Source organism: Oryctolagus cuniculus, chromosome Y (genome assembly GCF_051225735.1).
Source record: "Oryctolagus cuniculus isolate XC-2025 breed Fujian yellow rabbit chromosome Y, ASM5122573v1, whole genome shotgun sequence".
Lineage (NCBI taxonomy): Eukaryota > Metazoa > Chordata > Mammalia > Lagomorpha > Leporidae > Oryctolagus > Oryctolagus cuniculus.
In genome coordinates this window covers 9,647,825-9,719,913 of record NC_142889.1, presented here as the reverse complement: position 1 = coordinate 9,719,913, position 72,089 = coordinate 9,647,825, and the positions used below count along the sequence as shown (strand labels likewise).

General features: G+C 41.2%; 1 long non-coding RNA gene across 1 annotated transcript; it reads right to left on the bottom strand.

The window, feature by feature from the left end:
* Positions 1–17,225: 17,225 nt before the first annotated feature.
* LOC149119206 (uncharacterized) lies at positions 17,226–51,203 on the bottom strand. Its single transcript, XR_016228620.1, has 3 exons — positions 51,063–51,203; positions 18,098–18,196; positions 17,226–17,300 (listed from the first exon to the last, which is right to left on the bottom strand). It is a non-coding gene; the product is annotated as an uncharacterized LOC149119206 (long non-coding RNA).
* Between the last annotated feature and the right edge of the window lie 20,886 nt (positions 51,204–72,089).

Below are 72,089 nucleotides of genomic sequence, written 5' to 3'. Positions count from 1 at the left end.
AGTGGTGGGGCATCTGCTGGGTGGGGCTTCTTCGGGGTCCAGAGCCATTGCAGAGCCAGCCCTGGGTATTCCTTCCCTCACTCATGTATTTCCTTGTTTTTAACTTTCGTAATGACTTATTTGAATCTGCAGTTTCAGATTTAATGTTCCACTAAATAAACTGTTCAATGCATAAAAGCATAAAAACATCGGTGTTTAGCAGGAATAGAGACAAGGCTATAAACAGTAATGGTACATCTAATCACTAACTTTCTTATTGAAAGCAACTAAGAGTGCACGTTGGGGACTAGCACTGTGGCACACAGGTTAAACTCCCACCTGCAATGCCTGCACCCCATATGGGCACTGGCTGAAGTCTCTGAAGCTCCTCTTCTGATCCAGCTCCCTATTCATGTGCCTTGGAAAGCAGCAGCAGATGGCCCAATTGTGTTAGCCCTGCATCCACACTGGAGACCCTGATGAGCCTCCTGAGCTAGGACGGGCCCAGCCCCAGTGCTCAAGTGCTTGACACCCATGTGAGAGACCCATATATTGATTTCTAAGCTTCTGTCTTCAGTCTAGACCAGGGCCATTTGAGGAGTGCACAAGTAGATGGAACAGCATTCCCTCTCTCTACCTTTCGTATAAGTCAGTCATAAAAAAAAAAAAAAAAAACAAACCCTGATGAACAGGATTCTTTCCTTGTTACTTCTGTTGAATGTTTACTTAGTGGAGGGAACCATTTTGACTATAAAATAAGCTCCAAGTATGCAACTGGGAATATTTAACTAGTAAGAAAGGGAGGAGGATGGGATCATGGGTGTGTTGGCGGGTAGCAAGACATAACGCAATGCTTTTAAATGTGTACATATGGAATGCATGAAATTAGTTCACCCTATATAAATAAAATCACACGAAAATAAAGGCACAAAGAATGCATATCCTTAAACAAATGTCAGCAAACCTAAAATTATTTGTTCTGATGGAATGCATGTGGAGATGTAAAGAAAACTGCTTTTGTAAGGAGAACAGTTAGGACTGGCACTGAAGCTTACCTGGTTAAACGAAAGCCTGCATTACTGTATTCCATATTGTCACTGGGTAAATTCCCCATTGCTCCACTTCTGATCCAGCTTCCTATGGATGTGGCATGGGAAAGCAGCACAGGATAGCTCAGTGGTCGGGCCCCTGTCATTCATTTCAGAGACCCAGATGGACTCCCTGAATCAAGTTTTGCATTTGCCCAGCCTTCAGCATATGTGTTCATTTTGGGAACGAACAGCAGATGGAAGACATCTTTGTTTCTAGCTCTCTCTGGGTAACACTATTGTTCAAATAAAACCAAGTAATCTTAAAAAAATAAAAGTTGACATTATCACAGATACACACACGCACACACACACACACACACACACACACATGGACTGACACAATTAAGAACAAACTAGCTTTCCTCAGTGGGAATTTATAGTAAATTTTAAAAGTAGTTCTTGTACAAATTTGCTTTTATTCCTGTCTATGAATACTCAACACCCTAGCCCAGTAAGAACACGTTAGCAACTTTTCCTTCCTCACAGTAATATGCGCTTCAAAATATAAAGAACATAGAAAGCTTATTTGTGCCGTTTCATCTGTCCTAACTGACATTTCATTAGACCATCACAGCATAAGTTTGTTGATACAATATAATGTTTATACATATAATCCATATGTATAATTTATATACACTAGCTCCTCAAATAGTGACACACACTGAATATGTATGAGGAAACTTTAAGCAGCTTGTGGGAAAACAGGAATAAATTTTGCTTGCTGCAAAAAATTTTGAAATCTACACATGAGTTTCTCATCTGCATTTTGTACAAACCCTTTCTTTTTTGATTAGCAGTATTGCATATATTTATAGGGTACACTAGGACATTCCAAAAAAGTGTATAATGTGTACTCAAATCAGGGAAACCACCACTTCCCTGTCATTATATCATGATTGGATCTCTGAAGTTCTCTTGTAAGTGCTCAGTGAAAATAACATGCCAAAATGGATGATAGTGGAAGATATAATGCTCAGAAAAATAAACCAGGCACAGAGACACTGCTACTGCATGTCCTCTCTTAAGGCAGCTAAAATCAAAAACCTAAACTTCAATCTGAAGAAAGACTGATTATCACAGGCTGAAGTGGTAGGGATAACAGATGCCAAACCACACTTGATTGAGGGAATATGTTCTTAGCAACAATAGCATAGTGCAGTCACTCTGGTTCACAATAACTAGTATACCTCTTATGAACAAACAGAAGTAACTCCAAACCTCTGTTCCTACACAATGTAATGTAAAAGAGAAATATTACTTATCCTGATTTGATCTGCACATTTCCTGAGCTTGTGCTTAAATGTCTGTGTTCCCGTAAATATGTAGTATTGTTTATATTTAAAAGGAGGAATGAGGCTGAAGTCAGATTAAAAGTATGTCTCTGTGTGTGTGGCATTCAGATAATATGTTGTAAAAGTGCAATGATGACAGTAAAGGGTTTGGCAGTCAAAAACACAGTGGATTTTCAGTATATGTTTTAACCACTATAAACGTTAATATCCTGATTTGTGATGCATCGGCAATTAGAATGTCTAGTGTATGAAATAATAACTATGATAAAGAGGTATACTAAAGCTGTGCTTCTACCAGCCCACTATCCTCACACATATGATGCGTACTTCATCTCTGTAGTATTTAAATGAGTTGCTGAATGCTGTCATCTCCTTTCATGATGAGATACCGGGTGCAAAGCACAGTGCTGCATAAACAAATTTAAGCTCAGGACTTACTGAGGAACTTCAAGGTCAGACCGACTGTACTGCTGTCCAATCATTCCACTTAGATGTTCAAGCAATTTCAATGTCTCTAATCAATCAAGGGTACTGTGTATTGACTGAGCTTAAGAAAATCCTCTACTGTTTCAACATCAATGTGAGGACATCAATTGCCATTCATTTTAGGAATACAAGTCTTAAATAACCAAAATGGAAGAAATTCACATGTATGATGCTAACAGGCATGGATTAATTTGTATTACATGACAAACAAGAATAAGCGACCCAGACTACATTCAAGCAGAACAGAAACTTATGGCTTGGGGTGCACCTTTATATACAGGTGTTTGTCCTGAGTCACTTAACACATATCCATCCTTCCTACTGTCACTGGAAAAGTGCGTGTTCACCTGTGTGTCTGCACAAGCTCGGAGAGGCCAAGTGGTGGGTTACCATGGCCTTTGGCTCACCCATGAAGGATCTTACTTCCTTCTTTCCATAAAAACCCTGCCCTCCAGCCAGACAATGCAAAGACAGAGCACTGGGGGAAAGTTGGGACAAGGTCTGGGTTATGTTCAGAGAAAGATTAAGAAACATGTGATAAACTACTAGTCAACATGGAGGACCAAGAGGAGATGAATGCAGGACAGAAGGGTATTAAAATTCATGTGACTTAAGTTCCGCATTTCACTTTTTTCCTGTGTCAAGCACATATTCATAAATGTTCTATATAGGAGACAGTAGTGTGGAAGCATTAAGTGGAATGGGTAAAATTCAGTATCTGCCTGGAAGAACTGTGAGATTACAGGTATTCAAGTATACAAGAAATTAAAGGTAGGTATTTCATAAGATAGACTGGGCCTCCACATGGGAAGAGAACGAGAATACCTTACATCTTCTCTCAATAGAGCAACCCATTACTGGATAGATCAAGGTGTATAACGTTTTCTTTGTGTTCTGAAAATCTCTCTACCTATACTCTCCTCTTCACAAAGTTACCACAGAAGCCCTCTCAGTGTCCTCTTCCTGTTGTGGGATTCAGAGTATCGGGGAGTGTCCTGATGATGATGAAGTGTGCTCTGGGTTCCCTGGGCTCCTCACAGCTCTGTGGATGTTTTGTTCAGAACTGGTTTTTCACTTTGTTGAGGGTTATTTAGAAGCAGCACAGAAAACCTGCTCCATCTATGTCCAGCCCAGCTTTGACTGTTCGTTCACTGGAATGCTGCATTACACTGGACACCTGAATTCAGGCCCTGTGCCTGCCTGGCTGTGAGACAATCGATTCAGGAAATGTTGGAAGCTTGTCTTATTGCTCTCAGTCACTCTCAAAATCTCCTGCAGGGTTTGGTAAACTGAGGACAATTTATATGAAACACTGCTTAAATGATCTGCTGATAATAGAACGAGGCCCTTGATTTGTGCATGAGTTAGTGATATAACCTTGGATATGAACCAGACCTTGCAAAAACTCTATGCTACACTTAACACTTCGCAGGCAGTCACTTGGGGCATGAAAATTTGATGCTGTAAGAAAGAGAGTAAGATGTAAGATTTATTTAAATTTCCTAAAGTGGTCATGAGAGTCCTCTAGAAGGCAAATCATAAATAAAAGCAACCAGCCATGATCCAGGACAGGAGAGAAAAGCCCTGTGTCCTTCTTATGTAGTTGCTTATATTTAAGGAAAAAGTCTGCACTTAAGGGTTCCTAGTGAATACCGTGGAAAATTTTTCCCAGAGGATAGAGCAAAGTCATCTACTCAATACGGGTCTTGGAGTAATTGGGGTTTCTTACTTGTCTCTTTCCATTCGTACTCCTCAAAAAATTGGCTCTCTTTTACCTATGGAGAGGAATGGATCCCACTCTAAGGAGTCCTCTGATAACTGTTGGTGGGAGTGTGGAGATAACAGGGGGACTAGGGCTTCTTAGTGCTGATAGGCTGTCTCAGGAGGGCGTGGCTGCTCGCTAATGGGGGCTGGTAAGGGACTAGATTACTGGTGTGGGGATTTCTGCCTATCTAGCTATTTCTCCTTGTATCCAGATGTCTTCCTGGTGGACTTCTTTCTTTTGTTCCTCTTCTCCATCATGTGCCTCTTGCTTTCGAGCCAGGTGAAGGCAAGATGGAAAACCTGGCAACTAAAGTCCCCCTTGACCCCATGCTTCACATGGTCTACAAGGTCCCCCAGGCTGGAGAAGACTTGGCAGCAGGCCATGCACTTGAATCCTCTCTCGGGGGTCACCGGCCACTCAGGTGTGCTGGCCCTCGCCTGTAAATTCTCTTCTGCCGCTGACAACACTGCCTGGCAGCTGGAAGCCTCCTGATCCTGTTCTTTGTCTTCCACACTGTACGTGGAGTCATCAGTTACAAGATACTCTGAAGACTGATAGCAAAAGCTGGGATCTGCACGAATCTTGACAGGAAAAGCTACATCTTCAATTTTTGATCTCTTTCCGGGAGGCTCAAGTTCATCTGGAGTGTAGCAGACAACGCTGGCATTTCTTTTCCTCTGGACTCTCGTGTAATAGACTTTCATGAGCCTCTCCTTCCTCATATGTGTTTCTGGTGTGCAGGGCTCATGAGCCAAATGGAAATTAAAGCAGCGGCACTGGGTCGGGTAGGGAGTCTGATGTTGCTTCAGATCCTGGAGTAGAGGTATCTTCCTAGACTGGATACACAGGGCCTCTTTTTTTGATTTGCAGATTTCTAGGCAAGAGAACGTCAAATGTAAGAATGCTGGCAGAACGTCCTGAAATCTGTGGGGTTCAAGTTGGTCTGAGGGTCATGTGTGTGAGAGGCACAGTCTTCTATGTGCGAGGTGAGGTGTTTGGTTACCATCTCTTAGTATGTGGAAGAGAGTGCACTGAGTCTGGTGGAGGCTGATGTGTTCTGTTATATATATGGTCATTTTTGGGTGTTGCTGAAAGGAAATTATGGTGTGTATGTATTCTCTGCCATGACATGCATTCTGTGGGGTGTGTGTGTGTGTGTGTGTGTGTGTGTGTGGTCAATGTCTTCATGGTGTACATGTTATGTGGTATTTGTGTATTTGTGTTTGTGTGTCTGGTGAACGGGCTTGTGCCTCTGTAGGTCTAAGAGATGGTAAATGAACATGTTGGAGAACACACACAGAAGACTCAGCATCTGCATTTCTTTGAGGGCTGAGGGGCATTTTAGACACAATGACATGTGAGGAAATGCTGTGCGCCTATCTGTGAGTGAACTGAGTGAATTTTGTTCAGACATAAATATATTCTAGTGCGTGACTTTGAACTAGGAAGATTGATGTGTTATTTCTGTTAGAGGATGTGAAGGATGACTAAATGTAAAGGAAGGCTGCTGGAGGAAAGAGAGTATGAGAGTGTTCATATAAAATATCATAAGAGTGAATGATGCCAGCGTCGCAGCTCAACAGGCTAATCCTCCACCTGCAGCACCAGCACCCCAGGTTCTAGTGCCGGTCGGGGCACCGGATTCTGTCCTGGTTGCCCCTCTTCCAGGCCAGCTCTCTGCTATGGCCCAGGAGTGCAGTGGAGGATGACCCAAGTCCTTGGGCCCTGCACTGCATGGGAGACCAGGAGAAGCACCTGGCTCCTGCCATCGGATCAGTGCATTGCGCCAGCCGCTGCTTGCTGTCCACAACGGCCATTGGAGGGTGAACCAACAGCAAAAGGAAGACCTTTTTCTCTGCCTCTCTATCTCTCACTATCCACTCTGCCTGTAAAAAAAAAAGAGATGAATGAAAGGAATGGAGGTGGATTTGAGGGGACTTCCCAGAGAAACAGAAAATCTGCCCATCCATGATATGGAGCTGGAGGAACAACTGCATGAGGAGACTGTGTCAGTGTGCTAGGAGAAGCTCGGCCTACACCGTCATAATGTTGGCACAGCCCAGGGCTCAATTAAAGCCATCTGAATGATGGCAAATTGTTACTGAGAACTGTGAATCATTCTTCTTACACTCCCTATGGGTCTCTTCCTGGAGTCCTCATCCTAGTCTCTGTGCCCTGAAACACTCTCATATTGTGAGCACAGTGCAGAGTGAGCAGGAGTTGGCACGGGGATCTCAGCTGCAACATTCATCAAAATTCATATTTTCCCTTAGAATCTGCCTTACCTTTTGTTTCCACAGCAATGGAATCACTCAGAGAAGAAACAAAGCAGTCAACATCAGAGTTGGAGAAATATTCTTCTGACTTAGGATGGGATGAGAATGTCGCACATGACTCAGAAGCATTCTCCAGTGCCTTAGATATTTCTGTGGAACAGGATGACAACATGACAACCCTGAGATGCAACTTCATCTGGGTTCTGCATCTATTCAAATGAACAGTGCACAGAATGCATATATTGTTTAAGGCATTTGTCCCCAAGGGGCCTTGCTGTCACAGGAATAGAGATGATTTCAGCATTCAGTGAATACCAACCAACTGCTCTGAGCTGCATAAGTACCCTGACCACAGTCTGCCTCCTGGACAAAGGTTCTAAAGAAAGTGTTGTATCTGGGTGTTGAAGGCTAAGTGGACACAATGCATACACACTGTTTGTGGAGTCCCTTTTGATGCATCTGTTGAAAATATGCTGTCAGTGTGCAATCAATGTAAGAAATTGTAACATTCATTTATCTATGTCTCCTTCATTCTCGTTAACAAATGCATGATCGCTGTGAAAGGCTGCGTAATCCTGCCCTCACAAACTGTTCATGTCTCCATCAGGAAAGCCCCAGGATGGTCCCTAGTATGTCAAGGATGATTTTACAGATGGTACTGAATCATGGATTTTGAGGTGGGGCGATGATCTTTTACCACATATGTAGGTTATAAATGCCATCCAAAGGATACTTAATAGAGGGCATGAAGGTCAAAAATGGGTGAGTTCTGACAGATGGAAGCAAGAGCTGGAGCTAAGAATTGAGAAGCTATCAATCCCAGAGTACTAAGACCATAATCCAAGTATTAACAAGCAAGGGCATTCTCCACTACAAGCAACAGGGGACTGACCAGTCCTGCAAATATAAAGAATGCGAACCTCGCAAGCCATATTTTGTGTTATCTGTCCCCCTGCTGCCGGGTCTGTAAGAGAACAGTTTACTGCATGTGTATTTCTAATAGGTAAGCTCGCGGTGATATGTAACAGTGCTTTACACGGTATAAGCTTATATACTAAGCTTGAATTAAGGCTTTTTCTAACACACGGGAGGTCCCTACATACCTAATACTCTTAGGTCCCTAGTTCATAGTTGCTAGTAGGACTAGTTTTATCCATAATCTGAACAATAGCAGGACCTTAGAATACGACTACTTTGGGTCATTGACATGGTGTTGAATTCAGCAATTTAATCAGGGCTGATTTATCAGTTCTGAATTGGTATTATTGTTTTGGGGATTTAAGCCATCGAAGCTTATATGCAGTCACATACTCTCAAAAGACTTAGCTCAGAACTTGTTCCTGAGGGCCACACCATGAGTTCAGTCGATTTTATCATGTACAAACTGCGTCAGCTACTGTTGCACTTACTTCTTCCTTTGATAACCTTTTTAAATGTCTTTATTTCACCCCTATTCTTGTAAGTGGGTGACTGCTCTTAGGGGTACACTACTTCACTCTGCGACAAATGTTAAACAGCTTGGAGACCACACGTCTGTTTCCCTCTCCTATATACTGGTGTGCCCCACCTCAGCTCACACTGCCCTTACCAGAAATAGGGGACACATGTGAATCTGAGTGGCCGAGGTGGCAATCCATTTCATCAGATGTTTCATCTGACTTCTTGGCCAGGGTCTTTTCCTCCAAAGAGTACGCAGGTTGTGCATCACACTGGTGTAGGGTTGAGCTTTCTGGAACATGCAACAGTGGTCATGGGTGTACACATGTGGCAAAGCTCATTGCTTTTTCCTATTCCTGCATATTCTCAAGGTCACATATTGAGGTCTGAGAACAGACAGGGCTCCAGACATCATACAAATTCACACCTATAATATCCTAACGCACATGTGCACCAAAGCACCTGACTTGTCACTTGGAGTTTGAAAATGTTGAGTTGTCATGCATTGGGGTTTTACTCCATCACATGCACCAAAATTCTGCTCTGGAAGAGTTAGTTTTTTCACTATAGAACTGTGATGTTCTGCCAAACTTCACTTTCAAAACTCCCGACATGCAGCGTAACTGCTTTCACAGTTGAGTTTTTTGGGGGTCTCTCTTCCATACACAGTGAAACCAACATCACTGAGAAAACTGCTCTGTTCCTGTAGGGACACTGTTGCTTTTATCCTCCATCACTGCTCTCTTGCACTGAGCGCTAGCAACTCTCCTCGCCACACAGTGAAGACGTTTTGTCCTAAAAGTTCTATCTACCAGGGCCTGGTGTCTTTCACCTGTCTGTACTTCTTCACAGCTCTTGACCTCTAGAACCCTCAAAGCCACTCTCTGTCTTGAGATGTCATATTCTGCTTGCCCACACCTCTTCTGGCAGTTTTCCTCTCTCATTACAATATGCCTAGAAGAACACTATCTCAAATGAAACAATACAATATTTTACTTTACACAACACATATTCATCATTCAAAATTTCACTGTTGCTCTTCTAAGTCATCACAGCTCAACACTCGGTATTTAAATCATAAGACGTTTACTTGTTCAGGATTTTCTCTGGTTGAGCATTAGGCACACACGGAAGTAAAACAGTATAGTGTTTACAGTGTGCAAAGTGTTATAACGTCACATGTTGGCTCAAATTTGTGCACTGAGCATAGATAACTGATTTGCTATCATCAATTAAGTCACAAGTTGAGTTTTAAATGGGTGGGAAACTCAGGTGCGATTTGCCTCAGTGTGTGCATCATTCACTTCTGTATTTCTGTTGATGGCATGTCCTGGGGAATTCCTGGGTGTGTGTGTGTGTGTGTGTGTGTGTGCGTGTGTGTGTGTGTTTTGTGCCATGGCAAATGCAAGCATGTTCTGTGTTGGAGTGGTTCACTATCACGTCAGTACATTCAGAGGATGGCACAATGCAGGAGGAAGCACACGGCAACTCGCAGCATATGCATCTCTTTGAAGGGCTGATTTCACTTTGGATGAAGTGCCCTGTGATGGAGAACATGTGCTGTCTGGGCAAATCAAAGCCCTTCACACACAGGATCGTCTGGCATACTGATACATGTGAGGTGGTGTGAAGCAATCATGACAAGAGTAAGGGGCAGGTTTCTTCAGGAATGAGGGTGACAGGCTATCCCAGTGCAATGCCACTAGAGGATAGGAAAGAAATGGTGAAGGCAGATGATAGATGTGAGATGATCTGAAAGAGGAAAGGGAAATGGCAGTGCCCCCCTGGTAGAGAAGTCCAACACATGAGTACGGAATGGAAATCCTGCCAGTCAGTGTGCCTTGGGAGGCTCTATCTGGATTCCACACACGAGCGCACCACCCATGGACTCATCTTTAGTCCTCCCAGTGCCCACGGATGGCAACTTGTTGGAGAGGATCTCTGAGCCATTCTCAGGATATTCCTGGGACACTCCTACAGGTTTCTCCCCTGGGGCTTCATCCTGGTTCTGTACCCTGAAACATACTCCTATGTGAGCCCAAAGAGGAGTGGGCGGGAGTTGGCCTGGGGAACTCAGCTGCAACACTCACCAAAGTTCACACCTTCCCTTTGCACGTGCCTTACCGTCATCTTCAATAAGAATGGATTCTCCCAGACAGCAAACAAAGCGGGCATCATCTGATGTTGAGGATCTCTTTCCTTCTGACTTTAGATGGGATGGGAACGTCACACATGACTCAGGATCATTCTCCAGTGCCTGAGAGCCTTCTGGGGGGACAAGATGACAATAAGACAACCTTGAGATGTGACTTCATCTGGCTTCTGCATCTATTCAAATGAACAGCACGTCAAATGCATATATTGTTCAAGGCATTTGAGCCCACAGGGGACTTGCTTTCAAAGGAATGGTGCTGAATTCCCCATCTATTGACTAGCAACCATCCTAAGAGTGCCAGTCCTATGCAGACCACAGTCTGCCTCCTGGACAAATTTCAAATGGGAAGTGTTTAAAAATGTTTCAGTTGTATCTGGGTGTCAAAGGCTAATTAATTAGACACGATGTACATAACAAGTTTTTGTGGAGCCACTGTAGGTGCGTTGTCTTAAAAATATGCTGTCAGGGTACAACTGACGTAAGAGACTGTGATGTTCACTTATCTATGTCTCCTTCGTTCTCTCTAACATTTGTATGACTGCTGTGAAAGCTTGCGTAATACACCCACCCCACACTGTTCACGGATTCATCACTGTAGCCCCTGGACATTCCCGAGATTGCCAATGATGACACTTAGATGCCATTTTTCTCAGAATTTGTGGTGCACAGATAACCCTTTATCATCCATGTTGGTTATAAATGTCATCCCAAGGATCTTTATGTGAGTACAAAAGAATTTCAGACTATCATGTAGAATAAGCCTACATTCTTTTTGTCAGGAGTATAACAAGTTAGTCTGTGCACAGGTATTTGTTTCATGTGTTTATTCTGTTCTCTGTTCTGGTTTCCATACTTTAAGTGCATCCCATAGTCACACCCTCAAAGTCCCCTAGTGCTCATTCCTCGTGACCTGTGCTGAGAACCTGTGACTTTTTCTTGGAACAGTACCCAATTTCAAATGTCACATAGCTTGATGCTTTCCCTTCGCATCTGATTTACCGTCTTCAATAAGAATGGACTCGTTCCAAGAGGAAACAAAGCAGACATCATCTGAGTTGGATGAACTCTCTCCGTCCTTGTTAAGATGTACCAGGCCTTGCAAACACATCTCAGAGGCATCCTTTTGAGGCTTTTGCAGTGCTGGGGAAAAACAACAAAATGACATCCATGAGATGTGACATCATCCAGTTTCTGCATCTAAATGGCAATGTATCACTGGATATGTTGTTTCGGGCAGGTGGCCACACATGAGACTTGCTCTCACAGGAATGAAAGCAACTTCATCCATTTAGTGAATGTCAGTTGTCCACTACATGCCAGACTCTCATGAAGACCATGAAATGTGCCTGGTCAAAGCTTCAAAACAGATGTTTTTAATAACTTTCATTCTTGTCCAGGTGTTGCTGGCTCAAAAGACAGAGCACACATTTATACTATCACTTGCTTTGTGTGTCTTGAAACAGTAATGTCACACAGAGTGCAATCCATGTGTTGTTAGTATTCATGCCCCTGTTACTGTCTAAAAATTCCATGATAGTTGTGAAAGGCTGCACAATGCTCCACAACCAATATCTCCATGTCTTAACAACGGGAACCTGTGGATCTTACCTGGTAAGTTAAAAGGGACTTAGAAGATGCTGTATATTTGAGAAGTTTGAGATGGGAAGATAACCATTATCACATTGGTGGTTCCTGAATGTAATCCCTAAGATATCTCCAAGAGAAATGCAGGAAGCTCAAAGTGAGGGAGACAGATGAGGCAATGGAAGCAAAGAACAGAGGAAGGGAATGAAAGGGGCTGAAAAACAAGGAGCAAGTGAAGCCTCAGCAGGCAAGGACACTCGTCTGGCAGCCAACAGAAGAAACCAGTCATGCCAGTACGTTGACTCGCAGCCCCCTTAAACATAGGTTGAATTTCTCTCCCTCCCCTGCCCCATACATTGTTTTAGGCTGTTAAACTTAGGGTAATTTCCAAGAATGATTCAAAGGAGATAATTACATACACATGCGTGAATTCAGGATCTTTGTACCTCATGAATGGGCACTTCTTACCTAATTCTCTTTGTTTCCTGAGTTCAGTACCCTTTGAGTTATCAGTTTTAACCCTATTTCAAGCAATAACAGGAGCACAGAATACTTCTGCTTCTAGTCGGCATCGGACATCCTACTGTCATTCAGCACTTTAATCACAGCTGCTCTATCTGTTGTGAATTAGTTATTCTCTCTTGGGAATTTGAATAATCAAGACCTATCTATATTCAATAATATAATATGCGATCTCCGAGCTCAGATTTGTTGCTGGTTGCCAATTCCTTTGCCAGTTTTTTTTTTTTTTTTCTGAATAGACTCTTTAAATCACTATTAGTGTTCATCTTTCTTTGGCATATTTATGTTAAACTGTCATATTTAATCCCTGACCTTGTGTGACTGTGACTGTTCTTTTTGCCCTAAGCACACTATTTTATTCTGTGTTCATTTGTCTTCCGTGATGGTTGCTGAACATACCCACACACATTGCACTGATGTGCCCAGCCTCACCTGTCGCTGTCCTTACCAGGATGAGGTTGTAAAGGTGAAGGTGAGTGGCTGATGTGGGGTTCCAATTTATCAGATGTTTCTTCTGCTTCAATGACCAAGGTCTTCCCCTCCATTGAGTTTTTAGGTTGTGGATCACACTGGGTGATTGAGATGTCTGCAATGTGAATGAGAGGTCACGAATATGCTGTTGATGTTTCATTCATTGATTTATCCAAACCACACATATTCTAATGATCATGATCTGAGTTCTCAGAATAGACGTATTCCATAATCTCACAGGCAACCAAATACATGTCCTGATAAAAACTATAACATACATGTGCACAGCACATTTGTCTCATCATTGGATGCTGGAGTTTGGATTAGAAGTCATATAATTGGGTTGGACTTCATGCTATGTGCTAAAGCTCTTTTTTTAATGGTGTCAGAGTGTGTGAAGGAATACAACTAGCATTTCTCTTGCTTTACCAAAGCTTATGTACACATATCTTATGTAACCTCACTTAAGTCCTGTATTGGGCCTTATCCTATCTACAGAATAACCAACATCTCTAAATATTCTGTATTGTTCCCTGCAGGGACACAGCTTCTTCTATTCTCCTTGATTGACTTTTTCCAGTGAGCACCCTTCCCACATCCAAGATGACATTTTCCTCTTAGGTTCAATTTAAAATGCGTAAGGGGCTGCTACCCTTTGGGTTGTCTATATTTCTTCCCGGGTCCAGCCCTCAGGTCTCCTCAGTACCACAGTCCTTGGCTACTGCTTTTGGCCCTGTTGGCCTCCACTAATTTGTCATGCCAATGAAACAATGGCTGAATTCTGAACTTGAATAAAATACATATTCATGATTGTCTCATGCCACTGTTGCTGTTAAATGTTAACACAGTCCACTGATTGTTACTGAATTCTTAAGATTATCAAGTTGTGCCATGAAGGTGGTGTGCTGTATATGATGCACTCACATATTGCAGTGAAACAGTGTGGTGAAATCATGTGCCACATGTATGTAACTTTGTAACATACTGGCTTGAATTGGTCTGAAATAAATATGAAATAAATTCAGTACTTACATATATGAATACTGCAGTAAGTTTTAATTAGGTAGAAAGAAAATGTTTGTGTCTGTGTGTTTAGCACACATGGCTCTATGTCATGTCACATCACGTGGATTTGAGTGTGTGTTGTATTACATACAGATGGGTGTTCTGTGGTGTGTGTGTGTGTGTGTGTGTGTGTGTGTGTGTGTGTGTGTGTGTGTGTGTGTTGTAAGGCATAGGTATTTGTGTGCTCTGTGCTGGAGGGGTTCAGAAGTGTGTTACTCCATGAGACACTAGATACTGCATGTTGGAGGAAGCATGCAGCAGCTCTCACCACATACAGCACTTTGAAAGGTTGAAGGTGCTGTGAGTGCAGTAAGAGTTTGTGGATATGTAAGAGGGAATGCTGTCTGCAAAAGTGAATTCTCATCAGACAGATGAGTGTTCATATATGAGCTCCAGAGCTGGGTAGTTAAAACAGGTTATCTGTGTGATGCGGTGTGAAGTATTCATGAGGTTAGTTAGAGAAAAGGGGTACATAATTGAGGGTGCAGGCATGCCCCTGTGCAATTCCACTAGGCAATGGGAAGCACATGATCAAGCAAGGAGGATAAGAGAAGATTGGTTCCAGGGGAAATTTTGGAATAGAACAGCTGAGTGAGGAGGAATAGAAAAGCAGAGTATGTGAGCAGGGGATCGTTCCCAATATTTGGGGCCACAGGTTTCCAGATGTGTCAGTGGTGCCCGTGACCTCGTTTGCAGCTCTCTCCGTGACCACAGATGGCGAGTTCGTGTTGAGGAGCTGTGACCCATTATTGGGGCCACATTACCTATGTGTCACTCCCCACAGTCTTCGTCTAGTTGCTGTGACCTGAAGCACTTCATTATCTTGAGGGAAGAGTTGAGTGAGAAAGGATTGGCCACGGCAGTTCAGTTGTAACTCTCACCTAAGTTCACACCTTCCCTTTGCATCTGTCTTACCATCTTCAATAAGAATGGGCCTATTCCAGGAAGAAACTGAATGCACATCATTTGAGGTGGGTGAACTATCTCCATCTTTCTTAAGATGGCATGAGGTCTTCAAACGAATCTCAAAAGCAGCCTCTTGAGGCTTCTGGAATGCAGTGGGAAAATGACCATTTGAGATGCAACCTCATCTGGGTTGTGCATCTATCCAAAAGAAGAGTAGGAAAGTGAATCATGTTGTTTCAGGCATGGGGATACCCAACGAAGTTGTGCTCACAAAAATAAGGCCAGCTTCACCATTCAGTGAATCTTCATGTTTGCTGCATGCCACTCACGCAGATCATGACCAAAGTTTTGGAACATAAGTCTTAAGTAACTTTGAGGTTTAATTGGTTGTGCTAGGCTTGGTGCAAACAGGGTGTATTTCATTGTCTTTTGGAACCCACTTGTAATGTGTTTCATGAAACAAGGCTGTCACAAAATATGTGCTGTCACTAAATGTAACACACTTTAGTATTCATTTATCTGTAACTGCGTTTTATGGCTCCATTATAGTTACGAAACGCTGAATAATGTAGCCCACGAAGGCCACAATCTAACCCTGGAGCTTGTGAATATTACCTAGTATGTGAAGGGGGAATTTACTGATGATGGAAGACCAAGGCTTTTATGATGAGAACATCACCCTAGAGTACAATGGTGGGGTCTTCACTGTCACCCTGAGGATATTTAAAGCTGGGAGGCAAGAAGGTGAAAAGGATGGCGAGATATGTGACAGTGGAAACAAGAGGCTGGAGATTTTTGTTGAAGGGGAAGAAAATCAAGGACAGTGTGAAGCCACAGGAAGGAAGGACACTCCTCCATCACCCAAGAAGAGAAGCCAGCCCTGGGGCTGGCACCATATGTAGTGGGTAAAGCCAATGCCTGCAGTGAGCGCATCCAATATGAGTACCAGTCCTGTCCTAGCTACTCTACTTGCAAATCACTTCCCTACTCATATGCCTGGGAAAGCAGTGGAAGACGGTACAAGACCTAGGGATGCTGCATCCATATTGGTAACCAGCAAGAAGCTCCTGGTTCAGATAGGCCCACCTCAAGCCATTGTAGCTGTCTGGGGAGTAGACCACCAGAAGAAGATCCCTCCCTCTGACTCAGCCTCTCTGTAATTCTTTCCAAATAAATAAGTAAATCTTAAAGAAAATACAACAAACCATTCCGGAAAATACCTGAGTTGTTAGGTCCATAAGATGCCACAAGGTGTAGGGGTGGGACACTAAGCAGTGATTAGGCTTATATCAGATTATTAGCACAGAGGTCACTTTACTGAATTCTGCTGTGTCTGTAAGACTGACACAGAAACACAGACTCATGTATTCTTGTTTTATTTACCTGCCTCATGACATCTGGTTCTAGGTATCACCTTGGGATTCTTGCCCTTTCAAAACACAAGGACCCCAGACTTCAAATCTCGAGAACCAAGAATTAAAACAATCCTTTCCCTTAAGAAGTTAGGCTGCCTCATAGATTCCAAGATAGTACTGAAAAGGCAAGACAAACATTTTGAGATTTTTTTCTGGACTATGCAGAATTGTGTCAACTGATGAGTAGAATCATTCAGCTCATCTCTGTGCTATGAGAAAAACCTTCTACTGTGAGAAAGCTTCTACTTTCCCTGCATGAGTCTCTCCATCCCTGCCCCAGTGAGATTCTCCTCAGTTGAGAGGCAGGATAAGTAGCACAAAAGGAAGCAGCAGCCTTTGCTTTGTGGTATCAGGTTGGTATGGTCCTTTTAGGTTACAGTGCAGGTCATATTTGTAAATAATACTTGACTGAAAAAGTTAATAAAGTAAGAGATGTGTTTCACATTTGGTGTATATTTGCATTTGTCCATACTTAAATAAGCATCTTCTACGTGGCAGATTCCATGACCACTCATGGCCTCCACATTCTGTTCCTGCAATTAAATGCTGTAAGGTAAGATAGTTGTTAATTATTCCATCCGTGCATACTATGGGTGGCAGTACTGCACAGTGTCTCATTTTCAACGGAGTAGAACACATAAGCAATCTTCTGTCCACCTGTGTACCTGTTGTTTTATTTGCCTACCTCCCTTACTGATAGTTCTGAGCATACGTCTAGGTCAAAGGAAAGGAATGACAAAAGCACCTTTCAGGCATGACCATACCCACCACCCATACAAACCTCTGTATCTCTTCATGCTCTTTCCTTTTCTGTTCTTCTGGGATGGTAACAATCCAAGTTTCCTATGCAAGTTGCCTATAATGATGAGAAAGTGTTCATCAATCTAAGGCCATAATGTGTCACATGAAGACTTCTCCCTAAGGATCTCCCCATATATCCTGAAGTCTTATAAAAGCAAGAAATAGGTTGATCACAGGTTATTGATAAAAGCTTAGTCTGTTCCAAATTAAAATTCAGGTGTAATGTGTTTTTATAGCTGGAAGACGGTATGTAGGCAACACATTATATATTAACATCTGTCACCCCTGGTTTGTTTCTGTACTGTATGTGGGTGCACTTGAACAGGTGGGACTATTGGATAAATCCCTTAGTAAACAAGTTCTTCACATGATTTTGAACTCATCCTTGCTCAGTTTTCTTTTTAAACTATTTATCCATTTGCTTATTTTTTATTTATTTCTTCTGCAACATAGTGAGAGAAAGGGGTTGAGACACATGTCTATATCCTTATTCAGTTCCCCAAAGGCTACCAAGGCCAGGCAGACCAAAATCAAATGCCAAGAATTTCACCAGGGGCTCCAATGAGGCTGTCTGGGGCCCAAGTATTTGCCCCCGTATTCCACTGCTTCCCCAGGTGCATTAGGAGGAAACTGGAATGGAAGCAGAGCAACAGAGAGTCACCCAGCATCCTCTGTCAGAGGGTAGGATGCTGGCATCTCAACTGTTAACACACCATGTCATAATGTCATCCCCTGCTCAAACAAGTTTTCTTGCCCCAACTGTTTTAAGTGTGCTTTCATCTCAAGCAGTCACACTTGCCTCACAAAGGAAGGATAATTTACTTGTGGAAAACTTATAAGACGATCACCTACCTCTGCAATTCTTTCAGAAAGCAATCATTTGTCAAGCATAGTGCATCACCATGTCTGTGGCGTAGCAACCCACGGAAAGTCCATAAAGTAGCACAGGCCCTGTGTTGCACAGATAATAATACAGGTCATTTACTCTCAGTGACCTGGATCCTCAGGAAGACTGGTACACACACACACACACACACACACACACACACACTCACACTCACAGGTTCTCCTTCTCTCTCTCCCCTCTTCACCCACAGCCCATCTCCCACCTTTCCCCTCTCTCCTCTCCTCTTCCACAATTAGACTATTCCCTTTCTTTTTCAGAAGGCAGTTTTTGATTACCGGTTACTAGATAATATCCTAAGACATACCTTTTGATCTCTTTGAAATCAGGAGATGGTATATGGGTTCTAAATAATTTGCCTTTGGTTTCCATTAGTATGTTCCACCTTCGGAAAGTTACTCAAATCTACTACCTTCCTCTCTACAACTGGGCACCCAGCAAGTCACCTCTGATAAAGAATGAAATGGGAATACCCAAGAACAAATCGCCTGAGTCTCTCTCTTCGCCTAATTACTGTCCAGCCTGGAACACAGTACGTCAACAGTAACCAGGAATATTCTGTGACAGATTGATGACATCACTCCATTCCAGGGGTTCAGCAAATAGGTGGAGGCCCACAGATTTGCTACCATCAATGACCAAAGATGACGCAATTTAAGTAATGGAAATCCTACCACGAGATTTAAGATAAATACACTATTAGTAGTGTATGTCATACACAAACAAGAAGAATATTTGAAAATTACACTCTGTATATATATATCAAAATGACACAAAGAAGTCTTATGTTTGTTAAATTGGTAAGAAAAGTTGAAGGTTTAAATTTCAAAATTCAATCTGCATGTTGGCTTCTAGGTGAGAGTTTAAAAATATGTTACATATCCAGGCCGGCGCTGCGGCTCACTAGGCTAATCCTCCACCTTGTGGCGCTGGCATACCGGGTTCTAGTCCTGGTAGGGGCACTGTATTCTGTCGCGGTTGCCCCTCTTCCAGGATAGCTCTCTGCTGTGGCCAGGGAGTGCAGTGGAGGATGGTCCAAGTACTTGGGCACTGCACCCCATGGGAGACCAGGATAAGTACCTGGCTCCTGCCATTGGATCAGCGCGGTGCGCTGGCCTGCAGCGCGCCAGCCGCGGGGGCCATTGGAGGGTGAACCAACAGCAAAAGGAAGACTTTCTCTCTGTCTCTCTCTCTCACTGTCCAATCTGCCAGTCAAAAAATATATGTTTTAAATCTATACATCTATGTAGTTTCTGTTTCTACTGAGATCAGTGTCATGTTGGTTCACAATGAGACCTGCCTCTTCTGCCACTGCTCATCGTCACTCCCCTTTTGCTTTCAGAGAAGAGAAAACCCTTGGATTTACAATTTCTGGCTCCCTGGCTAGAAAACATCTGGGCCCTGTTACAAGAAGTTCACATCTGGAGCACCTCTGTTCTGCCTTCCATCCAGTATAGAACACATCTTCAGTCATATGGTCAATATGTGTTTACTTTGAACGTCAGCAATGCCCATAAGGCTAGCCTCATTCAGTCTCCCTGTCTCTAGGCTTTCTGTCATTTACCATGACCACTGATTGAAGGATAGGAGATTTATAAAGAAATAATTACCCCAGTTACCTCCCAGAAAAAGTAAAGTTAAAGTCAGCAATGCAAACAAGCTACCATATATCAAACTGATAAAAATTAGGAAAGTCCAACTACACCAATTAATTGGAAGAACATGAACGAACAAAATGTCATGAGGCAAAATTCATATTAAATCTCTGTAACAATCTCAGAGCATGTAGACAACAACGCACCGATCCGAAGCCAGGAGCCACGTGCTTCCTCCTGGTCTCCCATGTGGGTGCAGGGCCCAAGTGGCCATCTTCCACTGTACCCCCGGACCATAGCAGAGAGCTGGCCTGGAAGAGGGGCAACCGGGACAGACTCCAGCGCCCTGACCGGGACTAGATCCCAGGGCACTGGTGCCACAGGTGGAGGATTAGCCTATTGAGCCACGGCGCCGGCCTTGGAATTAACTTCTGAGAGATGAGGTCAACTAAATTAAAGTCTATGCCAAGGGAGAGGAGCAACAAGAAAGAACTGGTGAGCAGAGATTTAAAAAAAAAAAGAACAACAGAATTGAAGGAAATTCAGGTGGCTTCCTGAATAGGGTAATGACTGGGGCTACTATTAACTCAATTCTGCATAATATTTCAACAGCAAAAGAAATTAGCCTGTCAAAAATTAAACATGCCCTATATTACCTCTAGATCTAAGAAAAAGGTATGTTCTGACTTTATTTCCCCTCACTAACACAGAAAAGCACTGCAATCTCCCTGGCTTAAAATAAAAGTCTGTCCCCCGTTAGTTATGGATATCAAGAGTCTTAAGATGCCAATGTGTTGCTGCATGCTTCTGGAGAACAGAAGTGCAATATAGGAATGAGGAGCTGTGAGTAGTACTGGTTCTGACTGGAAGCCCTGAAAGGAGCCTAAAGCTCTGCAGCATCCAGAGGTTGCCTGTAGCCTTTTTCTCTTATTCAGTCTTCATCTTCATACAGAATCTCTCTAACACCTGCTGCCACTGTAACCTCTTCACTCCAACTGCTACTTTCTTCGCTCCTTTCTCAAAAGGAACCCTGTGGTTATTTGACCTTAACCACATCATCCTGGAAAACCTTCTAGTTCAGAGTCCTTGATTTAAATGATTCCAGCAAGTCTACATTGCCACACAATGTTTCACATCCATAAGTTGCAGGGAACTGGGAAGATGATATTTTGGGGGTAAGGTGCATTTTCCAGCCTACTCTACCAAGAAAAAAACAAAAGTTACCACAGAGATTGCAAGTATGGCAAAATATGATCGCCTGAACCTCATTTATGTACCTGCTCATTAAAGGGAAAGGAAAAGGAAGACAATGAAGGGCAAGAATTCCAGTTCCCACAAGGAAACAACTGAAGAAAAGTCACAGAAACATACCGTTTTACCACTGCCATGCTCAACCATTGCTCCTCAGTAATGCGATTCACATGGCGAGAATGGAAAGCAAATGGGGCCAAGGGTTCAATCACCACAAGGCAAAGAAAATGCCCAGGCTTCAGTCCTTTGTGAAAACTGTGCAGCAGCCATTCTTCATCAAGCCATGTTAAAATGTGGAGATGCCGGCGAGGATGTGGGGGAAAAGGGACCCTAACCCACTGTTGGTGTGAATGCAAACTGGTCAAGCCACTATGGAAGTCAGTCTGGAGATTCCTCAGAAACCTGAAGATAACCCTACCATTCAACCCAGCCATCCCACTCCTTGGAATTTACCCAAAGGAAATGAAATTGGCAACCAAAAAAATAATCTGCACCTTAATGTTTCTTGCAGCTCAATTCACAATAGCTAAGACCTGGAATCAACTTAAATGCCCATCAACAGCAGACTGGATAAAGAAATTATGGGATATGTACTCTTTAGAATACTATACAGCAGTCAAAAACAATGAAATCTGGTCATTTGCAACAAAAGGGAGGAATCTGGAAAACATTATGCTGAGTGAAATAAGCCAGTCCCAGGGACAAATATCATATGTTCTCCCTGATTGGAGTAAACTAACCAGCACCAAAAAGGAAACTTTTAAAGTGAAATGAACACTATGAGAAACCGTGACTGATCAGCGCTAGCCCTGACTGTGGATGAACAACTTAATATGTTATCCCTCTTAGTATTTTTTTGTTTGTTCTACTTAATACTATTGGTTAAATTCTGTAATTAATACGCAGTTATTCTTAAGTGTTGAAACTGAAGTGTGATCCCTGTTAAATGTAAGAGTGGGAATAAGAGAGGGAAGAGATGTACAATTTGGGACATGCTCAAGCTGACTTGTCCCAGATGTTAGAGTTAGAAATATACCAGGGCATTCCAATTCAATCCCACCAAGGTGGCGTGTACAAATGCCACCTCACTAGTCTGAGTGATTGATTTCTGTTCACAATTGATCATAATGATAGGACTAAGAGCCAAAGGGATCACATAAACAAGTCTAGTGTCTGCAAATACTAACCGATAGAATAAAAAAGAGAGAAAGATCCGACACGGGAAGCAAGATACACAGCAGACGATTAGAATGGCAGATGTCCTAAACAGCACTCTGGCCTCAGAATCAGCCCCTTAAGACATGTGGATCCAGCTGAAAAGGCATTGAGAGTATTTCAGGCATGGAAAGCCAAGATCTATGTCCAAAAAAAAATGAACTAAATGAAAGATCTCTGCGAGTGAGATCCCAGTGGAAAGAACGGGTCATCAAAGAAGGAGGTACCTTTCTCTGAAGGGAGGAGAGAACTTCCACTTTGACTACAACCTTGTCTAAATAGGATCAGAGTCGGTGAACTCAAAAGGCTTTTATAGCCTATGAAACTCATGACAAGAGCCTAGGGTGATTACTGATGCCATAAACAAGAGTGTCAATTTGTTAGGTCAACAACAGGAGTCACTGTGCACTTACTCCTCATGTAGGATCTCTGTCCTTAATGTGCTGTACAGTGTGATTTAATGCTATATCTAGTACTCAAACAGTATTTTTCATTTTCTGTTTCTATGTGGGTGCAAACTGTGGAAATCTTTATTTAATATATGCTAAACTGATCTTCTGTATATAAAGAGAATTGAAAATAAATCTTGATGTGAATGGAAGGGGAGAGGGAGCGGGAGATGGGAGGGGTAGGAGTGGGATGGTAGTTATGGGGGGGCGAAGCCATTGTAATCCAGGAGCTGCACTTTGGAAATTTATTTTCATTAAATAAAAGTTTTAAAAAAAGAATAAAAAATGTGGAGAAGAAACCACAGGGACTAACTACTAGTGCATCATCCTACATCCATAGGAGAATGTTTACTGTGGTGCATATTACTGGGTGTCTGAGAAGGACACAAAGCAGCAGAGCATTCAGTGTTAGAGCAGGAGCTGTGAACTAGAAGTTTCAGGTGAGAGGGAAGGAGAAATGGCTATCTGTGTTTCTATTTTAGAGAGACACAGACACACAGACCGGGAGGCTCTCCTCTGCTTTTTCGTTCCCCAAAAGATCAGAAGCCAGCAGCAGGGATCTCAATTGAGATCTCCCACAAAGATGGCAGAAAATCAATTTCCTGAGCCACTACTGCTGCTCCCTCACATCTGATTAGAAAAAAGCTGCAGTCAAAACCAACTTTCAGCAGGCGCCACAGCTCACTAGGATAATCCTCCGCCTGCCGCGCCGGCACACCGGGTTCTCGTCCTGGTTGGGGCACAGGATTCTGTCCCGGTTGCCCCTCTTCCAGGCCAGCTCTCTGCTGTGGCCAGGGAGTGCAGTGGAGGATGGCCCAGGTGCTTGGGCCCTGCACCCCATGGGAGACCAGGATAAGTACCTGGCTCCTGCCATCGGATCAGCGCAATATCTGCATTAGTGGATGATGAGTCTAACAGAGTAGGTAATGTAACACTGTGGTGAGGCCACCATTTAGTTTGCTCTGTAGGTACTAGGCACGTTGCTAAATCTTTTAAACTGATTATTTCGCTTGATCTTCCTCATCCTCTAAGAACAGTGTTTCAGAACTGAGAAAGCTGAGAATCAAACTTTAATGACACATCTCAAATCACATTATTAAATGGAAAGTTGCCTCGTACCTACACAGCAAATACCAATAATGGTGGTGATTATAACATGCACGACAGACTGCTAATCACACTCCATGTCCAGAATCCTAAAACCTCCCTCATTTGCAGCAAAGTAGATGCAACTGGAAACCGTTAGACTTAGTGAAATAAGCCAGTCACAAAGGGACAAATTCCATATGATCTCTCTGTGTTGTGCCAAAAGAGAACTTAAAATGTAATCTATGGAAGCCAGCCTTACACTTTGAGATGTGCTGAGTCGGAACAGCCCCTGTCTTGACTATGTGGAAACGATGTTTTTCTTGTTTGTTTGTTTGTTTGTTCTTTACTTCCTTTGTTTTTTTCTTCATACCCGGTGTAGGGTTAATATTTCAAGTATATCAATTAACTGAAAATTGATCTCTGTAAAAATTAGAAGGGTATAGGAAGAAGGAGGAAGAAGAAAGAGGAAGTATGAGTGGTAGGGAGGTAGTGGGGAGAGAAGCATCATGATCTTGCATCTGTATATATTAAATGCATGGAGCGGTAGTTCTCAAACAAAATTAAAAAAAAGAAGGGCCCAGCTTGGGTGTAAACATGAGCAGATCATTTTCTGAGGTTGTGCTGAGTGACTGCAGATGCCCAGAACACAGGAACTCAATAGCTCTGAAGCAATTAAGCTAGAGAACAGACAACATAAAGGTCTAGAAAGTGACTACTGCAGGGAAACAGGAAACTGCAAGGAGCTTTAGAGCCTTAATTCACTCAGAGCAGAATGGAGGACTCTGAAAGAGTAAAGGCAATGATAATGATACTAGCAACAATGGTAGCAATTACCCACATATGAAATGTGTATTATGCCCCAGGGTAATGTCCTGCCCTGCACGCAGAGCTAACTGATACTCAAAGATGTTAAAAAAAACTTGTCACTGGTTAAGCAACTCCAAAACGTGGTTACGTAGCGTGATCTTCCACATGAGATTGTAGGAGATATCTGAAAGACTCTGCAGCATCAGTGTTTAAAAAGGATTACCTATTTCCTTTACATTTTTTATACTTCAATCATGTTCTTCTGCCTTATACTAGGAACACAGTAGGGAGATTTAGGCGAGTTTTGAGTCTGAACTAATGACAATTTCGTTGAAGAGTTTGATAAAGTCCATAAAGTCCATATGGGTGACGGTAGGCCCACAGTTTTGGCACAGTAAAGTAACACTGTTCCTTGTGATGCTGGCATCCCATGCCTGGGCAGTTTGTTCAAGGGCCAGAACCTCTGCTTCAAATCCAACCCCCTGATAATGTGCCTGGTAAACTAGCAGATGACGTCTCAAGTACTTGGCTCTCTCCCACTGATACTGGAGATCAGAGTGGAGTTCTTATTTCTGCTGCGACCTGGTTTATACCTGGTTACTCAGGCCATCAGGGGGGAGTGAGCCAACAGATGGAAGTTTCTCCTCTTCCTTTTCCCCTCTCCTTCCCTTCCTCTTTGCCTTTCCCTCGAGAATAATACCTGTTCAAAAAAAGTACTTGTGTTGCTTTCAAGTTGCAAAATTCCCCTGTGGTCTGAAGGTGTGGGAGGTGCCCACAAAAGACTTATTACTAAACTTATGACCCTGAATATTTACCTGAATCTACACACATAAGCTCAGCTGTATGAAACTCACTGAACAAAATGTGAATTCACAAAATAGAATAAAAAGCACTTATTGTTGAGAGAAAAAACAATCTACACCAGGATCCGTTAAACTGGCAAACTGCCACCCAGGTAAATTCAATTTAGTTTCCATTTACAAAAGGAAAAAAAAAATTGCAGTGGCACATTTATTGCACAAAGCAAAATACCGCGTTTCTGGTTTTTATATTTGAATAAACTGCTAGATATAAAGCATTCTGAAAATCACACCTTGAAATAATGCCTCCTGGAAGATAACACAGAAAGCATCCTTCAAGTCTTCAGCTGGTTCACAGGATACAAACTGTTCAGAGTGGTGAGAGCTCAGTTACATGCCAACCAAAATCACAACTTAATTTCTGCCTATAATCATTCTGTTCTAATGCAGTTCTTGTCGCTTCTGTTACACAAAAATTAGTTAACACTGACTTCTTATACACTGTATCTCCAGAATTCAACCACAGTGCTGACAGAGAGTAAACTAAGTAATCCTCCCACTCAGTCAGATTGTAGGTGCACATGTTTGACTTGAAATATTTTTAGCTTTTTTAAGTAACTACAATTGCTGAGGATAAGAAATGTTTCCTTCCTACTTGTCAGGGATGTGGTAATCAGAGGAAGATAAAGTTTAGATTTCTAATTCACCATAGGATGGAGAAAGTAGCCACGGATCAATGCCATGAGAATTTACAGCAACTCTAAATGGTAACTACGGTTAAAAATAAAGTTGACTTTGGTCCAAGCAATGATTTTTATACTGAAAAATTGTTTTCACGTAATCCAAATCTCTGACATAAATATCCCTTCACCCCATATTTTAGCAGTCAGATGATCATCAGCACGCCAGTGTTGGTTAGATGTAAGCCAGTCTACACTGTGTCTTAACTACTCAGGGAATTCAGGAAGAGAGTGCGTTATCCAGAGTAGAACAAAAAGATCATGAGATGTGTGTTTTCCCAGGGTCCAACTGTACTATTTTGAACCTATTTTCACCAGTCCAAGCCTGCCTTTCCAAAAAAGAAACAGAATATATGCCCATCGTCACAGACATGCAATTCTTGAAATGCCAACTTTTGTATAGCTTTATGGTTACTGATGATGCCTCTTCCCAATCAACTCTATTATAAAACATTTTTTCTGATTATCAGCATCTATGCACATATGACTTCTGTTCTGAGATTTCTAGCAATTATGAATCAAATTCTGAGAATCACTGCAACCCATACAGATATTACCATTATTCACAGGTAGACCAACCTTCTGTGCCAAATTTGGCAGGCCTCAAATGGCCCATTGTCTACTTCTTTTTTTTTTTAAACAGGCAGAGTGGACAGTGAGAGAGAGAGACAGAGGGAAAGGTCTTCCTTTTGCCGTTGATTCACCCTCCAATGGCCACCGTGGCCAGCGCACTGTGGCCAGCACACTGTGCTGATCCGAAGCCAGGAGCCAGGTGCTTCTTCCTGGTCTCCCATGCGGGAGCAAGGCCCAAGTACTTGGGCCATCCTCCACTGCACTCCCTGGCCATAGCAGAGAGCTGGCCTGGAAGAGGGGCAACCAGGACAGAATCTGGTGCCGCGACCGGGACTAGAACCCGGTGTGCCGGTGCCGCAAGGCGGAGGATTAGCCTACTGAGCCGCAGTGCCGGCCATACGGTCGTATTTTAAATATAGTAATACAAAGAAAACACCATAGAATTTTGAACAATGAATCTTTTTTTTCGGTTTACATTGTAACCCAAATTATTGGAACCAACATGAATTCTTTATACGCAAATAAAATGTGGTAACTAAATTAATTTAACAGTCATTTACTGAACATTTTATACTTATTGGATTCTTCATAAATCACTGTAAACACCATCTTAAATGATATAAGACCTTGTTTCTAAATAATTTTGAGGTGGTGGTGGTGCATTGGCACAGTGGGTAAAGCATTGCCTTGCAGCAGCAGCATCCTATATTGGCACTGGTTTGAGTCCTGGCTGGCCTCCTTCTGATCCATCTCTATGCTAAGGCCTGGGAAAGCAATGGGCTATGGGCCAAGTGCTTGGGCCCCTGTACCCACATGGGAGACCTGAACGAAGCTCCTGGCTCCTGACTTTAGCTCAGCTCCTGCTCCCTTGGCCACTGAGGCCGTGTGGGGCGTAAATAAGCAGATGAAAGGCTCTGTGTGTGTGTGTGTGTGTGTGTGTGCGCGTGCGAGTGTGTGTGTTTGTGAGTGTGTCTGTGCCTCTCTCTTTAAATGTCTGTCAAAATAAAAAGTCCTCAGAGCTTACACTGTCATAAAGATCACAGCTATGAATTCACTGCTCAATGAAGTGTTAGAAAACGTTCTCTGAAACAAAGTTTTATATTTCCATAGGAACCTCTAATAAAAGAAAATGTGAGGTAGGCTATTTATCAGGAAGCATGTGTTTTTGGTAATGAAAGTCTGCTACATAGAGGAGTGAAGTTTTTAGAAGAAAAGGCATATCATATATATATATATATATATATATATATATATATATATATATATATACACACACATACATAAGAGAGGAAGATCACTGCAGTCTCTACAAATGAAAGAATAGTGCTATTTGAGACACTAATGGATGGTTTCTTTGAAGTTGAGGAAAACTGGAGATCAGTATCAAGCTGAAAAGTTATCTGAACAGGACAAATATCAGGATGTGTAACAAATAAAAAAAGGCATATTGCTGATTTAAGTATACGGTTTTGAGGAAGCAATGAGTCCTTAGCGTAAGCCTAAGGGTTCTAGTTTATGAAGCCAGGTCAATGGGAACTCATTAGTGAATAAAGATGAAAGAATTTGAGCTGAGTTCAAAAATCTAATTTTAATATCCTTAAATTCAAGAAGGCATCAAAGAGTTTATGGGAAAATGAAATTAAAGAATAGCTTGTTTTTATGCATGGATTTTCATCTTCATTTCTTCAAAATACACACTTCAACAAACTGCTGAAGAACCCCCACACATCAAATTAAAATGAAGACTATGGTAGAGACCTGGTTTGGATACATGCCTTTGGAACTCTTTGGAGCAGAGAGTTGAATATAGGAGCAAATGAGTGAAAATGAATAGGATTTTCATACCAAACTTCAGGAAATCCCACAGGTAATGTTTTGGAAGAAGAACCATATATTGATAAAGAGACCCAGAAGGATGAAGCAAAGGCAAAGGATGGATTCAACAAGCTATGGGAAAAAAGCTTCATAAAGAAGCAAGTATATAAGAGTGACATAAGTTACTGAGAATTCCTGTAAAATGGAAATGACAAATTCCAGTGTATCCTATGAGTTCCCAAGTGGATATGACAACTATTCAGGTGAAAAGCTGAACATATTTCAGAAGGAATCGGGTTTATGGTATCTCAGTATGACACAGTGAACAATGAGAAGAGTCACGTCTTAAGATAGTGGATTTTAAAGAGGAGCAAGAAATAAACATGTGTGTGGTAAGAATACGTTAAGTAAAAATTATATATTCATTTGCTTATTTTGATTGTGGTCGGAATCTATTTTAATATTGCAAAGCTCCACCTCAGAAACACTCCTAGTTTAACTCAGAAAACAGAAATTTAGAAAGAGCATTATTGCAGTCCTCAGAAACAATAAGGCGAGTTTGGACATGAGCAGACTCTTAGCTATAAAATGTTAAACATCAATGCAGTTTATTAAATCACAACTGAGAAATAAAATTCTACATATTTATGAATCAGATTGATTTTATGATGTATGTGATAACTGCTGAATAATTACATCAAGCCTGAACCCACTGAGGATGAAACCAGCTAGTATAAAATAAAATCCGATGAAAGATAGTCCACACATGGAGAGACGCAAAGTCATCAGTTCCTTACATGATGTAGATGCTGCCAGGCCATGGTAAGACTTCAGCTACAAAGCTGAATATATTGCAAAGTATAGTGCGACTTAGTAAAACAGCATAGAGTGACAAGTGGCTCACAGAAACAAACAAAATGAATTCTACCCTACAAAACTGTCCTCATGGGCTCCCTCGGGCACTCACAATGAATCTTACTCAAGAAAACATGTCTTTGAAGTAAAGGACTATGGGAAGGGAATTCCAAAGAAAGTGGAAAAAGCTGAAGTCCTGACTCAACCTTTCTCTATTCCTCTTATGAAAAAGACTTAAAAACACTTGGCAAGGTAAAACAGAATCTAAAGCTTCTATGAAACAGGTGAAATCCTATTGTATCTTGGAAAACACAATAGAAAACCAGTGGGGAGGACCAGACAGAGAGGCTGGGTTCAGAGCTTTACTCAGGTATAGGGTAGAATCAATGGGAAGGCCTGGCCCACAAAACCAGGGACACGGTATCAGCCCTCTAGTGAAAATTATTCAGAAAACAGTGAATCTTCTTCCTTAAACCTATGCACCAAGTCACTGCAACAAAATAGCACACAGCACCAGTATCTCACCAGAGAGGAAAGTGAACAAAGAAGGACATGAGCAAAGAAGGACATGATGCAAAAAGCAATACCTCCACCTTGGGTGCAATGGCCTGGAAGGGGAGCCCTCTTGGAGTGTAAAGTTACAAGAACATAAAAGTTGTGGACTCTGATGCAAACCACAGAAAGAAGAAATAATAACAAAATATGTTTAGTTTGGAGTGGATCAATGCAGGTTCCAAATCCAGAAATAAGATAGGGAAAGGGACACCAACTCTAGTCACAGCGGCGATTTACCTCCATCTCTCTTTTGCTCTGTTTTTCACGTGACAATGATAGACACGCAATAAACTAAGCAAAAATACTCATGAAACAAAGCAAAGGACAAAAATAAAACATGAGCACAACATCAGACTGGCATTTAAAATAATTTCCATTAATACGTTAAAGTCTGCTTGACAACAGATGGATTATCTGGATGAGACCCTAAAGATTTCAGCAGACATAAAGGAGAAAAAAATCAAACAGAAAAAAATAAGTGTGTGAAAAACACATCAACAAAGGTGAAGAATGTGCTTGACAGACTAATCAGTAGACTTGATACCACTGAGTTAAACATCAGTGAACCTGAAGCTAGTAGGCCAGAATGCAATTACAGAAAGTGAAGCATAAAAATACATTTTGAGAAAACATTAACAAAACTAGCGTCTCCAAAAACCCACTACATACAAAATTAAATGGAGAAAAATTAATGTATTTGAAATACAGAAAACAAAGATAAAGGGAAAGGAGAAATATATGTGGAAATAACTTCCTCCAATCATTTATAAAGAAAATCCTAACAATAAACAAACATTAATAAAGGCACAAATGAGTGCACCAATATGGGCAGTTACTAGATTGATATTCAAAGTCAATTACATCTTTACCATCAGTGAAGACACTAAGCTACAGCTTCCATGTGTATGACAAAATTCAATACCATCAAATGCCAATTCTCCTCAAACTGAACTAAGTTAGGCATCCAACAAAACTCCAATTAAAATTATGCAAGTGTGTTAGTGACTGTGTGCATGTGTGTACACGCGCGTGCGCGCTGACAGGAAAAGACATATGTGACACCTGAAAATGTAAATTTCCTAAGAATACAGGAAGAGCAATTGTGTTTTCATGGCTTCTTAAATATTACCAGATTTATCACCTTTTAGACATTTATGAAAGGTTTCACAGTAATATTTGGATTCATTCAGGATGCAAAAATTCCTTATATGAGTAATTTATAAGCAGAAATGTGAAGCTCACAATTCTAAACACTGGGACATCCAAGATAAAGACACCAGCTTATTCTGCCTTCTGGCAGCTCATCCTCCCTCTCATAGGAGATTTTATGGGTCCGACTACTCCCTTGCCACTCCTACCAAGACTTTCTGCTAAGGACACTAATCCTATTCATAACATGAGAGCCTCAGCACATAATCAACCCAGAAAGAAACAGCCTTCCGATACTGCCGCATCAGATATTAAGTTCCAACCTAATATTGCAGGCATACCTGCATGCTCACTACAGCTCAAGAATAAAATGAAATCTAAAGAACTATCTGGTCTGAACCTAGTACTAGTATGTAGTCAGACTCTGGTTTACAGGGCTGATCAGAAAGAAACCTTGATATGTTTCACTACATAAGAACAAAGCTCTCAACTCTATCAAGGTTACCCTCTGAATCTGAAGTATTACTTTTCAAAGGTTAATTTATTTATTTGAAAGGCAGAGTTACAAAGAAGCAGAGGTGGAGGGGGAGAAGAGGATCGGGGAGAGAGAGACTGACTCTTCTATCTGATGGTTCATGCCCACATGGCCACAACGGTCATAGCTGGGCTTATCCAAAGCCAAGAGATTCTTCCTAGTCTCCTATTGTGGGTGCAGAGGCCCACGGACTTGGGACATCTTGCAGTGCTTTCCTGGGTTCATTAGCAGGACGCTGGATTGAAGTGGAGCAGCGAGTACTTGAGGTGGCACCCATATGGGATGCTGGCTACTGCAGGGGGTGACTTTACCCACTATGCCACAGCACCAGCTCATGATTTGCAAAAGTATTTACAAAACTCAATTTGTGCTCATACCTGAACACTCAGGGTATTTTCTACTGTTTTCCCAGACCACAACAGAGAGCTGGATCAAAAGAGGATCAGCTGCGACATGAACTGGTGCCCATATGGGATGCAGGCAACACAGGTGGAGGCTTACTCTAAGCCACAGCACAGGCCCAAGCCCACACAAAAATTGGGATTATGTGAGGCATGAGTTTGTCTCTATTGGTTATGATTAACAATGTTCCGTGTTACGGAGAAGACCTGAATATTTGAACACCATCCAATATCCATGTTCTCTCAAGATTTTTGCAAATAAGAGAGAGCAAATATACCGTGAATTCCAAAACTATACTTCTAGAACTAGGTTACATTCCTTCAAGCTCAAGTGAATTATTCTATTTAGCCCTCCATAGCCTGGTCATTATAAATGATGCGATAATATATTGACCTAGAAAAAGTATTCCTCAACGCAGAATAACACATTTCAAGCAAAATATAGTTTCCATGCTAACAACTATGAGAACGCCAGGGAAATATTAACATAAGATATTTCCCTGAAATTACCACAGACAGATTACTAAATCATTCCTTGCAGACTCTTGACTGAAATGAAACCTAAACTCTAATAAATTTCAGAAAAAAAGTTGAACACTTGGGAAGAAAAGTGAGTAACTGATATAATTAAGGGCAATCCTAAAAGACAGAATTTGGAAAAGACACACAGTAAAACAGAAGAAAGGATTTTTATAGCCGGAATGGGGCTCCACACAATTTCATAGCCCATCTCCACACACCGGGAAACTTTCCACGATCATTACTGGCTGCTGCCTGGAACAGAGGGGCACCTCATGCTGCAAGGGAAAAGAGAGTTCCCAGTTAAACAAAGCCAAGTGGGAAATGCAGCAAGGCATATTAAAACAAGAGTCCTCTCTAATGACTGAGTAGTTAGGGTGGATAACTAATGTAACAATGTCACTGAGAAGAGTAATAGCAATGAGATCTGAGGCTGTGCAAACTCTTAACGTGGATTTATTTTGGTTTTGTTTGGTTTCTATTTAGATGTCTGATGATTCTGAGAGATCACATCACACAAACTGTGGGTCTAATCAAAGGCTGAGATCACTTCCTACTGCTGAGATAAGTCACTGAAAAATACAGTATGGTAATATTTCTGATCTGTGGTTTATCAGCTTAATTCTTCAAAATTTCCCAAGTTTTCCAAGAGAAAATGTTTGTTCTTCTTGGTTTCTGGCCCAGTTATTTTTTTTTCTTCCTTATTTCCATTTCTAGGGGAGAGTCTACTATGATCCAAATGAAAACAGCCCTTCCTTATGCTCACCTGTAAAACTTTGGAAACTTCTGCATATCCTCCCAACTATTAATACTTACAATCTGAATGAAATGTATGTGATGATCCAATTTGCATCTCATGTGCGGGACAGCATTACTATGTTCTTTAATCTTTTTAATGCATGTGTGGCAAGGGGGACAGTTTTTCCACTACCAACAGAAAATCAAGTGAAACTGTTTCTATACTATGACTCTTCCTCATACTCCCTGTAGTTTATCTACATCAAGTCTATGAATCTTTTCCTCTGGTGACCCAAAGGAGCTTTTAACCTAGTGGCCACAACTCAGGCTTAGATTGTTCGCTATCTCCTTCTGCAACAGGAATAATAATGAAAAATGAAATGGTCAATGGAAATTTTAGTAAAAGCAGGTGCATATAACAGCAATTTTGTTACTGAATTAAAGTCTTTCTAGAGCTTTCCCATTTGGATATTTTAGCATCTTGCTGCACACTAGGTTTTCCTCGAATTAGGTACAATTTGAAGAAACTGCCATGCATTACAGATGCTTCTTTAAGAAAGTTACACTACAGGCAGTTCCATTTTCCTAACGCTTTTACTCTTAATTGAGAGTGCTATAGCTTTCATCTCAGAAGCATCTAGTACTCAAATATATAATGATAAAAAGTACATAATATGCAAAGCCAGGCTTACTGTACCTCTGGCATGCCACGCTGTGACTGGAAAAGATAACAAATGGCAGAGATAATGAAAAATGAGATTTCAACAGAATCTTTTATGTTGTTAAAAGCAGCTAGTTATCACCATTCATTATGAAAGTATAGGATAGGATATCTTCATCCTGATTTCTAGTTTAACTGTCTCCTAATTCACATTTCAACATTTTTTACCTCGAAAAAAATTTTAAGGTATACAACCTTTCTGCATTCCATATATACAATTTCAGGAAACACTGATTTTAAACATCTATTGTTTAAACATCTCCTATTGTTCACTTTCTTCTTTAAATATTTCTTTATACTAGAAAGTCAGGTCCAGCAAGAGAGGGAAAGGGACAGGTGGAAAAAGAAAGGGAGAGAGAGAAATGGAGACGAAAATGTTTCATTCACTGATAAACTCTCCAGATGGCTGCAATGGCCGAGGGGGCCAAACCAAAGCCAGGAGGCTGAAGCTTCTTCCTGGTGCCCCAAAAGGGGAACAGGAGCTCAAACACTTGGGCCATTTGCCTCTTCTTTTCCAAGGACATTATCAGGGAACTGGATTGAAAATGAAGCAGCTTGGACATACCTGGAACCCATGTGGAATGCCTGAATTCCAAGGAATGCCTTACCTGGCATGCCCCACTAACGGCCCCTACTCTTCACTCAGCTTTTAAAAAATACTTAATCATGTATTTATTAATGTATTTGAAAGGCAGAACGACAGAATCCACTGGTTTACTCCCTCAAATATGCTACAGCAGCCAAGCCTGAGCCAGGCTACATTTAGGAGCTAGGATCTACATCGTATTCTGCCACGTTTTTGGCAGAAGCCCAGGAAGTCAGACGATCTTCTGATGCCATCGGTGGCACATCAGTAGGAAGCTGGATCAGAAACAAGGCAGCAGGGACTTGATCTGGCCCCCTCTGATATGGGATGATGTCATGGCAAACAGTGGCTTAATACAGTGCCCACAAGGCTGTTCTGGCCCCTCGGGCGTTTTCTTGTGTCACAGATGCCTTTTGGCTTAAACTTGTTGTCTGTAATACGTGCTATTAGTAATATTTTAATGGAATATTGTCACTTTAAAAATGATTTCATATGCAGTATACAGTCAAACCAAAGACAAGAAGAGGGAATTAGAAATCTAAAAAATATTGTTGTGAAGCTACAGGATACTATTAAAATACCCCACAATCGGGTTCTAGGAGTTCCTGAAGGCATGGAGAGAGAGAAAGGGTTACAAGGCATTTTTAGTGAGATACTAGCAGAAAACGTCCCGGGTTTGGAGAAGGACAGAGACATCCAAGTACAGGAAACACACAGAACTCCCAATAAACAAGACCAGAAGAGATCCTCACCAGGACACGTTGTAATCAAACTCTCCAGGTGAAATGGGAAGAAAAGATTCTAAAATGTGCAAGAGAGAAGTGTCAGATTACTCTCAGAGGATCTCCAATTAGACTCACAGCAGATGTCTCATCAGAACCCTTTCAGAAACAGCAGACTTCATCAGAAACATCAGAACCCCTACAGGCTAGCAGGGAATGCCGAGATATAGCCCACATACTGAGAAAAATAAAACCGCCTTACCAGAATATTATATCCTGCAAAGCTCTCATGTGCGAAAGAAGGTGAAATAAAGAAATATCATAGCAAACAGAAATAGCAAGAATTTGTCACGATTCGTCCAACCCTACAGAAGATGCTTACAGGTGTGTTACACACAGAAACACAGAAACCCAGTCATCAATACGAAGGTAAAGGAAGAATCTCTCAATAATAGACCACAGGAGGGCCAAAGCATAGATTAGAAATATCTTTGGAAAAATGGCAGGGCAAAGTCACTACTTATCAATAGTCACATTGAATAGTTCATGCCTCAACTCTCCAATTAAAAGGCACAAATGGCTGAGTGGGTTAAAAAACAAAACCCATCTATTTGCTCCTTACAAGAAACCCATCTCTCCGACAAAGGTGCATGCAGACTGAAAGTGAAAGGTGGGGAAAAAGATATTCCCTGCTAACAGAAACCAAAAGAGAACTGGCGTAGCCATCTTCATATCAGAAAAAAATAGGCTTTAAAACAAACTCTGTCAAGAGAGACAAAGGGGGCACTATATCATGATTAATGGATCAATTCTCAGGAAGATGTAACTATTATAAATGTATATGCACATAATTGCAAGGCACTTGGATATTTAAAAGATATGTTAAGGGACTTAAAGGGAGACTTAGATTCCAATACAATAGTATTGGGGGACTTCATACTCCACTTTCAGCAATGGACAGATCACCCAGACAGAAAATCAACAAGGAAACAGCAGATTTAATCGACCCTACAGACCAAATGGATCCAACAGATATCTACAGAACTTTTCATCCCACACTTGAAGAGCACACATTCTTCTCAGCAGTGCATGGAACTTTCTCTAGGACTGACCACATAGTAGGCCATAAAGCAAGTCTCAGCAAATTCAAAAGAATCAAAATCACACCATGCATCTTCTCAGACCACCACAGAATGAGCTGGAAATTAGCAACTCAGGAATCCCTAGAGCATATGCAAACACATGGAGACTAAACAACATGTTTCTTAGTTAAGAGTGGGCCACAGAAGAAATCAAAAGAGAAACCAAAACTTTCTGGGAGCAAATGAAGGTAACAACCCAACATATCAGAACTTATGGGATACAGCAAATGCAGTGTTGAGAGGAAAGTTGACAGCACTAGTGCCTACATCAAGAAATTGGAAAGACACCAAAGAAATGAGCTATCAGTGCATCTCAAGGATCTAGAAAAAATACAGCAAACCAAACCCAAAGCTAGTACAAGAGAAATAATTAAAAGTAGAGAAGAAATCAACAGAATTGAATCTAAAAAAATTAGCAAAGCTCAGCAAAACAAACAGCTGTTTTTTTTTTTTTTTTTGACAGACAGTAAGAGAGAGAGGGAAAGAAAGGTTTTCTTCTGTTAGTTTACTCCCCAAATGGCAGCTATAGCCAGTGCTGTGCCAATCCGAAGCCAGGAGCCAGGTACTTCTTCCTGGTCTCCCATGCAATGCAGGTGCCCGAGCATTTGTGCCATCCTCCACTGCCTCCCCGGGCAAAAGCAGAGAGCTGGACTGGAAGAGGAGCAACCAGGACTAGAACCTGGTGCCCCTATGTGATGCCGGCACCACAGGCAGAGGATTAACAAAGTAAGCCACGGCACTGGCCCCCGAGAAATGGCTTTTTGAAAAAATAAACAAAATTGATACACCAGCAGCCCAAATAACTAAAAAAAGAAGAGAGAAGAGTCAAATCAATATAATCAGAGGTGAAAAGGAAATGTTAACAACAGACACCACAGAAATAAAAGAGAATCATCAGAAATTACTACAGGACTTGTATGCCAGCAAATTGGGAAATCTATCAGAAATGGATTGATTCCTGGTCACCTGCATCCTACCTAAATTGAACCATGAAGACACAGAAAACCTAAACAGACCCATAACTGAGACAGAAATTGAATCAGTAATAAAGCCCCTCCCAACAAAGAAAAAAGCCCAGGACCGGATGGATTCATTGCTGAATTTTATCAGACATTTACAGAAGAACTACTCCAATTCTTCTCAAACTATTCAGAACAACTGAAGGAGAGAGAGTCCTCACAAATTCCTTCTGTGAAGCCAGCATCATCTTGATTCCTAAACCTGAAAAAGATGCAGCAGAGAAAGAGAATTACAGACCAGTTTCCCTGATGAATATAGACACAAGAATCCTCAATAAAATTCTGGCCAATAGAATGCAACAACACATCAGAAAGATCACCCACTCAGACCAAGTGGGATTTATGCCTCGTAGGCAGGATGGTTCACCATTCGCAAAACAATCAATGTGATACACCACCTAAACAAACTGCAGAATAAAAACCATATGAATATCTCAATAGAGGCAGAGTAAGCATTTGATAAATGACAACACCCTTTCATGATGAAAACTTCAAGCAAATTGGGGATAGAAGGAACATTCCTCAACACAATCAAGGCAGTTTATCAAAAAACCCACGGAGAGCATCTATTGAATGGGGAAACGTTGGAAGCATTTCCTGTGAGAACCGGTACCAGGCAGGAATGCCTTCTCCCCACTGCTATTCAATATACTACTGGAAGTTTTAGCCAGAGCCATTAGGCTAGAAAAGGAAATCAGAGATACAAATATGGAAGGAAGAAGATGAACTACCCCTCTTTGCAGATGATATGCTTCTTTATTTAGGGGATGCTGAGGACTCTACTCAGAGACCGCTGGAACTCAGAGAAGAGTTTTGAAATGTAGCAGAATTAAAATCAATGCACAAAAAATCAACAACCTTCGTATACACATTCAATGCCACGGCTGAGAAAGAACTTCGAGATCAATTCCATTCACAACATCTACAAGAACAATCAAACACCTTAGAATAAACTTAACCAAGGCTGCCAAGGATCTCTAGGATGAGAATTACAAAATCTTAAAGAAAGAAATAGAAGAGGATATCGAAAAAATGGAAAAATCTTCCATGCTCATGGGTTGGAAGAATCAATATCATCAAAATGTCCTTTCTCCCACATGCAATTTGTAGATTCAATGCGATACCAATCAAAATACCAAAGACATTCTTCTCAGATCTCGGAAAAATGATGTGGAAATTCATATGGAGGCACAGGAGACCTCAAATAGCAAAAGCAATACTGTACAACAAAAACAGAGCCGGAGACATCACAATACCAGATTTCAGGACATACTACAGGGCAGTTATAATCAAAACAGCATGGTACTGCTACAGAAACAGATGGACAGGCCATGGACAGAATAGAAATACCAGAAATCAACCCAAACATCTACCGCCGACTTATATTTGATCAAGGATCTAAAACCAATTCCTGGAACAAGGACAGTCTATTCAATAAATGGTGCTGGAAAACAAGAATCATGAAGCAAGACCTCTACCTTACACCTTACACAAAAATCCACTCAATATGGATGAAAGATCTAAGCCTATGATCCGACATCATCAAATTATTAGAGAACATCCAAGGTACCATGCAAGATGTAGGCATAGGCAAAGGCTTCCTGGAAAAGACCCCAGAGGCACAGGCAGTCAAAGCCAAAATTAACAATTGGGATTACATCAAATTGGCAAGTTTCCCTACTTGAAAAGGAAAAGTAAGGAAAGTGAAGAGGCAACCGACCCAATGGGAATAATATTTGCAAATTATGCAACTGATAAAAGATTAATAACCAGATTCTACAAAGAGATCAAGAAACTCTACAACAAGGAAACAAACACCCACCTAAGAGATGGAGCATTGACCTAAATAGCCAGTTTTCATCCAGGCCCAGCTGTTGCTGGGACATGAGGAATAAACTAGCAATGAAAAAATGTGTGTGCTTCTGTATGCACATTCACCTGCATTCTTCTCTGTTGGCCAGCCGTATAAACAAATGCAATGAAAGTTCAGAAAATGGCATACCTTAAAAATAAATAAACTATGGAAAAGCACTTAGAAGACTGAAACTAGCAAAGACATATAGCATCGTTCCAACTATAAAAAATCAGTATTGGGGAACTGTCAGTACCCTCAAATATGATCTAGTGAGTGATCAACCACAGTAAAACTTCCAACATGTTGTATGAAAGAATTTACAATTTGTTTTATGGTACTAAGCGTTACTCAACTAATATAAAGTATTATTGGTCACATTTATTTCCCTAAACATTAGAAAATTATGTGTCTCATGATTGTTTCTTACTGCTTGCTTGTTCGCTGCTGAATAAACCTAGAACACAGCATAGAAAAATTCAGTGGTATACATATATATGTGCTTTTTGAGAATAAAAAAAGTTGTTCTTATGAACATACTAGTTAAGTAAGATATAATCGCATTCTTTCTCATATCATGAAAAAGATGCCACTATGAATTTTGGAATATTTCCTAAAAAGCCTTCTTTTCTTTAAAGATTTATTTATTGAAAAGATAGGGAGGGAAAGAGAGAGAGAATGAGAGAGAGAGGGAAAGAGAGAGAGAATGAGAGAGAGAGAGAGAGAGAGAGAGAGAGAGAGAGGAGGGAAGTTTTTCATCTGCCAGTTCATGCCCCAAATAGCCATAACGCCCAAAGTTGAGCTGAACCAAAGCCAGGGGCCTCTTCTGGGTCTCTTACATGAGTTCAGATGCCCAAGGATTTGGGCCATCCTCCACTACTTTCCCACATGCAACAGCAGAGAGCTGGAATGGATGTGGGCAGCTGAGACTGCACCTGGACACATACGCGATGCCAAGGCTGCAGGTTGGGGCTTTCACCTGCTGCACTACACCGCTGGTCCCAAAATAGCCTTCTTTTACTTGTTGTCCAGATAAACAGGAGAAGACATTTTGAGACAACTAGTTCAATGTGGTTCTTGGTAGTGGAGGCTATGAATAAGAGCAACTTGCTGACGCTGAGCTAATGACAATTTTCATTTCTCACCAGTTATGGATTAGTGTCTTAAGTGTCCAGATTGCCAGAAGGCTCACATGCAGTGATATCAATACCTCTAGAAACTCCTGCAAATAACAGTCTCCCAAGCTACATCTTGCTCATCTTCCTCAACTTCTGTTTACTCTGCTCTTCCCTTTAAAATTACTGTCCCGACACAATGGGCAATCTCCGGGAGAACATATTTGGACTTATTTTCACTGTGCCTATTTCCACTGCTCTGCCCAACGTAATTACTCTGACTCAGCATTCAAAGGTCACTGCTGAAAGAAAAATGATAAGGGACACCTACCTTTTTTTTAAAAAATTATTACTAAGGCACCTAGCTTCATCATTCCCATCTCTTTCTGGATCCAAATGGCTGTGGAATCGGGCCTGTAACCTCTCTTCTTTATGATGCAGAAGCACATTTTGATCATGGTCGTAGTATCACCATGTGCAACGAGGTTCAGTCACTGTTTTCTTCTCTGCCATGGGATACCTGTCACTCGGACCTGGGAAGTCACCATGGCTTTCCCAGTCGGGAACCTGCCCGACAGATTTCATGAAAGCAAGTTCCTGACATTCAGCATGATGGTGCATGTCTGAGTCACTTTCCTGCCTGTGTACCACAGGGCCAAGGGGAGGGTCAGGGTGATTCAGGACATCTTTTCAATTTTGGCCTCCAGTTCCGGGCTACTTTACTGCATTAAATCTCCAAGTGATACATTATTATTGTAAAAGCAGATAGGAAACATGTGTGCTTTGTGCTGGGATGACTTGTGATTTCATAAAACAAACCCACACAATTTTTGCAGTCAGGTATTACAAGATGTCATGTGTTTCTGAACCCTGAATCTATTTCATTGAGATTTTCCCCAAGGAAGCTTTATACTTTTAATATGCTGAATGTAGCATGTGTTGATGGTGGTACAATATGTTTATTTATAATTTTCCTAAGGATAATTCTGTGAATTTCCTTTAATGTGGTCTTTATAATTGGCCCACCATATGGCATATTACAAATTTTCCTCAATGTGTGCCATAAGGTATTGAATTTATAGTTTAACTTGAAGGAAAACTAATCAATGTTCAATAGTGAATTTTCAAACTCACAGACAGATACACCTTTCCAATTACCCTTCTATCATCATCTTTTCTCAACATTACACATTTGTACCTTATTTTATATACAACATACATACGATTTATGGCTTTATGCTTATTTTTATATTGCATATACACACACATACAATGCATTTCTTATCATGTTTTTGCTTACCCATTTGTAGGATGTCTTGTATTCTGAAGGAACTGTTAGTTCCTATATTTGATAATGGAGTATCTTGGACTATCAAGATATGTGATCTCTATCTTCTCTGTCTCCTCCTTTATCTCTTGTATTCCCTCTTTAATTTATATTGCTAATTCAATGCCTGACTGCAGTGTGGCGAATGGGCTTCCTTCTGTTACATGCTTTTATACATGGGAAAGCTGCTGATTATTTTACCATCACAGATGGGACAAGCTTTCCATTTTGAGGCTACATGCTTTATCAAATTAAAACATTTCCTTCCATTACAAATATGTAGCAAGTTTAAAGAGATATGTTCAAAGCAGGACCAGGGACGTGGTCAGGAAGTTTAAATCACCACATACAATGTCAGCATCCCATAATGGAATACAGCTTGAGTCCCAGATCCCCTGCTTCTAATCCAGCTCCCTGCTCATATACCTGGGAAAGCAATGTAGTAGGGTCCAAGTACTTTTACCCCTGCTACCTATGTGAGAAATCTGGATAGAGTTTCTGGATCGATCCCGGCTCCTGCTTGGACCAGCCCTATCTACTGTGACCACTGGGGGAGTAAACCAGAGAACCTGTCCGTCTCCATCTCTGCTTTTGCAGTAAGTTAATATATAAATCTTTTTTCATTTTTATTTTTTTAACTTTTATTTAATGAATATAAATTTCCAAAGTACAGCTTATGGATTACAATGGCTTCCCACCCATAAAGTCCCTCCCACCCGCAACCCTCCCCTTTCCCACTCCCTCTCCCCTTCCATTCACATCAGGATTCACCCTCGATCCTCTTATATACAGAAGATCAGTTTAGCATACATTAAGTAAAGATTTCAACAGTTTGCTCCCACACAGAAACATAAAGTGAAAAATACTGTTTGAGTACTAGTTATAGCATTAAATCTCAATGCACAGCACACTAAGGACAGAGATCCTACATGAGGAGTAAGTGCACAGTGATTCCTCTTGTTGACTTAACAACTTGATACTCTTGTTTATGGCATCAGTAATCACCCTAGGCTCTTGTCATGAGCTGCCAAGGCTATGGAAGCCCCCTGAGTTCACCGACTCTGATCATATTTAGACAAGGCCATGGTCAAAGTAGATGTTCTCTCCTCCCTTCAGAGAAAGGTACCTCCTTCACATTTTATCAAGTTAAGTCTTAGCATTCATTGAAGTGATTATTTTCATTTTACCTTGTACTTTTAAAGGTTTATTTATAATGTTACACATTTATTGACAGTAAAACAATTGCTTATCATATGCTGTTCCAAGTGTTTTTTGACTATCTGTGGATTTGGGAATTTTGCATCTCTTTTATCTGAATTCACCTATTCTTGTCCCTTTGTAGTGCCATCTTTGTTTGGTGTTTAATTACCCATGTTTCCTAATTAGAGAGAAGTAGGAAATGGATGTCTAGATGAATGGATGGATGGGCATTTTGAGTGTAAAACAAGATAGGAGGAATTTATACTATGACAATGGAGGGAATGATGAAGGGAGAGACAATGGGCACAGGGATAAAATGGAGAAATAGAGAGACTAGCCAGCTAAACAAATGGGGACACTGAATGAATGTATAGACAAGACACCAAAGGGGAAAAAAAGACAAATAAAGAAGTGGGTAGTACAACTACATATTCTTTCATATTCTTTGTTATTCCATATCTTCTCTAATAAAACTTGCTGTAAATTTTGAACAATACAAACTGTGTTCCTCATAAAAGACCTAAGTAAACCTCATAATTTACAAATAGAGTTTCCAAAAAGTAGATGGGCCCCACCCAGGTCAGCAAGCTCAAAATACACTCAACATGTTTCAGGATTTTAAGATGGATCTAAATGAACCAAAAAAGTACGGAAACCATGATCAGTGGTCTTTATATGAAGATAATCTTGCCGATAAATTAGCATAATTTCTTCCCTATGTGAGGAAAATAAAAAATAAAAATAAAATATGCACCACTCTTCAGAGAAAATATTATATCTATATGTATTGTGAATATAATTGAGAATATCAATAACTCTTATAGAAAACAGTTTATTTCAATCAGTAAATTTTTTTTTTGCATTAGCTTTCCTTAACACTCATATATTGGCAATGGAAATTCAGACATTTGAGACCCCAAAGTATCTGTGTTCATGCAATCATGCCAAATCAGAATTGAAAACCTGGGGCCAGCACTGTGGTGAAGAGTGTACAGCCACCCCTTTCACCACTGGATCCCATACGGGCAGCGGTTCATGTCCCAGATTCTCCAGTTCCAATTCAGCTCCCGGATAATGGCCTGGGGAAAAGTAGTAGAAGTTGGCCCAAGTGCCTGTGACCCAACTACCCTCATGGGAGACTAGGAAGAAGCTACTGGCTGCTCCTGGTTTTGGCCTGGTACCAGCCACCGGCTGATGCATCTATCAGAGAAGTGAGACAGTGGATGGTAGATTCTCTCTTTCTCTCCCTCTCTCTATCTCTATGGCTCTAACTCAAACTTTCAAATCAATCAATCAATCAATCCTTTTGTTGCCTTCCTTCTCTACGAGACTGATACTCCCTCGCATGATGAGTAAAACATATAAGCTAGTGTTAATTTACTGTGGTTATTTTCATGTTAGGTGATGAGAAGTTTGTTCCATTTGCCCTAGGATTTAAATCACAAGCTGAGAAACTTTCATGAAGGACAGATATAAAATATTTCAGGCAAGACAGTGCACACGATCTCTGTTGTGACTATACATACATGTCTGCGTTGTACTGTGAAAGGAACTCTAAGCAAAATGTGAATAATTCTGCATGGATGTTTCCCAGTTTTCTCTAATTCATACTGAATAGCTATGTTCTAAAGCACAACACTTGATGTCATTAGATGAAAATCACAGGATTTAACATCCCTTACGGTATCACCTATCCTTACACAATGATTACTTGAGTTGCAATTAAAAACACTACTAATAGAAATGGGGTAATCGCAATCATCTGTACGAAGAATTTTGTAAATGACAAATGTGCATCCATGTCAGCCTTTATGTGTCAGGTACTAGACAGCACTTTCAACATGTTTGTGTAGGCAAGCTCCTATCCAATGTTTCAACAGTTTCGAACTGGAAAGATGGTGTCTTCTGGAACCAAACTAAACTGCCTCTCCTGTTCTAGTTCCAGTGCTTCTACCACATCTGTCTTGCCCTGGGCTAATTGTGGATCATATTACAGCACTCCTATTCTCCTCTCCTTATCCACTTGGTATTGTTCATCCCAATATCTTGTTTCTGATCCTGCCTAGACCATCTTCCCAGCCCCGCCCTCCTCTCTCTCACTCTATATATAGCAGTAGAAGACAGCCAGGACCTTGGGTCCCTGCACCCAAGGTGGGAGTCCTGGAAGAAGCTCCTGGCTCCTGGATCCAGGCTTCCTTTGGCCGTTGCAGCCAGCTGGGAGTGAAGCAGCAGATGCAAGACCTCTCACTACCACTTTTGCTGCTCTCCCTTCCTGATACATCCTTTCATTGCTTAGACAGTTGGCATAATTCTACGAATCCTTTAAAACCTGCCATCTGTTACATTCCGGAATTTTCCTTATAAAAATTCCCCTCTGCACAACACTTCTAGAAGTAAGCCATTATAGGTAGATTACCAAATTAACGCCTGAAAAGTAAAACCTTAGAATTAGTAAAAGGAAATGTAGGAAAACATCTTTATCTCCTTGTTAAGGAAACATCTGATATAAGATACAGAAACAATTGAATGCCTTGGAATAAATGTAACCAAGAATGTCAAATACTCCTACAATAAAATTACAAACTATTAAATAGAAGACATACACCAAAAAATGGAAAAATCGTCTCTGTTCATCGCGGATTAGAGGAGGTAATATCATCAAAGTTTTCAGAATACCCAAAGCAACTTAAGAGTCTTAGTGTGATCTCAATCAAAATACCAGTGGCATTCTTCTCAGACCTAGAAGAAAAAATGACTCTAAAATTAAAATGGAAACATAAGACCTCAGATAGCTAAAGCAATCTTATATACAAAAACAAAGCCAGATGCATCATAAAATCAGATTTCAAGGCTTCCACAGGGCACTTAAGATCAAAACAGACTGGTAATGGCATACAAGCAAAAAAACACAAAATAGATGTGTGGGCAGTGGGACAATCAATCAATCCACACATCTACAAACAACTTATTTTTTTAACTTTTTTTAATGAATATAAATTTCCAAAGTACATCTTATGGATTACAATGGCACAACTTATATTTTTATGATTTTATTTATTTATTTATTTGAGAGGTGGAGTTACACACAGAGAGAGTAAGAAGCAGTGAGAAAGGTCATTCTTCCACTGCTTCCCTGGTTAATGGCTACAATGGCTGTAGCTTAACTGATACAGACACAGATCAGTTGGGCTTTCTGCCACTGCCTTCCCAGGCCATAAGCAGACAGCTGGATCAGAAGAGGAGCAGCCACGACACAAATTGGTGCCAACATGGGATTCAGGCACCACAGCCAGAGGTCTAACCTATTATACCACAGCCCAGGCTTCACCAATTATCTTTTTTTTTTTTTTTTGACAGGCAGAGTGGACAGTGAGAGAGAGAGAGAGAGAGACAGAAACTGAAATCAGTCCCTAGATCAAGGACCATCTCTTCAACAAACGGTGCTAGGAAAATGTGATCTTCACATGCAGAAGTATGAAACAAGACCCCTACCTTACACCTTACACAAAAACCCACACAAATTGCACCAAGGTCCAGAATCTACGAACTGATACCACTGAATTAATAGAGAACAGTGGGGAAACTCTGAAAGACAAACATTGGCATAGGCAATGACTTCTTGGAAAATAACCCAAAAGCACAGCCAATCAAAGCCCAAATTCACAAATGGGATTGCAAAAAACGATGCATCTGGACTGCAAAAGAAATACTTAGCAAAGTGAAGCGGAAACCAACAGAATGGGAGAAAATATTTGCAACCACATAAATGATAAAGGATTACTATCCAGAATCTATTAAGACCTCAAGAAAGTCAACAACCACAAAACAAACAACCTAGTTATGAAATGGACAAAGGATTAAACAGGCATTTTTCTGAAGAGCAAATCCAAATGGCTATCAGACACTTGAAAAACTGACCAGGATCACTAGCCTTCAAGAAATACAAATCAAAACCACAAGGAGGTTTTGCCTAACACCAATGAGAACAGCTCTCATATATAAATCAACAAATAAGAAATGCTGGCAAAGACATGGGGGGGAAATTACCTTAATCCACTGTGAGTGGAAATGTAAACTGGTGCAGCAACTGTGAAGACAATATGGAGATACCGCAGAAGTATGAAAATAGGGACCGGCGCTGTGGCACAGTGGTTTAAAGTCCTGGCCTGAAGCACTGTCATCCTACATGGGCACCTGTTCTAGTCCTGGCTGCTCCTCTTCCAATCCAGCTCTCTGCTATGGCCTGGGAAAGCAGTAGAAGATGGCCCAAGTCCTCAGGCCCCTGCACCCAATTTAGGACACCTGGAAGTAGCTCCTGGCTTCCTTTGGCTGTTGCGGCCAACTGGAGAGTGAACCAGTGCATGGAAGTCCTCTCTCTCTCTCTCTCTCTCTCTCTTTCTCTCTCTTTCAAATAAATAAATCTTTAGAAAAAAAGAAGTATGAAAATAGATCAAATGATCCGATACCTGGGAATTTGCCCAAACAAAACAGCTTCAGCATATGAAGGAGTGATTGTACTCTAATGTTTATTGCAGCCCAATTCACAATACCAAAGACATACATTCAAGTCAAATGTTCATCAACTGAGGACAGGTAGAGAAATACTATGGAATACTACTCAATGATTAAAAAAAATGAAACCCTGTCTCTAGCGATTAAATGGATGCAAGTAGACCATTACACTTAGTGAAAAAAAAGCTAGATACACGAAGAACAAAAGTATGTTTTCCTTGATCTATGGTAACTAACAGAGTACCTAATATTAAAACACACACGATTGAAATCGACGTTTTGCTATTTGACGATCGTTTACAGCTTTAGTTTCTATTGTTGAAGAAAAGTGTTTTGTATCATTGTTTTTACTATTGTTTCCTACTCTTTTTGAATGCTTAATCTTAAGAGTCTGAAGTAATCTGAACACAGATCCTTTTAAAAACTAAGAATGAGAAAAGGTGATAGAGGAGGGAAAATGTTGGAAGTGTGGGAGCATGGGATTATGGGTTCAAGGGCGCAACGGGGGCAGGTTGGAAAATATCACTGTGTTCCTAAATATATGTATATGAAATTTGTATTTCATGGGAAATTTGTATTTCAAATTTAGACAAATTGAACTTAAACAACTTTAAACTAGGTTACTATAAAGACAATGGAAATGAAATTCTAAAACTAGAAAATGACTTGCAACACATTTATTGACAAGATATCGATGTCCAGAACACATAAAGGAGTATTAAGACTAGATAACCAATTAAAAGATAGAGACTGATGCAATACATGAGGAATGAGACTTCACACACTACTGTGTCCAAAAAACATATGTTTTAAGAATAAAGGCCAGTGCCGCAGCTCACTAGTCTAAGCCTCTGCCTGCGGCACCAGCATCCCATATGGGCGCCGGGTTCTAGTACCAGTTGCTCTTCTTCCAGTCCAGCTCTCTGCTGTGGCCCGGGAAGGCGGTGGAGGATGGCCCAAGTCCTTCAGCCCTGCACCCACATGGCAGACCAGGAGAAAGCACCTGGCTCCTGGCTTCTGACTGGCGCAGCACAAGGGCTGCAACACACCAGCTGTAGCGGCCATTTGGGGGTAAACTAACAGAAAAGGAAGACATTTCTCTCTCTCTCTCGCACGCTCTCTCTCTCTCTCTCTCTTTCACTGTCTAACTCTGCCTGTCCAAAAACACAAAAAGAATAAAGACACACAGAGGAGTCAGATTTGAGGCCATGTTATCAAAAGGGTGGTAAATTTCATTTATATCAGAGTAAATTAAGGTGACCTACAGGGGTGGGCGCCGAGGCGAGGTGAGTGAATCCTCCGCCTACAGCTCGGCATCCCATATGGTGCCGGTTCTAGTCCTGGCTGCCCCTCTTCCAATGCAGCTCTCTGCTATGGCCTGGGAAAGCAGTAGAAGATGGCCCAAGTGTTTGGGCTCCTGCACCCACATGGGACACCAGGAAGAGGCTCCCGGCTTCAGAACGCCACAGTTCCAGCCGTGTGGCCATCTGGGGAATGAACCAACAGAAGGAAAACCTTTCTCTGTCTCGCCCTCTCACTGTCTGTAACTCTACCTCTCAAATGAATTGATAAAAATCTTTAAAAAAATCAATAAAGTGATCTATTGTACAACATGGTGGCACTGTTTAACAACAGTGTATTCTACAGAAACTCGCTGGGAGATTACGTATCAAATTTTATTTTGATAAAACATGTGTATAATACACACCAAAATTAGCTTGATTTAGCCATTCTGCATTCTGGATGTATTTACTAGCTCCATCTTTAACCAACAAATATATTCAATATTTGCTGCTTTGAGACAAAGAATTACATATTTTAAATAATAAAAAGAATCAATTAGGTTAAAATAAAGGTGAAGAGGAAAAACCATTCTAACAGCAGCTCAAAGAAATGGATTGGTGACACTGATTTTCACAAATCATGCATTAGAAATTATAACGGTATAAGTATAAACATTATTGAAATTAGATAAAAATAAAGGAGAAAGTTCTCCAACCTAGAAAAATGCTTATATGTATGCACCTACACAGGGAAGAAATTGCATAAGGCAAAAGCTTACAGAATTACAAGTGAATTTACAGACACATTAATGACAAAAAGTGTAATTAAATAGCACTCCATAAATACAAAAGTAGTGGTGAGGAGTATTTAGCAATGTTTTATCATAGAGTGAAGCTACTTAAATTATATGGAAAGGATACATTAGACCACTCCAAGTATTGGTAATTCACAAGAATAATATACCTGGATATTATTCTCTATACTGACAACACTTCCTACTGAATTTAAATTTATTTACAACCTACAACCTGATTTTCCTCAGAACATTAAAAAAATCACAATGCACTGTCATGAGCAAGAATGGCACTACCAACACCTTCAAAGATAAACTTGAAAGAAGCCAAGACCCCTAAACACTTGAATCAGTGAACTACCTAAGCACAGCCTGAGACACACATGTGTGTAAAAAAGGGGGAAAACTCTTTCCAGTATAATAACAATAATTCCTAGCAACTTCTTCAAAATTTGCAAAATTACTCTTTGGTAGAAATGGCAATGTTTATTATAAAGTACAACCAAATGGAAAAAAAAAAAAACAGGAATGGGTCACCTCTGGGTGCAAAGGTGGACAGGAATAGGAAGTCATTTGAACTGACCCAAACTCACTGAGCTACCAGGGTGGTCAATCCATGGGTGCACCTATTCCTACTAGAAGTTAGCAGAAAACAATGACTTCACGAATTTTCCCTATCATCCTTTCTACTCAGGTTAATCCTACGAAATCAAACAATCATGCACAAAGCATGGAACTAATTCCAAAACGGATGGGCTCAGAGAAATCAAACAGCAGCATGACTCTGTTAAAGAAATGAAAGAAGATGGCTACGGGATGACACCCATCTGAATTTCTTGTGAAAATTTAATTTCCATTATCAGAAAGAAAAAGGAGGTTCTTTAAGGGCCCATCGGCTCTTTCCCTTAAGAATACCTGAGGAAACTCAGCAGTGTCCCTAAAAAAGGCTAACTGGCTTGGTGTCTCCTGCTGATCCTTTCTGACTCCACATTAGGTCCTGCGAAGTTTCAGGCCTCCTCCATGTAGAGGACCATAACTTGCAGCTAAAATAAAAGTTTTGTTTCCAACTTACTCTGTCTGTGGCTCTGTGTCAACAGGCAGAGAAAAAGGACTGGACCCTTAGGAAGGCTATTCTGCAGGGACTCGGGACAGGAAACTCAGGGGATTCCGATAACCACTACCAGGACAGGAGTGACTGACGGCCCCACAGACAGCAGGTTTTCTCTGCGTCAATCCCCGCTTGCAGTCCTGGTTTTCCTTAGTGACCACCGTGGCCTCGCTGTAGACACGGGCTGATGGTACAAAGCTGCTCATACTGAGCCAACGCCGCTGCTTGCAGGAAGGGGTTTGGGATGACTAGGGTCCTCGGTGTTGGCCCATTCTACACGCCATGGATGGGGCGGGATCCAGGTAGCTGCTGCCCCAGCACAAAACTAGGCTCTGAAACTTATGAAACTGAGCACGGGGAGCCCTGTGGCTCACGTTAGTCATTTCCAGTGTGTTGCCACCGGTTACTCACTCATCCCCATGAGAGGCCCAGCCTCGTGCACTCACCACTTTCCGGCTTCCAAGGGATCCCAAGCTTCTCCTTTGCTCCGCCCCGCGCAGAGGAAGGGCACCAGAAAGGAGAGTTTGAAGCGCTAAGCGCTGTTCAACGTCTATCAGCCAAACCCATGCGCAACTATGGCGTCTTCTCAAAGGGATCCCGCGGAGTCGGAGTACCTATTGGTGCAACTAGCGTGCCTGCTGATTGGACAGTTTGCACGCCCATTGTGTGCGTATGCCATAGCGAGTGACTCAGCCAATCAAAGCCCTCTCCGTCACAGTGGGGTCACGTGGAGTTGTGCCGGGTGACTGGGGAAGTGAATGTCGAGGTTTGAGGTCTGATTTGAAGCGGCTGCTTTCTGTTTTGTCCCACACCTCTCAAAAGATGGAGGGTGCTCACTTTTCTGTTCGTCCCACTTCGTGCTTCCCTCTTTACCTCATGTGTCTGAGTTCCCGCTAGCAAGTTATGATCTGCAGTTTGCAGTAACCTGCTGAAGGTGCCTTAACAGTCCACTGAACATTCAGTGGCCTTTGGACCATTTTTAGTATTGCTTTCTGCATATGCTCGATCTATTTTTCTGTTAGGTCTTCCTAGTCTTTTCTTAACGTACCGTTTTCACTGATAGATGTTTACATATATTACATAGATTAGACCTTTTTTGGTTCATTCTTTAGATATGTAGTTCCTATTCTGTGTTTTGTCGTTTAGTTTTATTTTCCTATTGTGTTTGTTGCTACATAGTAATTCTGTGAATTTCAGTTATTGATATTGCATCCAGTAAATTGATTTAGCTGGGTTTGGATTATGTGGAGTTACCTTTCATCCGAAAGTGTGACTCTCAAATATTGTTCCTTAAATGTCAGTCCTTAAAGCGTGTTTCCAAGAGTGCACCACTTCAGTGCAATGTCGGAGGCAGCTAGTGAAAAGAGGAGAGCTTGTCTGAGTCCATTCCCAGGGAAAAAGCTTCCAATGATTCTGTATTACTTGGTTGATGTAAGTTGGTTTTAGGCATTCTTGGTCCGAAAAGCAAGTTACTATTTCTTTTTACTCTTCTGTTTATTATTATAGCCAGGTAATACAATTTGTTAAGTACTGTTAAATATTTAATATTTAATCGAAGCATGCAGATTTCTTTCTTAAATATATAGAGTGCCCCTCAAGAATGAACCCGAATTTTTTTTAACTTTTATTTAATGAATAAAAATTCCCAAAGTACAGCTTATGGAGTACAATGGCTTTCCTCCCATAACTTCCCTCCAACTGCAACCCTCCCCTTTCCCACTCCCTCCCCCCTTCCATTGTCATCGATTCATTTTCAATTCTCTTTATATACAGAAGATCAGTTTAGCAAATATTAAGTCTAGATTTCCACAGTTTGCACCCACATAGAAACATGAAGTGGAAAATATCATTTGAGTACTAGTTATAGCATTAAATCACACTGTACAGCACATTAAGACAGAGATCCTACATGAGGAGTAAGTGCACAGTGACTCCTCCTGTTGACTTAACAACTTGACACTCTTTTTTTTTTATTTTATTTTTTTTTTTTGACAGGCAGAGTGGACAGTGAGAGAGAGAGACAGAGAGAGAAAGGTCTTCCTTTGCCGTTGGTTCACCCTCCAATGGCCGCCGCTGCAGCCGGCGCACCGCGCTGATCCGATGGCAGGAGCCAGGAGCCAGGTGCTTTTCCTGGTCTCCCATGGGGTGCAGGGCCCAAGCACCTGGGCCATCCTCCACTGCACTCCCTGGCCATAGCAGAGAGCTGGCCTGGAAGAGGGGCAACCGGGACAGAATCCAGCGCCCCAACCGGGACTAGAACCCGGTGTGCCGGCGCCGCAAGGTGGAGGATTAGCCTATTGAGCCACGGCGCCGGCTCACAACTTGACACTCTTGTATACGGCATCAGTAATCACACTAGGCTCTTGTCATGAGTTGCCAAGGCTATGGAAGCCTTTTGAGTTCACCGACTCTGATCCTATTTAGACAAGGTCATAGTCAAAGTGGAAGTTCTATCCTCCCTTCAGAGAAAGGTACCTCCTTCTTTGATGACCTTTTCTTTCCACTGGGATCTCACCTGTGGAGAACTTTCATTTAGGTCATTTTTTCCCCCAGTGTGTCTTGGCTTCCCATGCCTGATATACTCTCATGTGCTTTTCAGCTGGATCCACATGCTTTAAGGGCTGATTCTGAGGCCAGAGCGCTGTTTAGGACATCCGCCATTCTTGAGTCTGCTGTGTATCTCGCTTCCCATGGTGGATCGTTCTCTCCCTTCTTATTCTATCGGTTAGTATTTGCAGACACTAGTCTTGCTTATGTCATCCCTTTGGCTCTTAGTCCTATCATTATGATCAATTGTGAACAGAAATCGATCACTCAGACTAGTGAGATGGCATGGGTACATGCCACCTTGAATTGGAATCCCCTGATATGTTTCTAACTCTACCATTTGGGGCAAGTCAGCTTGAGCATGTCCCAAATTGCACATCTCTTTCCTCTATTATTCCCACTCTTATATTTAGCAGCAATCACTTTTCAGTTAAGTTTCAACACTTAAGAATAACTGTGTATTGATTACAGTATTCAACCTAAAGTAGAACAAACATAAAATATACTAAGTGGGATAACGTATCAAGTTGTTCATCCGCAGTAAGGGCAAGGGCTGATCAAGTCAGCGTTTCTCATAGTGTCCATTTCACTTCAACGGGTTTCCCCTTTGGTGCTCAGTTAGTTGTCGCCGATCAGGGAGACCATAATAAGGTTAAAAAACACAAAATCCACAACTTTCTGTTCTTTCTGAGTTTTGTCAGATATATCATGGCTCTGCCACTACAGCAATATATGTCACCCTACAACCATTCCTTTTCAAAATATGTATTATTCATTCATTTGTTAGTTCAAGAGGCACAGAGATAAAATGAGCTCCGACACACTGGTTTACTCTGCACATGCTCCCAACTGTCCCTAGCTGAGCCTGAGGCCAGGAGCTAGGAACTCAATCCATGTCATAAGTGGTGTGGACCTATGTACTTGAGCCATCACCACTGCCTCCAAAGGCATGCATTGGCAGGAAGGTAGAGTTAGGGTCAGGGATTGAACCCAGGCACTCTAAAATAGGGCAGAGAAGTTAAACTTCTAGATCAAATACTGCCCCCACAGAATGAATGTCTGTTTTTGGCCATTCATGCCGTGCCCTACTCCAGGCCTTGGGAGTCCTGAACTTCTTTCTGTTGTTACTTTGTCTTTTCAAAAGCTTCATGGAAGTGGATTCAAGTGGTATTGACCCTTGGTGTGTAGCTCTTTTCACTGTTCCAGGTTACCACATGGATTCATCCAGCTATCTTGCATGTGTCCTTGGAGCACTCCTGCATTAAGTTATCTCATGTGCATGTGCCATTGATAATGGGTTTAGCGAGGGGTGAGCAATTAGGCTCTTCATTTTTCACCTGTTATGAGCAAAGCTGTTACAAACATTTCGGTAAAAGTCTTTGTGTAGACATGCTTTTTTGACCTAGTAATTACCTAGGACAGGCGTTGCTGGGTTGTATAGTAAGTGAATGTTTACCTTTAGGGGAAAACTGGCATACCAATAAGTGGCTGTACCACCTTTTTATTTCAACTAACAATGAGTGACAGTTTCATTAACTTCATATCCTCCTGTAAACTTGGATGATGTGCTGCTATAGCCTTTGCAGAGTAGAATGTGTGTGTAATGGAATCTCAGTGCAGTTAATTTACATTTCCTTGAGAGCCCAGAGTGTTCATCATCTTTCGTGTACTTATTAGCCATAGTATATCTTCTGGTCCTGGTGTTCTCATAGCCACGGATTGGGTAGGTGGTTTCATTAGATATTCTGAAGTTCAAACTTCTGTCTTACAGTGATGGAGGAACTTACCGCTGTTGTGAAAGAAAATAGGGTAGAAGCAAGGTGCTCATGCCGAGGTTCCCAAGGGGTTCTTGAGGGTTTCTATGATCTGTACAGTTTTATGTTTTTAATTTTAACGAAAGTTTTTCTTTTTAAAAATGTATTTATTTTAGAAGTGGAGTTAAACACACACACAGAGAGAGAGAGAGAGACAGGGAGAGAGAGAGAGAGAAAGGTCTTCCATTCACTGGTTCACCTCCCAGATGTCCCCAACAGCTGGAGCCGGGTCGATCTGAAGCCAACAGCCAGGAACTTCTTCCAGGTTTCCCATGTGGGTGCAGGGCCCCATATATATTCATATATATGAACATACACATACACATACACATACACATATATTGCAGCTTTTGGTATTTTTGGTATTGGTAGATTTAAGCACAACTGTATCAATTATAGCATGATATGTAAATGATCTAAATACTCCAAAATGTAGCTTTTGTTGAAACGGATGAAAAGGCAACACGAAATGATATACTGCCTACATGACACCTACCTTAGACACAGACACAAATAAAAGGGCAGAGAAAGATAGGCCATGCTAACTTTAATCATAAGAAAGCTTGGGTTGCTATATGAACATCCAAATAGACTTTAAGTAACACTAGGGATATCCCAAGTACTGGTCTGATTTGTTTAAAACATTATTTATTTGAAAAGGAGAGTTGTGGAGAGAGGGGAAGATAGATCTTTCTGCTGGCTTACTCTCCAGTGGCCACAACAGCTATGGTTGGCCTAGACAGAAGCCAGGAGCAGAAGTGGAACAGCTGGGCCTCAAAACTAGCACCCATATAGGATGCCAGCATTGTAGGCAGCAGCCCGACCAATTGCACCACAATGCTGGTCCCAGTGCTGATACGGTTATGAAGAATAGTAGTAGGGAGAAAGTGTCATTTCATAATGATAAAGGGGTCAATTCATCAATAAGCCAAAATAGCTCCTGTCTTGGTCTGCATAGGCTGCTTTAGGCAAATGTAAGGCATTTTCAAAAAGTTCATTAAAGCAAATATTATGGAAAAAAACTGATGATGGTTTTTAAATGGTTTTGCACCAAAATAAATTTTCAAGATTATTTATTTGTTTTTGTTTTTTGTTTTTTTTTTTTTGTTGTTGTTGTTTTTGTTTTTGACAGGCAGAGTGGACAGTGAGAGAGAGACAGAGAGAAAGGTCTTCCTTTGTCGTTGATTCACCCTCCAATGGCTGCCATGGCTGGTGCGCTGGAGCCGGCGCAGCGCGCTGATCCGATGGCAGGAGCAACGTACTTATCCTGTTCTCCCATGGGGTGAAGGGCCCAAGGACTTGGGCCATCCTCCACTGCATTCCTGGGCCACAGCAGAGAGCTGGACTGGAAGGGGGGTAACCAGGACAGAATCCGGTGACCCGACCAGGACTGGAACACGCTGTGCCGGCGCCACAAGCGGAAGATTGGCCTAGTGAGCTGCTGCACCGGCCCAAGATTATTTATTTATTTGAGAGCATCAGACAGAGAGAGAGAGAGAGAGAGAGAGAGAGAGAGAGAGACTGGTAGAGTGCGCCCATCGATTAGTTTCTTTCTGAAATGCCCACAAAGGCCAGGGCTGAGTGGGGCTGAAGCCAGGAGGTGGAAATGAAATCCAAGTTTCACAGGTGCATGACAGACACTCAGCTAGTTGAGCCATCATCTGCTGCCATCACCCTCTTCCCCAGCACTTACACACTCTCCTCCACTTAGAGTACTGTCCCAGCTTCTTCTTGACCCTCAGCTTCTCCACTGCCACATCAACAAGTACTTCTCTTGTGTCTTTATCCTGGAAGCTCTCCTTGACACTCCTCCTCTCAAGGAAAGTGATGTACTTCCCTTGGCCTTCCAGTAGTGCCTAATGTTGTGGAGTTTTCTATCAGATAGAACTCAGAGCCTCAGTACATGCCAAGGGCCAAGCCAGGTGTTGGAACTATAGAGGTGGGAAGATGGGACAATACCTGTGCCTTTGTGAAGGGAATGGCGAGACATAGCCCAGGTACTAACAGAGAAAAACTACTAGCCCAGATTATTATATACTGCAAAGCTCCCATTTGTGAATGAAGGAGAAATAAAGACCTTTCATAGCAAACAGAAATTGAAAGAATTTGTCTCTTCTCATCCAGCCCTGCAAAAGATGCTGAAAGATGTGTTACACAGAGAAACACCGAAACACGGTCATCAGTATGAAAGAAGGCAACGGAAGGAAACCTCACAGCAAAAGATCACAGGAAGTTCAAAGCATATGCTAGAAAATATCTTTGGGAAAATGGCAGGGCAAAATTACTCCTATCAATAGTCACATTGAACGTTAATGGCCTCAACTCTCCAGTTAAAAGGCACAGATTGGCTGAATGGGGCAAGGTACAAAAACCATGTATTTGCTGCTCACAAGGAATACATCTTTCCAACAACAATGCATGCGGACTGAAAGTGAAAGGCTGGAAAAAGATATAAAATGAAAACAGAGCGGGCATAGCCATATAATATTGGACAACATAAACTTTACCACAAAAACTGTTAAGAGAGACAAAGAAGGGCACTATATAATGATTAAGGGATCAATTCAACAGGAAGATATAACGATTATTAATGAATATGCACCTAAATATAGGTCCCCGGTTTATTTAAAAGATATGTAAAGGGACTTAAAGGGAGACTTAGACCCCAATACAATAGTACTGGGGGACTTCAATACTCCACTCTCAGAAATAGACAGATCAACAGGGCAGAAGATCAACAAGGAAACAGTAGATTCAAAGGACACCATTGCCCAAATGGATCCAACAGATATCTACAGAATTTTTCATCCTACACACAAAGAATATACATTCTTCTCAGCAGTACATGCGACTTTCTCTAGGATTGACCACATACTAGGCCATAAAACAAGTCTCCACATATTCAAAAGAATTAGAATCATATGATGCAGCTTCTCAGACCATAGTGGAATCAAGTTGGAAATTAGCAACTCAGGAATCCCTAGAACATATGCAAACACATGGAGATTGAACAACATGCTCCTGAATGAACACTGGGTCCTAGAAGAAATCAAAAGAGAAATCAAAAACTTTCTGGAAGTAAATGAGGACCGCATCACAACATATCAAACTTATGGGATACAGCAAAAGCAGTGATAAGAGGAAAGTTTATAGCAATAAGTGCCTACATCAAGAAATTGGAAAGGCACCAAATAAATGAGCTTTCAATGCATATCAAGGATCTAGAAAAACTGCAGCAAAGTTTCGGCAAAGCAGCAGGATATAAAGTCAATGCACAAAAATCAACAGCTTTGTATACACAGGCAATGCCATGGCTGAGAAAGAACTTCTAAGATCAATCCCATTCACAACAGTTACAAGAACAATCAAATACCTTGGAATAAACTTAACCAAGGACGTCAAGGATCTCTACGATGAGAATTACAAAATCTTAAAGAAAGAAATAGAAGAAGAGACCGAAAATGGAAAAATCTTCCATGCTCATGGATTGGAAGAATCAATAACAACAAAATGCCCATTCTCCCAAAAGCAATTAAGAGATTCAATGCAATCCCAATCAAGATACCGAAGACCTTCTTCTCAGATCTGGAAAAAATGGTGCTGAAATATACATGGAGGCACAAGAGACCTCGAATAGCTAAAGCAATCTTGTACAGCAAAAACAAAGCCGGAGGCATCACAATCCCAGATTTCAGGACCTACTACAGGGCAGTTGTAATCAAAACAGCATGGTTTTGGTACAGAAACAGAGGGATGCCGGACGCTCGCCCGCGAGAGTCCAGCGTAGTAAAGACACGATCACTGCTTACTTGGTTCTCATGGAACTTTATTCATCCAGATGCAAGGCAAAAGAAAAGAAGCCAAGCCCTCCTCTTCCTACACAATCCTATCCCCATTATATACCCTAGGTTCCCCTAGCAGGATGCTCCCAGACAATGGCTAGTCTGTTCACATGCAGTCCATGCAGGCACAGTCCAATCAAGTTGAAGGGCACATAGTGCCTCAGGTTGAAAGTTCATCTTGCTCCCATCGGGGTTGTTTGTGTCTTCAGGACATCCTGTGGTTAGCACTTCCTTGACTTGTTTTGCTCAGCAGCCAGCACTTCCTTAACTTGTTTTGCACAAGTTATTACAACAGGCAAGGCAAACAGCAAAGTGAGGAAGTTCCCACAGGTGGCCAGCCTGCGATTCCCCACAGAGGGATAGACCAATGGAACAGAATAGTCAAAACCAGAAATCAATCCAAACATCTACAGCCAACTTATAGTTGATCAAGGATCCAAAATCAATCCCTGCAGTAAGGAGAGTCTATTCAATAAATATTCTAGGGAAAATTGGATTTCCACATGCAGAAGCATGAAGCAAGACCCCTACCTTACACGTTACACAAAAATCCACTCAACATGGATTAAAGACCTAAATCTAGGACCCGACACCATCAAATTATTAGAGAACACTGGAGAAACCCTGCAAGATATTAGTACCAGCAAAGACTTCTTGGAAAAGACCCCGGAAGCACAAGCGGTCAAAGCCAAAATTAACATTTGAGATTGTATCAAATTGAGAAGTTTCTGTACTGCAAAAAAAAAAAAAACAGTCAGGAAAGTGAAGAGGCAACTGACAGAATGGGAAAAAATATATGCAACCAATAAAACAGATAAAAGGTTAATAACCAGAATCTACAAAGAGATCAAGAAACTCCACCACATCAAAACAAACAACCCACTTCAGAGATGGGCCAAAGACCTCCACAGACATTTTTCAAAAGAGGAAATCCAAATGGCCAACAGACACATGAAAAAATGTTCAGGATCACTAGCCATCAGTGAGATGTAATTCAAAACCACAATGAGGTTTCACGTCACACCAGTGAGAATGGCTCACCTTCAGAAATCTACCAACAACAGATGCTGGTGAGGATGTGGGGAAAAAGGGCCCTAACCCATTGTTTCCTGGGAATGCAAACTGGTCAAGCCACTATGGAAGTCAGTCTGGGGATTCCTCACAAACCTGAATATAACGCTACCATACAGCCCAGCTATCCCACTCCTTGGAATTCACCCAAAGGAAATGAAATTGGGAAACAAAAAAGCGGTCTGCACCTTAATGTTTATTGCAGCTCGATTCACAATAGCTAAGATCTGGAATCAACTCAAATGCCCAACAACAGTAGACTGCATAGAGGAATTATGGGACATGTACTCTATAGAATACTATACAGCAGCAAAAGCAATGAAATGCGGTCATTTGCAAAGGGACAGATATCATATGTTCTCCCTGAGCGGCGACAGTTATCTAAGCACCTAAAAGGAAACCTGTTGAAGTGAAATGGACACTATGAGAAACAGTGAATTAATCAGCCCTTGTCATCACTGTTGATGTACACTTTAATACTTTATCCCTTTTAATATTTTTGTTCTACTTAATACTATTGCTTGAGCTCTGTAATCAACACACAATTATTCTGTACTTTGGAATTTTATATCTACTAAATACACGTTAAAAAAAACAAATATACTGTAATGAGTTGTCTGAGGGGATTTTATAACCTCAAACTCCTGGAACTATCTTTATATAGCGATGTAATCCTTTATACTGAGGTAGTCTTTCCTTTATTTCAACTCATTGAGTGCCTGTTGTTTGGGGATGTGGAAGGAAGGTTGGCATCAAAATATTTTGATCAAAAGAGGTGACAAAATTAAGACCAATTGTAGAACATAACAATATGTTAATTACTCTGCTTTGATCAATGGACATTGTATATATTTTTGAAATACCACAAATAAATATAATTATGATGAACCAATCAAATTTTTAAAAAAGGTTTAGAGGTGAAAATGCTAACCTTTTTGATCATCACACATTTAATTCCTGTATCAAACTATAACACTATACCCCATGAAATATGTAATTGAAATACTAAAAAATTTTAAGAACAATTTTCAAGTTTTAAAAAAAAAAGATCTTCACCACACAATTGTAGTTAAGCTCTCCTCAGTAACATAAAGAAAAGATCTTAAAATACATGCAAGAGAGAAGACAGATAACATTCAGAGAAAAGCCAATCAGACTCACTTGGGACTTCTCATCACAAACCCTTCAGGCAAGGAGAGAATGGAGAGACCTACTCCAAGTCCTAAGAGAAAAAATATTGTCAACCCAGGTTAGTATATCCTGTAAAACTCTTACTTATGAATGAAGGAGAAATGGGTCCGGCGCTGTGGCTCACTAGGCTAATCCTCTGCCTTGCGGCGCCAACACAACGGATTCTAGTCCCGGTCGGGATGCCGGATTCTGTCCCGGTTGTCCCTCTTCCAGGCCAGCTCTCTGCTGTGGCCAGGGAGTGCAGTGGAGGATGGCCCATGTACCTGGGCCTTACACCCCATGGGAGACCAGGAAAAGTACCTGGCTCCTGCCATTGGATCAATGTGGTGCACCAGCAACAGCGCGCCAGCCATGGCGGCCATTGGAGGGTGAACCAACGACAAAGGAAGACCTTTCTCTCTGTCTCGCTCTCTCTCACTGTCCACTCTGCCTGTCAGAAAAAAATTGAAAGAAAAAAATTTTTTTGAAAAATATTTGAATGAAGGAGAAATGAGGATTTACCACAACAAACAGAAATTGAAAGAATTCATAACTACTTACCCGACCCTACAAAAGATGTTCAAGGATGTCCTACACAGAGAAATACAGAAATGGGAACATCACTGCAAAAGTAGATGAACACAGAAAATGAACCAGGTAAAGTAAAACTGAAATCCAAAATACATAAACAAAACTATTTATGGGGGCCGGTGCCGTGGCTCACTTGGCTAATCCTGTGCCTGCGGTGCCAGCATCCCATAGGGGCGCTAGGTTCTAGTCCCGGTTGCTCCTCTTCCAGTCCAGCTCTCTGCTGTGGCCCAGGAGGGCAGTGGAGGATGACCCAACTGCTTGGTCCCCTGTACCCGCATAGGAAACCAGGAGGAAGCACCTGGCTCTTGGCTTTGGATCGGCGCAGCACCAGCCATGGCGGCCATTTGGGGGTGAACCAATGGAAGGAAGACACCCCTCTCTCTCTCTCTCTCTCTCTCTCTCACTGTCTATGACTCTACATGTCAAATAAAGAAATAAATAAAAAATAAAATAAAATACAACTATCTATGGAAACCTGTCAGGGAAATGTCGGTACTTAACAATAGTCACACTGAATGTGAATGGTCTCAACTCCCCAGTTAAAAGACATAGATTGGCTGGATGGATTAAAAAAGGAAACCCATCTATTTGCTGCCTACAAGAACAACACCTTACCAACAAAGATGCAAGCAGACTGAATGTGAAGGGGTGGAAAAATATAATCCATGCTAATAGAAACAGAAACAGAGTTGGGGTGGCCATCCTAATATCAGACCAAATAGACTTTAGCACAAAAACAATTAAAAGAGACAAAGAAGGGCACCATATAATGATTAAAGGGCCAATTCAACAGAAAGATGGGATATTGAACTTGTATACGCACATAATTGCAGGGTACCTGGCTATTTAAAAGAAATGTTAATGTATTTAAAGTGACAGAAAGACTCAAATACAGTAGTAATGCAGGACTTCAATAACCCGCTTTCAGCAATGGGCGCATCAACAAGACAGAAAATCAACAAGCAAATGCAGAGGTAATTAACACTTTAGACTTAACTAACAGACCTAGCAGAGACCTGCCGAACCTTACACCACACAGCCACAGAGCACACATTTTTCTCTCTGGTACATGAGACTTTCTCTAGGATTGGCAACATCCTAGGCCAAAACACAAGTCTCAGCAAATGAAAAAAAATCAACATCATACCTTGCGTCTTCTTGGACCACAATGAAATGAAGCTAGAAATCAACAACTCAAGAATCTCTGCATCACGTGCAAACACATGGAGAATGAACAACATGTTCATGAACGAACAGTGGTTCATAGAAGAAATCAAAAAGGAAATAAAAACATCTCTGGAAACAAAAGAAGTGATAATACAACATACCAAATTTATGGAATACAGATACACACCGATTTTATCATCTGATTACGGTTATCTGACATAGGAGACATTTAGCTTAAATTCCAGAGACCTTTCCATGGCAAATAACTGCTTTGAATCATTATTTTCCCCATCAGGAAATAGAGCATAAATAATCAGGACATAATGTAAGAAACTATGCAAATTTATCCTACAATCTATAATTTTATAGATTTTATAGCCTACGACTTATAGTCTACAATTTCATAATTGTATATATAAGCCACAATTTTGTTTTAATAAATATAATAGGTTTGAAACAGTGAAAGAATTCAAATCTTGAAGACTCTTATTCTTGCAGCAAGTATTAATTTTTGAAGAGAGTTAGCTTCTGCTAAAAAGCACTTAAAAAATCAAAGTCAGGTTAGAATGCTTTACTTAGTAGGGCTATAATGACATCTTTAAAAAGAGCAGATGAACAAATTTCACCTTATCAATTTATTGTGTTTTTTTTTTTGGACAGGCAGAGTGGAAAGTGGGAGAGAGAGACCGAGAAAAAGTCTTCCTTTGCCATTGGTTCACCCTCCAATGGAAGTGGCAGCCGGCTCGCTGTGGCTGGCACACCACACTGATCCAAAGCCAGGAGCCAGGTGCTTCTCCTGGTTTCCCATGGGGTTTCCAATGGGGTGCAGGGCCCATGGACTTGGGCCATCCTCCACTGCCGTCCTGGGCCATAGCAGAGAGCTGGCCTGGAAGAGGGGCAACCAGACAGAATCCAGAACCCCACCCGGGACTAGAACCGGGTGTGTCGGCATCACAAGGTAGAGAACTCTACTAAGAGAGTATTGGAACTCATAGAGGAGTTTGGCAAAGTAGCAGGATATAAAGTCAATGCACAAAAATCAACAACCTTTGTATACACAAGCAATGCCACGGCTTAGAAAGAACTGCTAATTCATTCCCATTCACAATAGCTAGAAAAACAATCAAATACCTTGGAATAAACTTAACCAAGGACGTTAAAGATCTCTACGATGAAAATTACAAAATCTTAAATTTGATCAAGGATCTAAAACCAATTCCTGGAGCAAGGACAGTCTATTCATAAATCGTGCTGGGAAAACTGGATTTCCACGTGCAGAAGCATGAAGCAAGACCCCTACCTTACACCTTACACAAAAATCCACTCAACGTGGATTAAAGACCTAAATCTACGACCTGACACCATCAAGTTATTAGAGAACATTGGAGAAACCCTTCAAGATAATGGCACAGGCAAAGAGTTTCTGGAAAAGACCCGGGAGGCACAGGCAGTCAAAGATAAAATCATTGAGATTGCATCAAATTGAGAAGTTTCTGTGCTGCAAAATAAAAAGTCAGGAGAGTGAAGAGACAACCAACAGAATGAGAAAAAATATTTGCAAACTATGCAACAGATAAAGGGTTAATAACCAGAATCTACAAAGAGATCAAGAAACTCCACAACATCAAAACAAACAACCCATTTAAGAGATGGGCCAAAGACCTCCACAGACATTTTTCAAAAGAGGAAATCCAAATGGCCAACAGGCACATGAAAAAATGTTCAGGATCACTAGCAATCAGGGAAATGCAAATCAAAACCACAATGAGGTTTCACCTCACCCCGGTTAGAATGGCTCACATACACAAATCTACCAACAACAGATGCTGGCGAGGATGTGGGGAAAAAGGGACACTAACCCACTGGTGGTGGGAATGCAGACTGGTCAAGCCTCTATGGAAATCAGTCAGGAGATTCCTCAAAAACCTGAATATAACCCTATCGTCCAACCCAGCCATCCCACTCCTTGGAATTTACCCAAAGGATTTTAAATTGGCAAACAAAATGCAGTCTGCACCCTAATGTTTATTGCAGCACAATTCACAATAGCCAAGACCTGGAACCAATCTAAATGCCCATCAACGGTAGACTGGATAAAGAAATTATGGGATATGTACTCTTTAGAATACTATACCGCAGTAAGAAACAACGAAATCCAGTCATTTGCAACAAAATGGAGGAATCTGGAACACAACATATTGAGTGAAATAAGCCAGTCCCAAAGGGACAAATACCATATGTTCTCCCTGATCAGTGACAACTGACTGAACACCAACAAGGAAACCTGTTGAAGTGAAATGGACACTATGGGAAACGGTGACTTGACCAGCATAGCCCTGACTGTTAATGAACAACTTAATACATTATCCCTCTTAGTAGTTTTTTTTTTTTTTTTTTGGTCTGTTCTACTTAATATGACTGGTTTAATTCTGTAATTAATACACAGTTATTCTTAAGTGTTGAAATTTAACTGAAATGTGATCCCTGTTAAACATAAGAGTGGGAATAAGAGAGGGAAGAGATGTATAATTTGGGACATGCTCAAGCTGACTTGCCCCAAACGGTAGAGTTAGAAACATACCAGGGGACTCCAATTCAATCCCATAAAGGTTGCATGTGCCAATGCCATCTCACAAGTGCAAGGGATCGATTTCAGTTCACAATTGATCATAATGAAAGCACTAAGAGTCAAATGAGCACATAAACAAGTCTAGTGCCTGGTAATACTAACTGAGAGAATAAATAAAGGGGAGAGTGATCCAACATGGGAAGGGAGATACTCAGCAGACCCATAGAATGGCAGATGTCATAAACAGCACTCTGGCCTCAGAATCAGCCCTAAAGGCATTCGGATCTGGCTGAAAAGCCCATGAGAGTATTTCAGGCATGGAAAGCCAAGACTCTCTGGCAAAAAAAAAAGACCTAAATAGAAGATCTCTGTGAGTGAGATCCCAGTGGAAAGGACAGATCTTCAAAGAAGGAGGTACCTTTCTCTGAAGGGAGGAAAGAACTTCCGCTTTGACTATGACCTTGTCTAAACAAGATAAGAGTCGGAGAACTGAAAAGGCTTCCATAGCCTTGGAAACTCATGACTGGAGCGTAGGGAGATTACTGATGCCATAAACAGGAGTGTCAATTTGTAAAGTCAACAACAGGAGTCACTGTGCACTTACTCCTCATGTAGGATCTCTGTCCTTAATGTGCTGTGCATTGAGATTTAATGCTATAACGAGTACTCAAATAGTATATTTCACTTCGTGTTTCTATGGGGGTGCAAACTGTTGAAATCTTTACTTAATGTATACTAAACTGATCTTCTGTAAAAAAAAAAGAAATTAGCAATTCACAACTTGACTCTCACTGGGATTTAACATGACAATTGGTCTGATCTGATTTTATCATCATTTATAAAATCATTTCTTACTTTTCACTTTATGTTTCTGTGTGGGAGCAAACTGTTGAAATCTTTACTTAATGTATGCTAAACTGATCTTCTGTATATTAAGAGAATCAAAAATGAATCTTGATGTGAATGGAAGGGGAGAGGGAGTTGGAAAGGGGAGGGTGGCGGGTAGGAGGGACATTATGATGGGGAAGCCATTGTAATCTATAAGCCGTACATTGGAAATTTATATTCATTAAATAAAATTAAAAAAAAAATCTTTGAAGAAAGGTAGCTTCTGCTAAAAAGCACTTAAAAATCAAAGTCAGGTTAGAATTCTCTACTAGGGCTATAATGAAATCTTAAAAAAAAAGCAGATGAACCAATTTCACCTTATCAATTTCTTTTTTTTTTTTTTTTGACAGGCAGAGTGGACAGTGAGAGAGAGAGACCAAGAGAATGGTCTTCCTTTGCCGTTGTTTCACCCTCCAATTGCTGCCATGGCTGGTGCGCTGCGCCGGACATCGCACTGATCCGAAGCCAGGAGCCAGATGCTTCTCCTGGTCTCCCATGCGGTTGCAGGGCCCAAGCATTTGGGTCATCCTCCACTGCACTCCCTGGCCACAGCAGAGAGCTGGCCTGGAAGAGGGGCAACCAGGACAGAATCCAGCACCCCACCTGGGACTAGAACCCATTGTACCTGTGACACAAGTTGGAGGACCAGCCTAGTGAGCCGCGGCGCCGGCCTCACCTTATCAATTTCAAAACCCAATAAAGACTAGAAACTTAAATGGGTCATAAAAGATACCTCGAATCATATAACAATCAATTTTATGGTTTTGATACATTAGTAGAATTTTCTGGAAAGCCAGTGGTATTAGCAAAAATATAAACTAAAATCATGTAATCATGTAAAACATTGACTTATTTTATCCTGGCTTATAAATTGTTAAGCTTCAAATACATTTATTAACATTAACATGCACATATGGAATGTAATTATCAATTTATCGGTGATATCACTGATATATAGGCTGGAGTTTTAAGATCTAGCAATGTTATTGCATGTGCAAAATCACAGATTACCTGAGTAAAAGAAAAATATAATCTTCAATTTCCATTGTCTTCTTTGAGGTTATTTCAAAACATAGCATGATCTGTCTCAATTACAAGCTTATTATTTCATTATCACAAGAGCATTCATACTCACGATGGACTCTGCCAGCTTCAACAATGAAGACTTAGTTAAGCTCATGTCTCTTTCTTCAAAGCTCCCAGCATTGACGTTTAACTCTTCTCTCTAAAAGTGCATCTCTAGATTCTATGAGATTGCAAGTTAAGACAAACCTTTTTTTTAACTTTTATTTAATGAATATAAATTTCCAAAGTACAATTTATGGATTACAATGGCTTCCCCCCATACCGTCCCTCCCACCCACAACCCTCCCTTTCCCACTCCCTCTCCCCTTCCATTCACATCAAGATTCATTTTCGATTATCTTAATATACAGAAGATCATCTTAGTATACATTAAGTAAGGATTACAACAGTTTGCTCCCACACAGAAACATAAAGTGAAAAGTAAGAAATGATTTTTTTAAATGCTGATGAAATCAGATCAGACCTATTGTCATGTTTAATCCCAGTGAGAGTCAAGTTGAGAATTGATAATTTCTTTTTTTTTACAGAAGATCAATTTAGTATATATTAAGTAAAGATTTCAACAGTTTGCACCCCCATAGAAACACAAAGTGAAATATCCTATTTGAGTACTCGTTATAGCATTAAATCTCAATGCACAGCACATTAAGGACAGAGATCCTACATGAGGAGTAAGTACACAGTGATTCCTGTTGTTGACAAACCTTTTTTAGACTGGTGGGAGCAGCAATGTTGAAAAAAATTAATGGACTGAGGAGAATGCAAGAAGTGAAAGTATACAAAGCAGTGGTAATTTAGTCACAGAGACTGACAAGATCAAGCTGTTCTTTTGTGATTTGAAGAACTGAATGGGTTGTGAAGGTATTCCATGGGACAGGAAATATGGAAGTAGGTCTCGAGTTAGGAGTAGAATGTGAATGCAATTCTGGAAGCATCGAGTTTTGTTGGGGAGGTTCTAAAGAAGGAGAGAAAGGACATGGGAGCTCTTTCTCTAAAAAGCACTGCCAGTGCATTACAATGTGCTTCTTTTATTGACAAGGGTTGCATTAGTCCTTTGTACAGCACATGATTATGAATTGCGTTATTAGATAAGCATGTCTGCTATATAGCTGCGTTGGACTCAATGCTCTTCTTGTTAGCAAGGCATTTATTATCCTCAATCTGCTCCTACACAGCACCTGGTGTTCAGGAAGATTGGTCCCCACTGAGAGTGCTTCTGCAGAAACACTGTTCCACGCAGCCCCCTTTTTTATGAGTAACCATTAGTAATAGGTGGGTTTTTGGAAACAGGGAAAACAATCTGTACAAGTATTAGTCAACGAGAGTATGCACTGAATGAACCAGGATTTCAAGCTCAATGAGGCCACCCACATGGGAGACCAGGAGGATGCACCCGGCTCCTGGCTTCGGATCGGCGAGCGTGCCGGCCCTACCAGCCACTTGAGGGGTGAACCAATGGAAAAAGGAAGACCTTTTTCTATGTCTCTCCCTCGCACTGTCCAACTTTGCCTATGAAAAAAGGAAGAAGACAACACACTAACAACAACAAGTTCCATGTCAGTTGAGGCACTGTAAGTATCAAAGGAATCTCTGGGGTTTCTTCTTGATGTTTTTGTTGAGTCAATTGCTGAGCTGAGGCGACTAGTGACTTGATGTCTCCCCAAGTAACTGGTGGTATTTCAGGGCAAAGAAGGTCTGTGACACCGAGATGTTTTCTCTCCCCCCTCCAACCTGAGGCAAAACTGAGACATGGAGTCCTGAAGGCCTTGAAGCCAACTCATGATGCCACGCAGGGTGAATGCAATGGGCAGGAATCCGCACAGGTCCTGTAGGAGACAGACCAGAAGACATCCCCTCACTGCCACATTAGTAGTGGTTCTGGTACTTCCCAAGGCAGAGCAGGAGGTCCTTTATTATATTCTAATGGGCACGAGGCAGAAATATTTTCTCACCGGAGCATCAGCTGCCTCAAAAGTGCTTGAAGGGTCGCATAAATGATTAAGTGTAACTAAAAGAATAGACATTGTTTGATTAAACCCCAGGGTGTTTATCCCTTCCTTTGTTGTTAAAGGGTTTTAAGGGTACAATGTGCATGCTCTACAATAGGTGGCATTATAAGGGATACCATGCGTGAATTTGATGTCCAACAAACGACAGAAGCTGGAAAAGGGCAGGTGAAGTGTATGCAGGAGCATTATCAGGTTTCAATTGGCTAGGCTTACCCATGATAGCCGTTGACATGAGCAGGTGGTTAATAACATGGCAAGAAGATTTACCCTTCAGGTGGATGGCCCGTGTACCAGTGATGACATGTAGGCAAGGAAAGGTTTTAGCGATGGACAGTGAGAAACACCCGTTTGCCAAAGGTCATTAGCTTGCTGTCCACGTGATTAGCTGCACAAAATAATGTGGGATTTGCACTCTGCACACAGTTGGAGATAACCAGTACACGCCTCTGGGAGAAGTATGTGAAACTGTTAATAGAAAGATTTTGGAGACTGATGGAAAATCCATGACTTTGTAAGGATCTCTGAAAAGAGCAGCAACATAAAGAGCGTGATGGTAGCACTGATTAACTTCTGATAATATGCTGGGAAGGGGGTGTGTGACTGCAACTATGTGCCACAAATAATGGAGGATGGTGTTTAATCAATAACGTCTGCAGTGAGGAAAAGACTGAGTAAATTAATTCAAGTTCTATTGTAATACGAGCATAAGGCAGGTGGAGAAGTAAATTAGTGACATAATGACAAATGGTGATCAAATTTGAAGGCTGAATATTGGATAGACATAGTTAACAGTACCACAGCTAATCTGATACGTTGTATTGTTTTGGGGAGGGAAGTTTTATTTATTTATTTATTTTTATAAATAATTATACCACTAGATGGAGAACCGTCAAAAAAGACTGTCAAAGTTTGAGGAAGAGAGTTTTAGAGATCATGGCATGGAAAGAAACAGGAAGAACAGATAGCAGTGTTAAGTGGAGGCCCTTGAGCAGGTTATATAAAAGTTAATCCACTGAATCATTAGAGTAATCTAATAAAATAATTGAGATTGGAGTAAATGTTCATGATCCTGTTTTGAGAATGTGAGGTAGATGTTGATCAGGTCGAGACCCAGAACATTAAGTGATCAGTTAATCACCTTTTGCATTTAAGTCAGCAACAGCTTATACAGAAGGTTAAACATTACGAGGAGGAGTGTGAGACAGGTAGAGCCATTGCATTAACATGTTTTTCTGGAAGCTTGAGCTATCAAGTCTACTGTTGGCTTTATTGGAATGGGCAGTAAAGCCAGTTGTAAAACAATCTTTGCAGGCATCCATAAAATCCATATAATATGACATAGGGCAATATTACTAGCACCCACAGAAGATTGCATCTCTGGTGAAACAGAAATAGTGTCAGTGGATGGATCTTACCCTTCAAGGCTTCAAAAAGTGTCTGTAATTGTTATGTAGTCAGTCTGAAGAATGGATAAGCCCAACTAAGATGTCCTTTCTCTCTCCCTGCCTTCAAGAACTCCTATAACCCGAATATTGGGTTTTCTAATAGTATCCTGAGATTCCCAACCGTATTTTTTAGATTTCTAATTTCCTCTTCTTTTCTCTGGTTTGACTGTACACTTTCCTGTGCTCTGTCTTCCAAGCCCCACATTCTTTCATCTACCTCACTGATTCTGTTTTTAAGGCCTCAAATGTGCTTTTCATTTGTTCTATTCATTCTTCAGTTCACTGTGTTTCTCACTATCTCATTTTCATGTTCTACTAAATTCCTCGTTCCATTTCGATTCCTCATTAAGATTTCATTTTCACAAGTGAGATTTTCTGTCTTGTTCTGTATTGATTCCTGTAGTTTTTGGTAACTTCTAAATGGTCTTCTCATAAATTTTTTAAATCCATATATTGCAATCTTCTGCCTCATCATGTTCATAATCTTGTATTGGAATGTCATCATAGAGGTCTTTGGTATCATTGATCAAATTTGATCAAATACAGCATTCTTTCATGATGAAAACCATTCATAAATTTTGTCTAGAAGGAGTATGCTTTTTTTTTTTTGACAGGCAGACTGGACAGTGAGAGAGACAGAGAGAAAGGTCTTCCTTTCCCATTGCTTCACCCCACAATGGCCGCTCTGGCCAGTGTGCTACAGCCGGCGCACCACGCTGATCCGAAGCCAGGAGCCAGGTGCTTCTCCTGGTCTTCCATGCGGGTGCAGGACCCAAGGACTTGGGCCATCCTCCACTGCACTTCCAGGCCACAGCAGAGAGCTGGCCTGGAAGAGGGGCAACCGGGACAGAATCCGGCGCCCCGATGGGACTAGAACCCGGTGTGCCAGCGCCGCAATGTGGAGGATTAGTCCAGTGAGCTGTGGCGCCGGACTAGAAGAAGTATTCTATTACTAATTTTTTGAATTCTGTTTCTGGCGTTTCACTAGTCCCTTCATCTTCACATTTAATAGTGAAATGTTGCTATGTTTCTTGGGGTGGAGGGTCATGATGTATTTGTTATTCTTGTTTCTTGAATTTCTGAATTTATTTCTAGGCAACCGTGGAGATAATTTTCTTCTAGCAATTGCTAGCCCAGACGTCGCCAACCCAGGCTTATGCCATGCTCTCACCCCAGCGATATCACCATGGGTTGCTGCAGTCCGGTCTCACTTCCCTCTTCAAGCGGCTTTCTGCTCAGGCTCTTGACTGCTGCAGTTGTGTGTCTTGTTGGTG